General features: G+C 54.7%; 2 protein-coding genes across 2 annotated transcripts; one reads left to right on the forward strand and one right to left on the reverse strand.

Annotated features, from left to right (window-relative positions):
* The first annotated feature begins 10,241 nt into the window (after positions 1-10,241).
* Positions 10,242-51,782, forward strand: CCDC121 (coiled-coil domain containing 121). The gene is made up of 2 exons (XM_073673615.1): positions 10,242-10,495; positions 49,962-51,782. The coding sequence occupies exon 2, from the start codon at positions 49,962-49,964 to the stop codon at positions 50,826-50,828; it is 867 nt and encodes a 288-aa protein (XP_073529716.1). The 5' UTR covers positions 10,242-10,495; the 3' UTR covers positions 50,829-51,782.
* LOC141258659 (probable G-protein coupled receptor 139) lies at positions 50,584-58,027 on the reverse strand. Its single transcript, XM_073673616.1, has 2 exons — positions 57,952-58,027; positions 50,584-52,779 (listed from the first exon to the last, which is right to left on the reverse strand). Exons 1-2 carry the CDS (start codon positions 58,025-58,027, stop codon positions 51,785-51,787), a joined length of 1,071 nt encoding a protein of 356 aa, XP_073529717.1. The 3' UTR covers positions 50,584-51,784.
* Between the last annotated feature and the right edge of the window lie 13,486 nt (positions 58,028-71,513).

A 71,513-nucleotide genomic window follows, 5' to 3' on the forward strand; every position in this document is an offset into this window, starting at 1 on the left:
CTCCTGTCCAGTGATTGGCAGATTCTCCTGTCCTCTGATTGGCAGATTCTCCTGTCCTGTGATTGGCAGATTCTCCTGTCCTGTCATTGGCAGATTCTCCTGTCCAGTGATTTGCAGATTCTCCTGTCCTGTAATTGGCAGATTCTCCTGTCCTGTCATTAGCAGATTCTCCTGTCCAGTGATTTGCAGATTCTTCTGTCCTGTGATTGGCAGATTCTCCTGTCCTGTGATTGGCAAATTCTCCTGTCCTGAGATCGTCAGATTCCTCTGTCCTGTGATTGACTGATTCTCCTGTCCTGTGATTGGCAGATTCTCCTGTCATTTGATTGACAGTTTCTCCTGTCCTGTGACAGGCAGATTCTCCTGTCCTGAGATCGGCAGGTTCCCCTGTCCGGTGATTGGCAGATTCTCCTTTCCTGTGATTGGTAGATTCCCCTGTCCTGTGATTAGCAGATTCTCCTGCCTTGTGATTGCTAGATTCCCCTGTCCTGTGATTGGCTGATACTCCTGTCATTTGATTGGCAGATTCTCCTGTCCAGTGATTGGCAGATTATCCTGTCCTGTGAGTGGCAGATTCTCCTGTCCAGTGATTGGCAGATTCTCCTGTCCTGTGATTGGTAGATTCCCCTGTCCTGTGATTGGCAGATTCTCCTGTCCTGTGATTGGCAGATTCTCCTGTCCTGTGATTGGCAAATTCTCCTGTCCTGAGATCGTCAGATTCCTCTGTCCTGTGATTGACTGATTCTCCTGTCCTGTGATTGGTAGATTCCCCTGCCCTGTGATTGGCAGATTCTCCTGTCTTGTGATTGGTAGATTCCCCTGTCCTGTGATTGGCTGATACTCCTGCCGTTTGATTGACACATTCTCCTGTCCAGTGATTGGCAGATTCTTCTGTCCTGTGATTGGCAGATTCTCCTGTCCTGTGAGTGGCAGATTCTCCTGTCCAGTGATTGGCAGATTCTCCTGTCCAGTTATTGGCAGATTCACCTGTCCTCTGATTGGCAGATTTTCCTGTCATTGGGTTGGCAGATTCTCCTGTCTTGTGATTGGCAGATTCTCCTGTCCACTGATTGGCATATTCTCCGGTTCTGTGATTGGAAGATACTCCTGTCCAGTGATTGGCAGATTCTCCTGTCTTGTCCAGTGTTTAGCAGATTCTCCTGTCCTGTGATTGGCAGATTCTCCTCTCAGTTGATTAGCAGTTTCTCCTGTCCTGTGATTGGCAGATTCTCCTGCCCTGTGATTGGCAGGTTCCCCTGTCCTGTGATTGGCAGATTCTCCTGTCCTCTGATTGGCAGAGTTTCCTGTCCTATGATTTGTGGATTCTCCTGTCCTGTGACTGGCAGATTCTCCTGTCCTGTGATTGGCAGATTCTCCTGTCCTGTGATTGACAGATTCTCCTGTTGTTTGATTGGCAGATTCTCCTGTCCTGTGATTGGCAGATTTTCCTGTCCAGTGTTTGACAGATTCTCTTGTTCGGTCCAGTGAATGGCATTCTCCGGTTCTGTGATTGGCAGATTCTCCAGTCCTGTGATTGCTAGATTCTCCGGTTCTTTGATTGACAGGTTCTCCTGTCCAGTGATTGGCAGATTCTCCTGTCAAGTGATTGGCAGATTCTCCTGTCCTGTGATTGACAGATTCTCTTGACCTGTGATTGACAGATTCTCCTGTCCAGTGATTGGCAGATTCTCTTGTCCTGTGATTGGCAGATTCTCTTGTCCTGTGATTGGCAGATTCTCCTGTCCAGTGATTGGCAGATTCTCCTGTCCTCTGATTGGCAGATTCTCCTGTCCTGTGATTGGCTGAATCTCCTGTCCTGTCATTGACAGATTCTCCTGTCCTGTGATTGGCAGATTCTCCTGTCCTGTGATTAGCAGATTCTCCTGTCCAGTGATTGGCAGATTCTCCCGTCCTCTGATTGGCAGATTCTCCTGTCCAGTAATTGGCAGATCCCCCTGTCCTGTGATTGGCAGATTTTCCTGTCCTGTGATTAGCAGATTCTCCTGTCCTGTGATTGGCAGATTCTCCTGTCCAGTGATTGGCAGATTCTCCTGTCCTCTGATTGGCAGATTCTCCTGTCCAGTAATTGGCAGATCCCCCTGTCCTGTGATTGGCAGATTTTCCTGTCCTGTGATTAGCAGATTCTCCTGTCCTGTGATTGGTAGATTCTCTGGTTCTGTGATTGGCATATTCTCCTGTCCAGTGATTGGCAGATGCTCCTGTCCTGTGATTAGCAGATTCTCCTGTCCTGTGATTGGCAGATTCTCCTGTCATTTGATTGACAGTTTCTCCTGTCCTGTGACTGGCAGATTCTCCTGCCCTGAGATCGGCAGGTTCCCCTGTCCGGTGATTGGCAGATTCTCCTTTCCTGTGATTGGTAGATTCCCCTGTCCTGTGATTAGCAGATTCTCCTGCCTTGTGATTGCTAGATTCCCCTGTCCTGTGATTGGCTGATACTCCTGTCATTTGATTGGCAGATTCTCCTGTCCAGTGATTGGCAGATTCTCCTGTCCTGTGAGTGGCAGATTCTCCTGTCCAGTGATTGGCAGATTCTCCTGTCCAGTGATTGGCATATTCTCCTGTCCTGTCCAGGGATTGGTAGATTCTCTGGTTCTGTGATAGCAGATTCTCCTGTCCTGTGATTGGCAGATTCTCCTGTCAGTTGATTAGCAGTTTCTCCTGTCCTGTGATTGCTAGATTCTCCTGCCCTGTGATTGGCAGGTTCCCCTGTCCTGTGATTGGCAGATTCTCCTGTCCTCTGATTGGCAGAGTTTCCTGTCCTATGATTTGCAGATTCTCCTGTCCTGTGACTGGCAGATTCTCCTGTCCTGTGACTGGCAGATTCTCCTGTCCTGTGAGTGGCAGATTCTCCTGTCCAGTGATTGGCAGATTCTCCTGTCCAGTGATTGGCATATTCTCCTGTCCTGTCCAGTGATTGGTAGATTCTCTGGTTCTGTGATTGCAGATACTCCTTTCCAGTGATTGGCAGATTCTCCTGTCTTGTCCACTGATTAGCAGATTCTCCTGTCCTGTGATTGGCAGATTCTCCTGTCAGTTGATTAGCAGTTTCTCCTGTCCTGTGATTGCCAGATTCTCCTGCCCTGTGATTGGCTGGTTCGCCTGTACTGTGATTGGCAGATTCTCCTGTCCTCTGATTGACAGTGTAGCATCGGCGTTTCTGCCTCCTGCTGGGCAGAGACGCCATTCCCCTCACCGCCACGGCTCCGGTCCGGCGTCTTCCTGTTGCTCTTCTGCTGCTGCTGTGGTGCAAACCGCGCGCAGCTTAACGGGCACTGTGCTTAAGGCGCGCGCTCCCTACCTCTTAAAGGGGCCGCGCGCGCCGTCCTAAAGAGTCCCCGGACAATGGCGGGAGGACTTTCCCTATATAAGGCACCTCCTCCAAAATGGAGGTGCATGTGCAAGGTTGTTGTTCTGTGTGCTAACACTTGCTTCAGCCCTCAGGTCCCGCTGCCTTTCAGTCCTGCCTGCCAGTCTGTCTACAGTCCAGCCCGCCAGTCTGTCTAATAGTTCTGCCCGCCAGTCTGCCAGATACCTGCCGTGTCCACCAGCCTGACTACCTAGAGCACCAGCCAGTTACCTGCCGTGCCCGCCAGCTTGCCTACCCGGAGCACCTGCCAAGTAACCTGTCGTGCCCACCTGCTTGCCTACCCAGAGCGCCTGTCTGGCCATCAGTCGTACCTGCCTGCTTATCTATCTGGACTATCCGCCAGCCTGCCTGCCGTGCTCATCCACTGTACCGGTCAGCTCCTGTCATCTGACCCGTGGGAGTCGCCTGCTCTCACACAAGGTCGGTCCCAGAGTGGCACCTGGTTCACCCGCCCGGTCCCTCCCTGATTCACGGAGTCGACTAAGCCGCTGTGTGACCTGGGTCAGGCCGAGTAGGCACTTAGTCATGCCCCTCTGGTCCCTCCTTGCACCAAAGCACAGAGGTTCCACCACCCGGACCCGTAACAGACAGATTCTACTGTCGTTTCATTGGCAGATTCTCCTGTCCTGTGATTGGCAGATTCTCCTGTCCAGTGTTTGGCAGATTCTCTTGTCCTGTCAAGTGAATGGCATTCTCCTGTTCTGTGATTGGCAGATTCTCCTGTCTCGTGATTGGCAGATTCTCCTGTACAGTAATTGGCAGGTTCTCCTGTCCTGTCCAGTGATAGGCAGATTCTCCAGTCCTGTGATTGGTAGATTCTCCTGTTGTCACGGGTGTGTCAGAGGTGACAGACAGTCGCCCTGCTGCGGTTTGCAGGAGATCTCCACGTTTGTCAATGCAGACAGCTGCCTAGATAGGAGGCTCTGTTTAGGACCCATCGACTACCTCCCTTTAGTCTGGGTGTATATATACATGGTGTGTCTAGGTGGGCTTCGCCGGTTATACTCATTTCTACTTGGAACTTGGCTGAAGCAGCATTACGTCCTCTCTGGTGTCTTGAGGCCGTGTGCCCTGTTGGAGTTCTTCTAAAGCTGAGTTGTTATTCCCCTGTGTTGTCTTCCCCTTTTGTCTTTAGAGTACTAGTGGAGGTTGACTAGTGCTCATCTCCATCCACCCCTAACTATAGCCTTACGCTAGGGATAGTAGGGCGAGGCACGTGATCGGCGACAGCTGCGGAGGCTGTATAGGGACGTTAGGGGGAGACAGGGTGACGCTAGTCCAGATTAGGAGGTCACCTCTTCCCCCTTTCCCTAGTGTCTGGGCTCCCTTTCCCTTTCCTTTCTGTGCAGCACTCACACCTGGCATGACTCTCTGTGTTGCTCTCACACCTGGCGTGATATTATAACCGGCCAAGCACGTTTTGAAAAAAAAAAAAAAACAAGATTGATTGTTTTTTTTTTTCTTTGTGTGTTTTTGGGCGTGCACGTTTTTTTTTCCTTACTCCCTTTAGCATGGGATCAGTTGCAGAGCTCGCAGAGCAGTTCCGCTGTCTGTCTCTGGAGATGAATGACCTCCGCTTTGAGGTTCAGCAGCGGTTACAGGCCGCCAATGTGGGGGTCTCTGCAGGTAGGCCTGTCCAGCCTGATCCCAAGGTTGCCCTCCCGGACAGGTTTTCAGGAGGTAGTTTTTTGTATTCAATGAGGCATGCAAATTGTTCTTCAAACTTCAACCCTACTCCTCAGGTAATGAGGAGCAACGGGTTGGCATTGTGATCTCTCTACTGCAGGGAGGTCCTCAGTCGTGGGCGTTTTCGTTACCGCAGGACTCGGTTTGTCTCCAGTCTGTGGAGGTTTTTTTTTGAGCTCTTGCCCTCATCTATGATGACCCTGACCGAGTCGCCTTGGCTAAGTCTACGTCGCCTTCAGCAGGAGATTCGGTCAGTGGAAACGTACAGTTTGGAATTCCATAGATGGGCAACGGATTCCAAATGGAATGACTCAGCCCTTAGAAGTCAATTTTGTGAGGGGCTTACTGAAAGGTTGAAAGATGCCTTGGCTGTATATGATACCCCTCAGTCCTTGGAGGCTGCCATGTCTTTGGCCATACGTCTGTATAGGCGCCTTCGGGATAGACGGGTACAACCTTCTTCTCCGGGGCCTTCTTGTCGGGGTTGTGTACCTCTGCCGGGGGAGCGGTCTGGGGGTAAACCAGTACTGGGGGATGTGGAGGAACCTATGCAGTTAGGGGGTGTCTCTACATCATACATCTCCTCGGAGATCCACAAGAAAAGAGGCGTATGTTGTTTTTATTTGTGGGAAAAAGGGACACTTTGTTGGAACCTGTCCTTCAATATCTAAACTAAAGGAGACTCGTTTAACTCTTGGTAGTCTGGAGTTGGATAAACAAGGGTTGTATTTGTGGCCAAACTGCAGTTCCCGCTTTGTCCTGACAGAAGAGGTGGTGCTAGAGAGCAAAACCAAAAAATGTCTGTGTTTGTTGACAGTGGAGATGCTGAATTTGTGAAAACTCATGGTCTTGTTTGCTGTGCTTTAGGTGAACCCATTCCCATCATTGCCATTGACTCGGCGCCACTTGAACAGAAACCATTTACTCAGATTGTACATAATGTAAAACTGAGGGTGGGGTCAGTTCATTGTGAAATCATCCCTTGCTATGTTTTGGAAAATCTCCCAACTCGGATTGTTTTAGGTATCCCCTGGCTTGTTAAACATAATCTTTTGGTGAATTGGCAAACCGGGGAGATTATTGAATGGGGAGATTACTGCCATGAGAACTGTTTAGATATTTCCCTTGCTACTGTCTCTACGGAAATATTACCTGCTTTTCTGTCTGGTTTTGAGAACATTTTTTCTGAGATGGGGTGTCAGGATTTGCCTCCTCATCGTGCTTCTGACTGTCCTATTAACCTGATCCCCAGAGCTAAACTACTGAAGTCCAGACTGTATAATCTTTCTGACCCTGAGAGACAAGCCATGAAGGATTTCATTGCGGAAAGTCTGGAGAAGGGACGTATCAGACCCTCATCTTCGCCCGTGGCGGAAGGGTTCTTCTTTGTGAAGAAAAAAGATGGCGGTCTACGTCCCTGATTATATTTCCGGGAATTAAATCAAATTACCATCAGTGATCCATACCCTCTTCTTCTGATTCCTGGTTGGTTCAGCCAGGTTGTAGGAGCTAAGGTATTCTCCAAGTTGGATTTAAGGGGAGCCTACAATCTGGTTAGAATCAGAAAGGGGACGAATGGAAGATGGCGTTCAATAACCCGGAAGGACATATCGAGAGTCTGGTTATGCCTTTTGGTTTGACCAATTCACCTGCGGTATTCCAGCATTTCATAAATTATATTTTCCATCATTTGGTGGGGAGGATTGTGGTGGTCTACCTGGATGATATTTTGGTTTACTCACCTCAGCTTGAGACTCATCGGGGGCATGTTAAGCAGGTGCTCCAGATATTAATTGATAAAAAATTTATACCAAACTGGAAAAATGTGTTTTCGCTATTCAGGAGGTGCAATTTTTGGGGTACTTGTTGTCATCTTTGGGTTTTTGGATGGATCCGGAGAAGATCCGTGCAGTCCTTGACTGGGAATGCCCCGAGAACCTGAAGGCTCTGCAACGTTTTCTGGGCTTTACTAATTTTTACCTGAAATTCATCCAAAATTACTCGGTAATTGTGAAACCCCTTACAGACATGACTAAGAAGGGGTCGGATTTTTCCAACTGGTCAGATTCTTCCCTCCAGGCTTTTTCTTCCTTAAAGAATAATTTTGCCACCACTGCACCTATACTCAGTCAACCCAATGTTTCTCAACCCTTTATTGTGGAGGTCGATGCGTCAGATGTCGGGGTTGGGGCTGTGTTGCCTCAGGGTTCGTCCCCTGGTAAATGGCATCCATGCGCCTTCTTTTCTAAAAAAAATTTCTTCGGCTGAGAGAAATTATGACGTGGGAATAGGGAACTTTTGGCAATCAAATTGGCGTTCGAGGAATGGCGACACTGGTTGGAGGGGGCTGTCCATCCTATTACTGTTATTACTGACCATAAGAACTTGTCATATCTCCAGTCAGCTAAACGTCTCAACCCCTAGGCAGGCCAGATGGCCCCTCTTTTTTACTAGGTTCAATTTTGTTGTCACTTTTCGTCCAGGGGACAAAAATGTCAAGGCTGATGCTTTGTCCCGGAGCTTCCCTGGTGGCGGTGACTATAAGAACCCTGCCCTGATATTACAGAAAGAGGTAGTTATTTCGGCTCTTTTTCCTGAAATGGAGGGGGAGATGCTGGAGGCTCAGGGGGACGCCCCTGCCTCCTGCCCTTCAGTAAAGTTATTTGTACCAACTGATCTGCGCCGTAAAGTAATTAAGGAACATCATAACTCTGTGCTTGCTGGGCATCCAGGTGGTAAGGCAACCGCGGACCTCCTCTCTCGTCGTTTTTGGTGGCCGGGGTTGCATCGGGATGTGATTGAACACGTATCGGCTTGTAGTATTTGCATTCAGTCTAAGGTTTCGCATACCCGTCCATCTGGTACTCTTCTTCCACTACCTATCCCTAGTAGGCCATGGACACACTTGTCCATGGAATTTATTACTGACCTACCGGTTTCTGCAGGCAAAATGGTGGTTTTGGTGGTTGTAGATAGGTTCAGTAAAATGGTTCACTTCGTCGCCTTACCTGCACTTCCCAATGCCAAGACACTTGCTCGGGTGTTCATAATTGAGATTGTGGAGCTTCACGGGGTTCCCTCCGATGTGGTGTCAGATCGGGGGACCCAGTTTGTTTCCAAGTTCTGGAAGGCATTCTGTTCTGGACTGGGGGTGCAGCTGTCCTTTTCCTCTGCCTTCCACCATCAGTCGAATGGTCAGACCGAGCATGTCAATCAGAACTTGGAGACCAACCTCAGGTGTTTTGTCTCCGAAAATCAGGAGGATTGGGCATCTTACTTACCGCTGGCAGAATTTGCCATCAATAATCATCGCCAAGAATCCACCGGCAGGTCACCGTTCTTCGGTGCATACGGTTATCATCCAGTTTGGTACTTTCAGTGGGGGAGAAGCTTCAGGAGTCCCTGAGGAGGAACGGTTTGCCTTGTCGCTCTCCTCAGTATGGCAGGGTGTGCTGAGTAATTTGAAGACCATGGGTGACAAGTATAAACATATGGCTGACGGAAAACGCTTGCCAGGTCCGGACCAGAATGTGAATGACTTTGTGAGGTTGTCTACCAGGAATATAAGATTGAAAGTTCCTTCCTGGAAGCTGGGACCTAGGTTATTGGTCCCTACAAAATTACCGCCGTCATTAACCCAGCAGAGTTTCATCTTGAACTTCCTCGGGCCCTTAATGTTCACAATGTGTTCTACAGGTCCTTACTCAAAAGGTAAATAGAACCTCTTGAGCCCTCACCTCTACCACCGCCCCCAGTAATGGTTGATGGTAATCTGGAGTTCCAGATTTCGAGGATTGTAGATTCTCATCTCCAACGTCGTTCTCTGCAATACTTGGTGCACTGGAAGGGCTATGGTTCAGAGGAGAGGATGTGGGATTCAGTGTCAGAGATGAACGCTCCCAGATTGGTTTGCTCTTTTCACACCTCTTTTCCTGAGACACCCGGTCCTGAGTGTCCGGAGGCCACTCGTAGAGGGGGGGGGGGGGTACTGTCACGGGTGTGTCAGAGGTGACAGACAGTCGCCCTGCTGCGGTTTGCAGGAGATCTCCACGTTTGGAAATGCAGACAGCTGCCTATATAGTAGGCTGTGTTTAGGAACCATCGACTACCTCCCTTTAGTCTGGGTGTATATATACCTGGTGTGTCTAGGTGGATTTCGCCGGTTATACTCATTCCTACTTGGAACTTGGCTGAAGCAGCATCACGTCCTCGCTGGAGTCTTGAGGCCTTGGGCCCTGTGGGAGTTCTTCTAAAGCTGAGTTGTTGTTCCCCTGTGTTGTCTTCCCCTTTTGTCTTTAGAGTGCTAGCGGAGGGTGACAAGTGCTCATCTCCATCCACCCCCAGCTATAGCAGCTAAAGCCTTACGCCAGGGATAGTAGGGCGAGGCACGTGATCGGCGACAGCTGCGGAGGCTGTATAGGGACGTTAGGGGGAGACAGGGTGACGCTGATTGGCAGATTCTCCAGTCCAGTGATTGGCAGATTCTCCTGTTCTGTGATTGGCAGATTCTCCTGTCCTGTGATTGGCAGATTCCCCTGTCCTGTGATCGGCAGATTCCCCTGTCCTGTGATTGGCAGATTCTCCTGTCCCATGATTGGTAGATTACACTTTCCTGTGATTGGCAGATTCTCCTGTCCTGTGGTTGACAGATTCTCCTGTCCTGTGATTGGCAGATTCTCTTGTCCTGTGATTGGCAGATTCCCCTGTGCTGTGATTGGCAGATTCCCCTGTCCAGTGATTGGTAGATTCCCCTGTCTTGTGATTGGCAGATTCTCCTGTCCTGTGATTGGCAGATTCCCCTGTCCTGTGATTGGCAGATTCTCCTGTCCCGTGATTGGCAGATTCTCCTGTCCTGTGATTGGCAGATTCCATTGTCTGTGATTGGCAGATTCCCCTGTCTGTGATTGGCAGATTCTCTTGTCCTGTGATTGGCAGACTCTCCTGTCCTGTGATTGGCAGATTCTCCTGTTCTGTCCTGTGATTGGCAGATACTCCTGTCCTGTGATTGGCAGATTCTCGTGTCCTGTGATAGGCAGATTCTCCTGTCCTGTGATTGGCAGATTCTCCTGTCCTGTGATTGGCAGATTCTCCTGTCCTGTGATTGGCAGATTCTCCATTCTTCTTAGTAAATTACTTCCATGATCCCGTGATGTAATTACTGACAGAATACAGAGAGAAGAGGAAGGCTGCAGATTCGCCGGCGGCCACTAGAGGTCTCCCTGCAACATCGGAGCCCGAATCTGTTTACTGTCACCATAGCGACGGAAGAGTAACCGAACACCGAGGAGACGACTGAGGAGAGGACACCGAGCAGAGGACCGAGCAGAGGACCGAGTAGAGGACCGAGCAGAGGACACCGAGGAGACGACTGAGGAGAGGACCGAGCAGAGGACCGAGGAGAGGACCGAGCACCGACAACAGGTACAAGGATTTACATTACTGTAATGTCTGCTGTTATATCACTTATTATCCTCCAGTCACCTCCAGAGCTGCAGCGGTCCTGTGTGATGGACTGACGGCAGTATCGTGCTCTGAGCCACAGTCCGGCCGGTCCTGGTCCTGTGTGATGGACTGACGGCAGTATCGTGCTCTGAGCCACAGTCCGGCCGGTCCTGGTCCTGTGTGATGGACTGACAGCAGTATCGTGCTCTGAGCCACAGTCCGGCTGGTCCTGGTCCTGTGTGATGGACTGACAGCAGTATCGTGCTCTGAGCCACAGTCCGGCTGGTCCTGGTCCTGTGTGATGGACTGACGGCAGTATCGTGCTCTGAGCCACAGTCCGGCCGGTCCTGGTCCTGTGTGATGGACTGACAGCAGTATCGTGCTCTGAGCCACAGTCCGGCTGGTCCTGGTCCTGTGTGATGGACTGACGGCAGTATCGTGCTCTGAGCCACAGTCCGGCTGGTCCTGGTCCTGTGTGATGGACTGACGGCAGTATCGTGGTCTGAGCCACAGTCCGGCCGGTCCTGATCCTGTGTGATGGACTGACGGCAGTATCGTGCTCTGAGCCACAGTCCGGCCGGTCCTGGTCCTGTGTGATCGACTGACGGCAGTATCGCGCTCTGAGCCACAGTCCGGCCAGTCCTGGTCCTCTGTGATGGACTGACAGCAGTATCGTGCTCTGAGCCACAGTCCGGCCGGTCCTGGTCCTCTGTGATGGACTGACGGCAGTATCGCGCTCTGAGCCACAGTCCGGCCGGTCCTGGTCCTGTGTCATGGACTGACGGCAGTATCGTGCTCTGAGCCACAGTCCGGCCAGTCCTGGTCCTCTGTGATGGACTGACGGCAGTATCGTGGTCTGAGCCACAGTCCGGCCGGTCCTGGTCCTGTGTGATGGACTGACGGCAGTATCGTGGTCTGAGCCACAGTCCGGCCGGTCCTGGTCCTGTGTGATGGACTGACTGCAGTATCGTGCTCTGAGTCACAGTCCGGCCGGTCCTGGTCCTCTGTGATGGACTGACGGCAGTATCGCGCTCTGAGCCACAGTCCGGCCGGTCCTGGTCCTGTGTGATGGACTGACGGCAGTATCGTGGTCTGAGCCACAGTCCGGCCTGTCCTGGTCCTGTGTGATGGACTGACGGCAGTATCGTGCTCTGAGCCACAGTCCGGCCGGTCCTGGTCCTGTGTGATGGACTGACTGCAGTATCGTGCTCTGAGCCACAGTCCGGCCGGTCCTGGTCCTGTGTGATGGACTGACGGCAGTATTGCGCTCTGAGCCACAGTCCGACCGGTCCTGGTCCTGTGTGATGGACTGACGGCAGTATCGTGGTCTGAGCCACAGTCCGGCCGGTCCTGGTCCTCTGTGATGGACTGACAGCAGTATTGCGCTCTGAGCCACAGTCCGGCCGGTCCTGGTCCTGTGTGATGGACTGACTGCAGTATCGTGGTCTGAGCCACAGTCCGGCCTGTCCTGGTCCTGTGTGATGGACTGACGGCAGTATCGTGCTCTGAGCCACAGTCCGGCCAGTCCTGGTCCTCTGTGATGGACTGACGGCAGTATCGTGGTCTGAGCCACAGTCCGGCCGGTCCTGGTCCTGTGTGATGGACTGACGGCAGTATCGTGGTCTGAGCCACAGTCCGGCCGGTCCTGGTCCTGTGTGATGGACTGACTGCAGTATCGTGCTCTGAGTCACAGTCCGGCCAGTCCTGGTCCTCTGTGATGGACTGACGGCAGTATCGCGCTCTGAGCCACAGTCCGGCCGGTCCTGGTCCTGTGTGATGGACTGACGGCAGTATCGTGCTCTGAGCCACAGTCCGGCCGGTCCTGGTCCTGTGTGATGGACTGACAGCAGTATCGTGCTCTGAGCCACAGTCCGGCTGGTCCTGGTCCTGTGTGATGGACTGACAGCAGTATCGTGCTCTGAGCCACAGTCCGGCTGGTCCTGGTCCTGTGTGATGGACTGACGGCAGTATCGTGCTCTGAGTCACAGTCCGGCCGGTCCTGGTCCTCTGTGATGGACTGACGGCAGTATCGTGCTCTGAGCCACAGTCCGGCCGGTCCTGGTCCTGTGTGATCGACTGACGGCAGTATCGCGCTCTGAGCCACAGTCCGGCCAGTCCTGGTCCTCTGTGATGGACTGACAGCAGTATCGTGCTCTGAGCCACAGTCCGGCCGGTCCTGGTCCTCTGTGATGGACTGACGGCAGTATCGCGCTCTGAGCCACAGTCCGGCCGGTCCTGGTCCTGTGTCATGGACTGACGGCAGTATCGTGCTCTGAGCCACAGTCCGGCCAGTCCTGGTCCTCTGTGATGGACTGACAGCAGTATCGCGCTCTGAGCCACAGTCCGGCCGGTCCTGGTCCTGTGTGATGGACTGACTGCAGTATCGTGGTCTGAGCCACAGTCCGGCCGGTCCTGGTCCTGTGTGATGGACTGACGGCAGTATCGTGCTCTGAGCCACAGTCCGGCCGGTCCTGGTCCTGTGTGATGGACTGACTACAGTATCGCGCTCTGAGCCACAGTCCGGCCGGTCCTGGTCCTGTGTGATGGACTGACGGCAGTATCGTGCTCTGAGCCACAGTCCGGCCGGTCCTGGTCCTGTGTGATGGACTGACCCCAGTATCGCGCTCTGAGCCACAGTCCGGCCTGTCCTGGTCCTGAGTGATGGACTGACGGCAGTATCGTGCTCTGAGTCACAGTCCGGCCGGTCCTGGTCCTCTGTGATGGACTGACGGCAGTATCGTGCTCTGAGCCACAGTCCGGCCGGTCCTGGTCCTGTGTGATGGACTGACTACAGTATCGCGCTCTGAGCCACAGTCCGGCCGGTCCTGGTCCTGTGTGATGGACTGACGGCAGTATCGTGCTCTGAGCCACAGTCCGGCTGGTCCTGGTCCTGTGTGATGGACTGACAGCAGTATCGTGCTCTGAGCCACAGTCCGGCTGGTCCTGGTCCTGTGTGATGGACTGACGGCAGTATCGTGCTCTGAGTCACAGTCCGGCCGGTCCTGGTCCTCTGTGATGGACTGACGGCAGTATCGTGCTCTGAGCCACAGTCCGGCCGGTCCTGGTCCTGTGTGATCGACTGACGGCAGTATCGCGCTCTGAGCCACAGTCCGGCCAGTCCTGGTCCTCTGTGATGGACTGACAGCAGTATCGTGCTCTGAGCCACAGTCCGGCCGGTCCTGGTCCTCTGTGATGGACTGACGGCAGTATCGCGCTCTGAGCCACAGTCCGGCCGGTCCTGGTCCTGTGTCATGGACTGACGGCAGTATCGTGCTCTGAGCCACAGTCCGGCCAGTCCTGGTCCTCTGTGATGGACTGACAGCAGTATCGCGCTCTGAGCCACAGTCCGGCCGGTCCTGGTCCTGTGTGATGGACTGACTGCAGTATCGTGGTCTGAGCCACAGTCCGGCCGGTCCTGGTCCTGTGTGATGGACTGACGGCAGTATCGTGCTCTGAGCCACAGTCCGGCCGGTCCTGGTCCTGTGTGATGGACTGACTACAGTATCGCGCTCTGAGCCACAGTCCGGCCGGTCCTGGTCCTGTGTGATGGACTGACGGCAGTATCGTGCTCTGAGCCACAGTCCGGCCGGTCCTGGTCCTGTGTGATGGACTGACCCCAGTATCGCGCTCTGAGCCACAGTCCGGCCTGTCCTGGTCCTGAGTGATGGACTGACGGCAGTATTGTGCTCTAAGCCACAGTCCGGCCTGTCCTGGTCCTGTGTGATGGACTGACTGCAGTCTCGTGCTCTGAGCCACAGTCCAGCCGGTCCTGGTCCTGTGTGATCGACTGACGGCAGTATCGCTCTCTGAGCCACAGTCCGGCCGGTCCTGGTCCTGTGTGATGGACTGACGGCAGTATCGTGCTCTGAGCCACAGTCCGGCCGGTCCTGGTCCTGTGTGATGGACTGATGGCAGTATCGTGCTCTGAGCCACAGTCCGGCCGGTCCTGGTCCTGTGTCATGGACTGACTGCAGTATCGCGCTCTGAGCCACAGTCCGGCCGGTCCTGGTCCTGTGTGATGGACTGACGGCAGTATCGTGCTCTGAGCCACAGTCCGGCCGATCCTGGTCCTGTGTGATGGACTGACGGCAGTATCGCGCTCTGAGCCACAGTCCGGCCTGTCCTGGTCCTGAGTGATGGACTGACGGCAGTATTGTGCTCTAAGCCACAGTCCGGCCTGTCCTGGTCCTGTGTGATGGACTGACTGCAGTCTCGTGCTCTGAGCCACAGTCCGGCCGGTCCTGGTCCTGTGTGATGGACTGACGGCAGTATCGCGCTCTGAGCCACAGTCCGGCCTGTCCTGGTCCTGTGTCATGGACTGACTGCAGTATCGTGCTCTGAGCCGCAGTCCGGCCGGTCCTGGTCCTGTGTGATGGACTGACAGCAGTATCGTGCTCTGAGCCACAGTCCGGCCGGTCCTGGTCCTGTGTGATGGACTGACGGCAGTATCGTGCTCTGAGCCACAGTCCGGCCGGTCCTGGTCCTGTGTGATGGACTGACGGCAGTATCGTGCTCTGAGACACAGTCCGGCCGGCCCTGATACTGTGTGATGGACTGACGGCAGTATTGTGCTCTGAGCCACAGTCCTTCCTGTCCTGGTCCTGTGTGATGGACTGACGGCAGTATCGTGCTCTGAGCCACAGTCCGGCCGGTCCTGGTCCTGTGTGATGGACTGACGGCAGTATCGCGCTCTGAGCCACAGTCCGGCCGGTCCTGGTCCTGTGTGATGGACTGACGGCAGTATCGTGCTCTGAGCCACAGTCCGGCCGGTCCTGGTCCTGTGTGATGGACTGACGGCAGTATTGTGCTCTGAGCCACAGTCCGGCTGGTCCTGGTCCTGTGTGATGGACTGACTGCAGTATTGTGCTCTGAGCCACAGTCCGGCCGGTCCTGGTCCTGGGTGATGGACTGACGGCAGTATTGTGCTCTGAGCCACAGTCCGGCCGGTCCTGGTACTGTGTCATGGACTGACGGCAGTATCGTGCTCTGAGCCACAGTACGGCCGGTCCTGGCTCTGTGTGTGATGGACTGACGGCAGTATCGTGGTCTGAGCCACAGTCCGGCCGGTCCTGGTCCTGTGTGATGGACTGATGGCAGTATTGTGCTCTGAGCCACAGTCCGGCCGGTCCTGGTCCTGTGTGATGGACTGACTGCAGTATTGTGCTCTGAGCCACAGTCCGGCCGGTCCTGGTCCTGGGTGATGGACTGACGGCAGTATTGTGCTCTGAGTCACAGTCCGGCCGTTCCTGGTCCTGTGTGATGGACTGACGGCAGTATCGTGCTCTCAGCCACAGTCCGGCCGGTCCTCGTCCTGTGTGATGCACTGACTGCAGTATTGTGCTCTGAGCCACAGTCCGGCCGGTCCTGGTCCTGTGTGATGGACTGACTGCAGTATCGTGCTCTGAGCCACAGTCCGGACGGTCCTGGTCCTGTGTGATGGACTGACAGCAGTATCGTGCTCTGAGCCACAGTCCGGCCTGTCCTGGTCCTGTGTGATTGACTGACGGCAGTATCGTGGTCTGAGCCACAGTCCGGCCGGTCCTGGTCCTGTGTGATGGACTGACAGCAGTATAGGGCTCTGAGCCACAGTCCGGCCGGTCCTGGTCCTGTGTGATGGGCTGACGGCAGTATAGGGCTCTGAGCCACAGTCCGGCCGGTCCTGGTCCTGTGTGATGGACTGACGGCAGTATCGCGCTCTGAGCCACAGTCCGGCCTGTCCTGGTCCTGTGTCATGGACTGACTGCAGTATCGCGCTCTGATCCACAGTCCGGCCGGTCCTGTGTGATGGACTGACGGCAGTATTGTGCTCTGAGCCACAGTCCGGCCGGTCCTGGCCCTGTGTGATGGACTGACGGCAGTATCGTGCTCTGAGCCACAGTCCGGCCGGTCCTGGTCCTGTGTGATGAACTGACGGCAGTATCGTGCTCTCAGCCACAGTCCGGCCGGTCTTGGTCCTGTGTGATGGACTGACAGCAGTATCGTGCTCTGAGCCACAGTCCGGCCGGTCCTGTGTGATGGACTGACGGCAGTATCGTGCTCTGAGCCACAGTCCGGCCGGTCCTGGTACTGTGTGATGGACTGACAGCAGTATCGTGCTCTGAGCCACAGTCCGGCCGGTCCTGTGTGATGGACTGACGGCAGTATCGTGCTCTGAGCCACAGTCCGGCCGGTCCTGGTACTGTGTCATGGACTGACGGCAGTATCGTGGTCTGAGCCACAGTCCGGCCGGTCCTGGTCCTGTGTGATGGACTGACAGCAGTATAGGGCTCTGAGTCACAGTCCGGCCTGTCCTGGTCCTGTGTCATGGACTGATGGCAGTATCGTGCTCTGTGCCACAGTATGGCCGGTCCTGGTCCTGTGTGATGGACTGGCGGCAGTATCGTGCGCTGAGCCACAGTCCGGCCGGTCCTGGTCCTGAATGATGGACTGACGGCAGTATTGTGCTCTTAGCCACAGTCCGGCCTGTCCTGGTCCTGTGTGATGGACTGACGGCAGTATCGTGCTCTGAGCCACAGTCCGGCCGGTCCTGGTCCTGTGTCATGGACTGACTGCAGTATCGCGCTCTGAGCCACAGTCCGGCCGGTCCTGGTCCTGTGTGATGGACTGCCTGCAGTATCGTGCTCTGAGCCACAGTCCGGCCGGTCCTGGTCCTGTGTGATGAACTGACGGCAGTATCGCGCTCTGAGCCACAGTCCGGCCGGTCCTGGTCCTGTGTGATGGACTGACGGCAGTATCGCGCTCTGAGCCACAGTCTGGCCTGTCCTGTGTGATGGACTGACGGCAGTATCGCGCTCTGAGCCACAGTCCGGCCGGTCCTGGTCCTGTGTGATGGACTGACGGCAGTATCGTGCTCTGAGCCACAGTCCAGCCGGTCCTGGTCCTGTGTGATGGACTGACGGCAGTATCGTGCTCTGAGCCACAGTCCGGCCGGTCCTGGTCCTGTGTGATGGACTGACGGCAATATCGTGCTCTGAGCCACAGTCCGGCCGGTCCTGGTCCTGTGTGATGGACTGACGGCAGTATCGTGCTGTGAGCCACAGTCCGGCCGGTCCTGGTCCTGTGTGATGGACTGACGGCAGTATCGTGCTCTGAGCCACAGTCCGGCCGGTCCTGGTCCTGTGTGATGGACTGACGGCAGTATCGTGCTCTGAGCCGCAGTCTGGCCTGTCCTGGTCCTGTGTGATGGACTGACTGCAGTTTCGTGATCTGAGCCACAGTCCAGCCAGTCCTGGTCCTGTGTGATGGACTGACGGCAGTATCGTGGTCTGAGCCACAGTCCGGCCAGTCCTGGTCCTGTGTGATGGACTGACGGCAGTATCGTGCTCTGAGCCGCAGTCCGGCCGGTCCTGATCCTGTGTGATGGACTGACGGCAGTATCGTGCTCTGAGCTGCAGTCCGGCCAGTCCTGGTCCTGTGTGATGGACTGACAGCAGTATCGTGCTCTGAGCCACAGTCCGACCAGTCCTGGTCCTGTGTGATGGACTGACGACAGTATCGGGCTCTGAGCCACAGTCCGGCCAGTCCTGGTCCTGTGTGATGGACTGACTGCAGTCTCGTGCTCTGAGCCACAGTCCGGCCGGTCCTGGTCCTGTGTGATGGACTGACGGCAGTATCGCGCTCTGAGCCACAGTCCGGCCTGTCCTGGTCCTGTGCCATGGACTGACTGCAGTCTCATGCTCTGAGCCACAGTCCGGCCGGTCCTGGTCCTGGGTGATGGACTGACGGCAGTATCGGGCTCTGAGCCACAGTCCGGCCGGTCCTGGTCCTGTGTGATGGACTGACGGCAGTATAGGGCTCTGAGCCACAGTCCGGCCGGTCCTGGTCCTGTGTGATGGACCGACGGCAGTATCGCGCTCTGAGCCACAGTCCGGCCGGTCCTGTGTCATGGACTGACTGCAGTATCGCGCTCTGAGCCACAGTCCGGCCGGTCCAGGCCCTGTGTGATGGACTGACGGCAGTATCATGCTCTGAGCCACAGTCCGGCCGGTCCTGGTCCTGGGTGATGGACTCACGGCAGTATCGTGCTCTCAGCCACAGTCCGGCCGGTCCTGGTCCTGTGTGATGGACTGACAGCAGCATCGTGCTCTGAGCCACAGTCCGGCCAGTCCTGTTTGATGGACTGACGGCAATATTGTGCTCTGAGCCACACTCCGGCCGGTCCTGGTCCTGTGTGATGGACTGACTGCAGTATTGTGCTCTGAGCCACAGTCCGGCCGGTCCTGGTCCTGGGTCATGGACTGACGGCAGTATCGTGCTCTCAGCCACTGTCCGGCCGGTCCATGTCCTGTGTGATGGACTGACGGCAGTATCGTGCTCTGAGCCACAGTCCGGCCGGTCCTGGTCCTGTGTGATGGACTGACAGCAGTACCGTGCTCTGAGCCACAGTCCGGCCGGTCCTGTGTGATGGACTGACTGCAGTATCGGGCTCTGAGCTACAGTCCGGCCGGTCGTTGGCCTGTGTGGTGGACTGACGGCAGTATCGCGCTCTGAGCCACAGTCCGGCCGGTCCTGTGTGATGAACTGACGGCAGTATCGCGCTCTGAGCCACAGTCCGGCCGGTCCTGTGTGATGGACTGACGGCAGTGTCGTGCTCTGAGCCACATTCCGGCCGGTCTTGGTCCTCTGTGATGGACTGACAGCAGTATCGCGCTCTGAGCCACAGTCCGGCCGGTCCTGGTCCTGTGTGATGGAATGACTGCAGTATCGTGCTCTGAGCCACAGTCCGGCCGGTCCTGGTCCTGTGTGATGGACTGACTGCAGCTGGTCCTCTGTGATGGACTGACAGCAGTATCGCGCTCTGAGCCACAGTCCGGCCGGTCCTGGTCCTGTGTGATGAACTGACGGCAGTATCGTGCTCTCAGCCACAGTCCGGCCGGTCCTGGTCCTGTGTGATGGACTGACGGCAGTATTGTGCTCTGAGCCACAGTCCGGCCGGTCCTGGTCCTGTGTGATGGACTGACTGCAGTATCGTGCTCTGAGCCACAGTCCGGCCGGTCCTGGTCCTGTGTGATGGACTGACAGCTGTATAGGGCTCTGAGTCACAGTCCGGCCTGTCCTGGTCCTGTGTCATGGACTGACGGCAGTATCGTGCTCTGTGCCACAGTATGGCCGGTCCTGGTCCTGTGTGATGGACTTACGGCAGTATCGTGCGCTGAGCCACAGTCCAGCCGGTCCTGGTCCTGAATGATGGACTGACGGCAGTATTGTGCTCTTAGCCACAGTCCGGCCTGTCCTGGTCCTGTGTGATGGACTGACGGCAGTATCGTGCTCTGAGCCACAGTCCGGCCGGTCCTGGTCCTGGGTCATGGACTGACGGCAGTATCGTGCTCTCAGCCACAGTCCGGCCGGTCCTGGTCCTGTGTGATGGACTGACGGCAGTATCGTGCTCTGAGCCACAGTCCGGCCGGTCCTATGTGATGGACTGACGGCAGTATCGTGCTCTGAGCCACAGTCCGGCCGGTCCTGGTACTGTGTCATGGACTGACGGCAGTATCGTGGTCTGAGCCACAGTCCGGCCGGTCCTGGTCCTGTGTGATGGACTGACGGCAGTATTGTGCTCTGAGCCACAGTCCGGCCGGTCCTGGTCCTGTGTGATGGACTGACTGCAGTATCGTGCGCTGAGCCACAGTCCGGCCGGTCCTGGTCCTGAATGATGGACTGACGGCAGTATTGTGCTCTTAGCCACAGTCCGGCCTGTCCTGGTCCTGTGTGATGGACTGACGGCAGTATCGTGCTCTGAGCCACAGTCCGGCCGGTCCTGGTCCTGGGTCATGGACTGACGGCAGTATCGTGCTCTCAGCCACAGTCCGGCCGGTCCTGGTCCTGTGTGATGGACTGACGGCAGTATCGTGCTCTGAGCCACAGTCCGGCCGGTCCTGGTCCTGTGTGATGGACTGACAGCAGTATCGTGCTCTGAGCCACAGTCCGGCCGGTCCTGTGTGGTGGACTGACGGCAGTATCGCGCTCTGAGCCACAGTCCGGCCGGTCCTGTGTGATGGACTGACGGCAGTGTCGTGCTCTGAGCCACATTCCGGCCGGTCTTGGTCCTCTGTGATGGACTGACAGCAGTATCGCGCTCTGAGCCACAGTCCGGCCGGTCCTGGTCCTGTGTGATGGAATGACTGCAGTATCGTGCTCTGAGCCACAGTCCGGCCGGTCCTGGTCCTGTGTGATGGACTGACTGCAGCTGGTCCTCTGTGATGGACTGACAGCAGTATCGCGCTCTGAGCCACAGTCCGGCCGGTCCTGGTCCTGTGTGATGAACTGACGGCAGTATCGTGCTCTCAGCCACAGTCCGGCCGGTCCTGGTCCTGTGTGATGGACTGACGGCAGTATCGCGCTCTGAGCCACAGTCTGGCCTGTCCTGTGTGATGGACTGACGGCAGTATCGCGCTCTGAGCCACAGTCCGGCCGGTCCTGGTCCTGTGTGATGGACTGACGGCAGTATCGTGCTCTGAGCCACAGTCCAGCCGGTCCTGGTCCTGTGTGATGGACTGACGGCAGTATCGTGCTCTGAGCCACAGTCCGGCCTGTCCTGGTCCTGTGTGATGGACTGACAGCAATATCGTGCTCTGAACCACAGTCCGGCCGGTCCTGGTCCTCTGTGATGGACTGACGGCAGTATCGTGCTGTGAGCCACAGTCCGGCTGGTCCTGGTCCTGTGTGATGGACTGACGGCAGTATCGTGCTCTGAGCCACAGTCCGGCCGGTCCTGGTCCTGTGTGATGGACTGACGGCAGTATCATGCTCTGAGCCGCAGTCCGGCCTGTCCTGGTCCTGTGTGATGGACTGACGGCAGTTTCGTGCTCTGAACCACAGTCCGGCCAGTCCTGGTCCTGTGTGATGGACTGACCGCAGTATCGTGGTCTGAGCCATAGTCCGGCCAGTCCTGGTCATGTGTGATGGACTGACGGCAGTATCGTGCTCTGAGCCGCAGTCCGGCCGGTCCTGGTCCTGTGTGATGGACTGACGGCAGTATCGTGCTCTGAGCCGCAGTCCGGCCGGTCCTGGTCCTGTGTGATGGACTGACGGCAGTATCGTGCTCTGAGCCGCAGTCCGGCCAGTCCTGGTCCTGTGTGATGGACTGACGACAGTATCGTGCTCTGAGCCACTGTCCGGCCAGTCCTGGTCCTGTGTGATGGACTGACTGCAGTCTCGTGCTCTGAGCCACAGTCCGGCCGGTCCTGGTCCTGTGTGATGGACTGACGGCAGTATCGCGCTCTGAGCCACAGTCCGGCCTGTCCTGGTCCTGTGTCATGGACTGACTGCAGTCTCGTGCTCTGAGCCACAGTCCGGCCGGTCCTGGTCCTGGGTGATGGACTGACGGCAGTATCGGGCTCTGAGCCACAGTCCGGCCGGTCCTGGTCCTGTGTGATGGACTGACGGCAGTATAGGGCTCTGAGCCACAGTCCGGCCGGTCCTGGTCCTGTGTGATGGACCGACGGCAGTATCGCGCTCTGAGCCACAGTCCGGCCGGTCCTGTGTCATGGACTGACTGCAGTATCGCGCTCTGAGCCACAGTCCGGCCGGTCCTGTGTGATGGACTGACGGCAGTATCGTGCTCTGAGCCACAGTCCGGCCGGTCCAGGCCCTGTGTGATGGACTGACGGCAGTATCATGCTCTGAGCCACAGTCCGGCCGGTCCTGGTCCTGGGTGATGGACTGACGGCAGTATCGTGCTCTCAGCCACAGTCCGGCCGGTCCTGGTCCTGTGTGATGGACTGACATCAGCATCGTGCTCTGAGCCACAGTCCGGCCGGTCCTGTTTGATGGACTGACGGCAGTATTGTGCTCTGAGCCACAGTCCGGCCGGTCCTGGTCCTGTGTGATGGACTGACTGCAGTATCGTGCTCTGAGCCACAGTCCGGCCGGTCCTGGTCCTCGGTGATGGACTGACGGCAGTATCGTGCTCTCAGCCGCAGTCCGGCCGGTCCTGGTCCTGTGTGATGGACTGACGGCAGTATCGTGCTCTGAGCCACAGTCCGGCCGGTCCTGGTCCTGTGTGATGGACTGACAGCAGTATCGTGCTCTGAGCCACAGTCCGGCCGGTCCTGTGTGATGGACTGACTGCAGTATCGGGCTCTGAGCCACAGTCCGGCCGGTCGTGGTCCTGTGTGATGGACTGACGGCAGTATCGCGCTCTGAGCCACAGTCCGGCCGGTCCTGTGTGATGGACTGACGGCAGTATCGTTCTCTGAGCCACAGTCCGGCCGGTCCTGTGTGATGGACTGACGGCAGTGTCGTGCTCTGAGCCACATTCCGGCCGGTCCTGGTCCTCTGTGATGGACTGACAGCAGTATCGCGCTCTGAGCGACAGTCCGGCCGGTCCTGGTCCTGTGTGATGGAATGACTGCAGTATCGTGCTCTGAGCCACAGTCCGGCCGGTCCTGGTCCTGTGTGATGGACTGACTGCAGCTGGTCCTCTGTGATGGACTGAAAGCAGTATCGCGCTCTGAGCCACAGTCCGGCCGGTCCTGGTCCTGTGTGATGGAATGACTGCAGTATCGGGCTCTGAGCCACAGTCCGGCCGGTCCTGGTCCTGTGTGATGGACTGACTGCAGTATCGTGCTCTGAGCCACAGTCCGGCCGGTCCTGGTCCTGTGTGATGGACTGACAGCAGTATCGTGCTCTGAGCCACAGTCCGGCCGCTCCTGTGTGATGGACTGACTGCAGTATCGGGCTCTGAGCCACAGTCCGGTCGGTCGTGGTCCTGTGTGATGGACTGACGGCAGTATCGCGCTCTGAGCCACAGTCCGGCCGGTCCTGTGTGATGGACTGACGGCAGTATCGCGCTCTGAGCCACAGTCCGGCCGGTCCTGTGTGATGGACTGACGGCAGTGTCGTGCTCTGAGCCACATTCCGGCCGGTCCTGGTCCTGGGTGATGGACTGACGGCAGTATCGTGCTCTCAGCCACAGTCCGGCCGGTCCTGGTCCTGTGTGATGGACTGACGGCAGTATCGTGCTCTGAGCCACAGTCCGGCCGGTCCTGGTCCCGTGTGATGGACTGACAGCAGTATCGTGCTCTGAGCCACAGTCCGGCCGGTCCTGTGTGATGGACTGACTGCAGTATCGGGCTCTGAGCCACAGTCCGGCCGGTCGTGGTCCTGTGTGATGGACTGACGGCAGTATCGCGCTCTGAGCCACAGTCCGGCCGGTCCTGTGTGATGGACTGACGGCAGTATCGCGCTCTGAGCCACAGTCCGGCCGGTCCTGTGTGATGGACTGACGGCAGTGTCGTGCTCTGAGCCACATTCCGGCCGGTCCTGGTCCTCTGTGATGGACTGACAGCAGTATCGCGCTCTGAGCGACAGTCCGGCCGGTCCTGGTCCTGTGTGATGGAATGACTGCAGTATCGTGCTCTGAGCCACAGTCCGGCCGGTCCTGGTCCTGTGTGATGGACTGACTGCAGCTGGTCCTCTGTGATGGACTGAAAGCAGTATCGCGCTCTGAGCCACAGTCCGGCCGGTCCTGGTCCTGTGTGATGGAATGACTGCAGTATCGGGCTCTGAGCCACAGTCCGGCCGGTCCTGGTCCTGTGTGATGGACTGACTGCAGTATCGTGCTCTGAGCCACAGTCCGGCCGGTCCTGGTCCTGTGTGATGGACTGACAGCAGTATAGGGCTCTGAGCCACAGTCCGGCCGGTCCTGGTCCTGAGTGATGGACTGACGGCAGTATTGTGCTCTAAGCCACAGTCCGGCCTGTCCTGGTCCTGTGTGATGGACTGACTGCAGTCTCGTGCTCTGACCCACAGTCCGGCCGGTCCTGGTCCTGTGTGATGGACTGACGGCAGTATCGTGCTCTGAGCCACAGTCCGGCCTGTCCTGGTCCTGTGTCATGGACTGACTGCAGTATCGTGCTCTGAGCCACAATCCGGCCGGTCCTGGTCCTGTGTGATGGACTGACGGCAGTTTCGTGCTCTGAGCCACAGTCCGGCCGGTCCTGGTCCTGTGTGATGGACTGACGGCAGTATCGTGCTCTGAGCCACAGTCCGGCCGGTCCTGGTCCTGTGTGATGGACTGACAGCAGTATCGTGCTCTGAGCCACAGTCCGGCCGGTCCTGTGTGATGGACTGACTGCAGTATCGGGCTCTGAGCCACAGTCCGGTCGGTCGTGGTCCTGTGTGATGGACTGACGGCAGTATCGCGCTCTGAGCCACAGTCCGGCCGGTCCTGTGTGATGGACTGACGGCAGTATCGCGCTCTGAGCCACAGTCCGGCCGGTCCTGTGTGATGGACTGACGGCAGTGTCGTGCTCTGAGCCACATTCCGGCCGGTCCTGGTCCTCTGTGATGGACTGACAGCAGTATCGCGCTCTGAGCGACAGTCCGGCCGGTCCTGGTCCTGTGTGATGGAATGACTGCAGTATCGTGCTCTGAGCCACAGTCCGGCCGGTCCTGGTCCTGTGTGATGGACTGACTGCAGCTGGTCCTCTGTGATGGACTGACAGCAGTATCTCGCTCTGAGCCACAGTCCGGCCGGTCCTGGTCCTGTGTGATGGAATGACTGCAGTATCGTGCTCTGAGCCACAGTCCGGCCGGTCCTGGTCCTGTGTGATGGACTGACTGCAGTATCGTGCTCTGAGCCACAGTCCGGCCGGTCCTGGTCCTGTGTGATGGACTGACAGCAGTATAGGGCTCTGAGCCACAGTCCGGCCGGTCCTGGTCCTGAGTGATGGACTGACGGCAGTATTGTGCTCTAAGCCACAGTCCGGCCTGTCCTGGTCCTGTGTGATGGACTGACTGCAGTCTCGTGCTCTGAGCCACAGTCCGGCCGGTCCTGGTCCTGTGTGATGGACTGACGGCAGTATCGTGCTCTGAGCCACAGTCCGGCCTGTCCTGGTCCTGTGTCATGGACTGACTGCAGTATCGTGCTCTGAGCCACAGTCCGGCCGGTCCTGGTCCTGTGTGATGGACTGACGGCAGTATCGTGCTCTGAGCCACAGTCCGGCCGGTCCTGGTCCTGTGTGATGGACTGACGGCAGTATCGTGCTCTGAGCCACAGTCCGGCCGGTCCTGGTCCTGTGTGATGGACTGACGACAGTATCGCGCTCTGAGCCACAGTCCTGCCTGTCCTGGTCCTGTGTGATGGACTAACGGCAGTATCGCGCTCTGAGCCACAGTCCGGCCGGTCCTGGTCCTGTGTGATGGACTGACGGCAGTATCGTGCTCTGAGCCACAGTCCGGCCGGTCCTGGTCCTGTGTGATGGACTGACGGCAGTATCGCGCTCTGAGCCACAGTTCGGCCGGTCCTGGTCCTGTGTGATGGACTGACGGCAGTATCGCGCTCTGAGCCACAGTACGGCCTGTCCTGGTCCTGAGTGATGGACTGACGGCAGTATTGTGCTCTAAGCCACAGTCCGGCCTGTCCTGGTCCTGTGTGATGGACTGACTGCAATCTCGTGCTCTGAGCCACAGTTCGGCCGGTCCTGGTCCTTTGTGATGGACTGACGGCAGTATCGCGCTCTGAGCCACAGTCCGGCCGGTCCTGGTCCTGTGTGATGGACTGACGGCAGTATCGTGCTCTGAGCCACAGTCCGGCCGGTCCTGGTCCTGTGTGATGGACTGACGGCAGTATCGCGCTCTGAGCCACAGTCCTGCCGGTCCTGGTCCTGTGTGATGGACTGACGGCAGTATCGCGCTCTGAGCCACAGTCCGGCCGGTCCTGGTCCTGTGTGATGGACTGACGGCAGTATCGCGCTCTGAGCCACAGTCCGGCCTGTCCTGGTCCTGAGTGATGGACTGACGGCAGTATTGTGCTCTAAGCCACAGTCCGGCCTGTCCTGGTCCTGTGTGATGGACTGACTGCAATCTCGTGCTCTGAGCCACAGTCCGGCCGGTCCTGGTCCTGTGTGATGGACTGACGGCAGTATCGCGCTCTGAGCCACAGTCCGGCCTGTCCTGGTCCTGTGTCATGGACTGACTGCAGTATCGTGCTCTGAGCCACAGTCCGGCCGGTCCTGGTCCTGTGTGATGGACTGACGGCAGTATCGGGCTCTGAGCCACAGTCCGGCCGGTCGTGGTCCTGTGTGATCGACTGACGGCAGTATCGCGCTCAGAGCCACAGTCCGGCCGGTCCTGTGTGATGGACTGACGGCAGTATTGTGCTCTAAGCCACAGTCCGGCCTGTCCTGGTCCTGTGTGATGGACTGACTGCAGTATCGCGCTCTGAGCCACAGTCCGGCCTGTCGTGGTCCTGTGTGATGGACTGACTGCAGTATCGTGCTCTGAGCCACAGTCCGGCCGGTCCTGGTCCTGTGTGATGGACTGACGGTAGTATCGGGCTCTGAGCCACAGTCCGGCCGGTCGTGGTCCTGTGTGATGGACTGACTGCAGTATCGGGCTCTGAGCCACAGTCCGGCCGGTCGTGGTCCTGTGTGATGGACTGACGGCAGTATCGCGCTCTGAGCCACAGTCCGGCCGGTCCTGTGTGATGGACTGACGGCAGTATCGCGCTCTGAGCCACAGTCCGGCCGGTCCTGTGTGATGGACTGACGGCAGTGTCGTGCTCTGAGCCACATTCCGGCCGGTCCTGGTCCTCTGTGATGGACTGACAGCAGTATCGCGCTCTGAGCGACAGTCCGGCCGGTCCTGGTCCTGTGTGATGGAATGACTGCAGTATCGTGCTCTGAGCCACAGTCCGGCCGGTCCTGGTCCTGTGTGATGGACTGACTGCAGCTGGTCCTCTGTGATGGACTGACAGCAGTATCGTGCTCTGAGCCACAGTCCGGCCGGTCCTGGTCCTGTGTGATGGACTGACTGCAGTATCTTGCTCTGAGCCACAGTCCGGCCGGTCCTGGTCCTGTGTGATGGACTGACAGCAGTATAGGGCTCTGAGCCACAGTACGGCCGGTCCTGGTCCTGAGTGATGGACTGACGGCAGTATTGTGCTCTAAGCCACAGTCCGGCCGGTCCTGGTCCTGTGTGATGGACTGACTGCAGTCTCGTGCTCTGAGCCACAGTCCGGCCGGTCCTGGTCCTGTGTGATGGACTGACGGCAGTATTGTGCTCTGAGCCACAGTCCGGCCGGTCCTGGTCCTGTGTGATGGACTGACTGCAGTATCGTGCTCTGAGCCACAGTCCGGCCGGTCCTGGTCCTGTGTGATGGACTGACAGCAGTATAGGGCTCTGAGTCACAGTCCGGCCTGTCCTGGTCCTGTGTCATGGACTGATGGCAGTATCGTGCTCTGTGCCACAGTATGGCCTGTCCTGGTCCTGTGTGATGGACTGACGGCAGTATCGTGCTCTGAGCCACAGTCCGGCCGGTCCTGGTCCTGTGTCATGGACTGACTGCAGTATCGCGCTCTGAGCCACAGTCCGGCCGGTCCTGGTCCTGTGTGATGGACTGACGGCAGTATCGGGCTCTGAGCCACAGTCCGGCCGGTCGTGGTCCTGTGTGATGGACTGACTGCAGTCTCGTGCTCTGAGCCACAGTCCGGCCGGTCCTGGTCCTGTGTGATGGACTGACGGCAGTATCGCGCTCTGAGCCACAGTCCGGCCTGTCCTGGTCCTGTGTGATGGACTGACTGCAGTATCGGGCTCTGAGCCACAATCCGGCCGGTCTTGGTCCTGTGTGATGGACTGACGGCAGTATCGCGCTCTGAGCCACAGTCCGGCCGGTCCTGTGTGATGGACTGACGGCAGTATCGCGCTCTGAGCCACAGTCCGGCCGGTCCTGTGTGATGGACTGACGGCAGTGTCGTGCTCTGAGCCACATTCCGGCCGGTCCTGGTCCTCTGTGATGGACTGACAGCAGTATCGCGCTCTGAGCCACAGTCCGGCCTGTCCTGGTCCTGTGTGATGGAATGACTGCAGTATCGTGCTCTGAGCCACAGTCCGGCCGGTCCTGGTCCTGTGTGATGGAATGACTGCAGCTGGTCCTCTGTGATGGACTGACAGCAGTATCGCGCTCTGAGCCACAGTCCGGCCGGTCCTGTGTGATGGAATGACTGCAGTATCGTGCTCTGAGCCACAGTCCGGCCGGTCCTGGTCCTGTGTGATGGACTGACTGCAGTATCGTGCTCTGAGCCACAGTCCGGCCGGTCCTGGTCCTGTGTGATGGACTGACAGCAGTATAGGGCTCTGAGCCACAGTCCGGCCGGTCCTTGTCCTGAGTGATGGACTGACGGCAGTATTGTGCTCTAAGCCACAGTCCGGCCTGTCCTGGTCCTGTGTGATGGACTGACTGCAGTCTCGTGCTCTGAGCCACAGTCCGGCCGGTCCTGGTCCTGTGTGATGGACTGACGGCAGTATCGCGCTCTGAGCCACAGTCCGACCGGTCCTGGTCCTGTGTGATGGACTGACAGCAGTATCGTGCTCTGAGCCGCAGTCCGGCCTGTCCTGGTCCTGTGTCATGGACTGACGGCAGTATCGCGCTCTGAGCCACAGTCCGGCCTGTCCTGGTCCTGTGTCATGGACTGACTGCAGTATCGCGCTCTGAGCCACAGTCCGGCCTGTCCTGGTCCTGTGTCATGGACTGACTGCAGTATCGTGCTCTGAGTCACAGTCCGGCCGGTCCTGGTCCTGTGTGATGGACTGACGGCAGTATCGCGCTCTGAGCCACAGTCCGACCGGTCCTGGTCCTGTGTGATGGACTGACAGCAGTATCGTGCTCTGAGCCGCAGTCTGCCCTTGTCTTGGGTTCTGTGACCTTTTTCTGCCTTTGGCTATACTTCTGTTTTTTTATATGTTTCTGCTCTTTGTAGACGTCTCTGCTTTGTGTCCCCTCTTCTTTTTGTTCTTTCTCCGTCGATGGCGCTGTGTTCGGCTTGTCGATGCTTGGAGGGCGAGCTGTAGATACTGTTGGTACCATTTTGGAGAATATACAACGTTTTGATCAATTTTTTTTGGTGACTGCAATAAATTCAATTGTACAAAAAAATGTTCTTACAGTGTTCCCTCTCCGGGATCAATCATTTCATATGTTGGATTGGAGTCCTACAGACAATGAGAGGTTTTTATTTTGGGGGATGATGGAAACCTTTATTTTCTTAGCCCCGTCCCAGGAGATTTGCTTTGGTGATCACTTGGTCGTGTGTACAGTACACGACCCGGTGATGCTGGTGTTTCTTAGGAGTACAAAGATGGCAGACACTAGGCCTTCACTATCAGCTCCTCGTGACCGTATCCTAATGGGGCAGCCACATCTAACCAACCATGTGTTTAGCACAGGAGGCACCTGTTCTGTCTGCCACTCCTGCGCTCGCTCCCCAACGTGGCGTGTTCAACATTCTGGGGTACATATTATGCATTGCAGGACTTTTATACAATTTTATTGTGTAGGAAGAGGTAATTCAGTTGTTTTTGTCCTTCTGGAAAACACAGTTTATTGCTTTTGTTTGGGGGAAGAATGGATATAGACCTGCCCTCTGGCATCAGGAGCAGAATGGACAAGGACCTGCCCTCTGGCATCAGGAGATGAATGGACAAGGACCTGCTCTCTTGCATCAGGAGCAGAATGGATACGGACCTGCCCTCTGGCATCAGGAGCAGAATGGACACGGACCTGCTCTCTGGCATCAGGAGCAGAATGGACACGGACCTGCCCTCTGGCATTGGGAGCAGAATGGACACGGACCTGCTCTCTGGCATCAGGAGCAGAATGGACACGGACCTGCCCTCTGGCATCAGGAGCAGAATGGAACCGGACCTGCCCTCTGGCATCGGGAGCAGAATGGACATGGCCCTGCCCTCTGGCATCGGGAGCAGAATGGCCAACGACCGGCCCTCTGGCATTGGGAGCAGAATGGACAAGGACCTGCCCTCTAGCATCGAGAGCAGAATGGACATGGACCTGCTCTCTGGCATCGAGAGCAGAATGGACAAGGACCTGCCCTCTGGCATCAGGAGCGGAATGGACACGGACCTGCTCTCTGGCATCAGGAGCCGATTGGACAAGGACCTGCCCTCTGGCATCGGGAGCAGAATAGACACGGACCTGCCCTCTGGCATCGGGAGCAGAATGGACAAGGACCTGACCTCTGGCATCGGGAGCAGAATGGACAAGGACCTGCCCTCTGGCATCGGGAGCAGAATGGACAAGGACCTGCCCTCTGGCATCGAGAGCAGAATGGACACGGACCTGCCTTCTGGCATCGAGAGCAGAATGGACACGGACCTGCCCTCTGGCATCGGGAGCAGAATGGACACGGACCTGCTCTCTGGCATCGGGAGCAGAATGGACACGGACTTGCCCTCTGGCATCGGGAGCAGAATGGACAAGGACCTGCCCTCTGGCATCGGGAGCTGAATGGACAAGGACCTGCCCTCTGGCATCAGCAGCAGAATGGACAAGGACCTGCCCTCTGGCATCGGGAGCAGAATGGACAAGGAACTGCCCTCTGGCATCGCGAGCACAATCACCAAGGACCTGCCCTCTGGCATCGAAGCAGAATGGACAAGGACCTGGCCCCTGGCATCAGGAGCAAAATGGACACGGACCTGCCCTCTGGCATCAGGAGCAGAATGGACACGGACCTGCTCCCTGGCATCGGGAGCAGAATGGCCAAGGACCTGCCCTCTGGCATCGGGAGCAGAATGGACAATGATCTGCCCTCTGGCTTCGGGAGCAGAATGGACAAGGACCTGCCCTCTGGCATCAGCAGCAGAATGGACAAGGACCTGCCCTCTGGCATCGAGAGCAGAATGGACAAGGACCTGCCCTCTGGCATTGGGAGCAGAATGGACAAGGACCTGCCCTCTGGCATCGAGAGCAGAATGGACACGGACCTGCCTTCTGGCATCGAGAGCAGAATGGACACGGACCTGCCCTCTGGCATCGGGAGCAGAATGGACACGGACCTGCTCTCTGGCATCGGGAGCAGAATGGACACGGACTTGCCCTCTGGCATCGGGAGCAGAATGGACAAGGACCTGCCCTCTGGCATCGGGAGCTGAATGGACAAGGACCTGCCCTCTGGCATCAGCAGCAGAATGGACAAGGACCTGCCCTCTGGCATCGGGAGCAGAATGGACAAGGAACTGCCCTCTGGCATCGGGAGCACAATCACCAAGGACCTGCCCTCTGGCATCGAAGCAGAATGGACAAGGACCTGGCCCCTGGCATCAGGAGCAAAATGGACACGGACCTGCCCTCTGGCATCAGGAGCAGAATGGACACGGACCTGCTCCCTGGCATCGGGAGCAGAATGGCCAAGGACCTGCCCTCTGGCATCGGGAGCAGAATGGACAATGATCTGCCCTCTGGCTTCGGGAGCAGAATGGACAAGGACCTGCCCTCTGGCATCGGGAGCAGAATGGACAAGGAACTGCCCTCTGGCATCGGGAGCACAATCACCAAGGACCTGCCCTCTGGCATCGAAGCAGAATGGACAAGGACCTGGCCCCTGGCATCAGGAGCAAAATGGACACGGACCTGCCCTCTGGCATCAGGAGCAGAATGGACACGGACCTGCTCCCTGGCATCGGGAGCAGAATGGCCAAGGACCTGCCCTCTGGCATCGGGAGCAGAATGGACAATGATCTGCCCTCTGGCTTCGGGAGCAGAATGGACAAGGACCTGCCCTCTGGCATCAGCAGCAGAATGGACAAGGACCTGCCCTCTGGCATCGAGAGCAGAATGGACATGGACCTGCTCTCTGGCATCGAGAGCAGAATCGACAAGGACCTTCCCTCTGGCATCAGGAGCGGAATGGACACGGACCTGCTCTCTGGCATCAGGAGCCGATTGGACTAGGACCTGCCCTTTGGCATCGGGAGCAGAATAGACACGGACCTGCCCTCTGGCATCGGGAGCAGAATGGACAAGGACCTGCCCTCTGGCATCGGGAGCAGAATGGACAAGGACCTGCCCTCTGGCATCGGGAGCAGAATGGACAAGGACCTGCCCTCTGGCATCGGGAGCAGAATGGACAAGGACCTGCCCTCTGGCATCGGGAGCAGAATGGACAAGGACTTGCCCTCTGGCATCGAGAGCAGAATGGACACGGACCTGCCCTCTGGCATCGGGAGCAGAATGGACACGGACCTGCTCTCTGGCATCGGGAGCAGAATGGACACGGACTTGCCCTCTGCCATCGAGAGCAGAATGGACACGGACCTGCCCTCTGGCATCAGCAGCAGAATGGACACGGACCTGCTTTCTGGCATCAGGAGCAGAATGGACACGGACCTGCCCTCTGGCATCGGGAGCAGAATGGACAAGGACCTGCTCTCTGGCATCAAGAGCAGAATGGACAAGGACCTGCCCTCTGGCATCAGGAGAAAAATGGACACGGACCTGCCCTCTGGCATCAGCAGCAGAATGGACAAGGACCTGCCCTCTGGCATCAGGAGCAGAATGGACACGGACCTGCTCTCTGGCATCAGGAGCAGAATGGACACGGACCTTCTCTCTGGCATCAGGAGCAGAATGGACACGGACCTGCTCTCTGGCATCAGGAGCAGAATGGACACGGACCTGCTCTCTGGCATCAGGAGCAGAATGGACAAGGACCTGCCCTCTGGCATCAGCAGCAGAATGGACAAGGACCTGCCCTCTGGCATCGGGAGCAGAATGGACAAGGAACTGCCCTCTGGCATCGGGAGCACAATCACCAAGGACCTGCCCTCTGGCATCGAAGCAGAATGGACAAGGACCTGGCCCCTGGCATCAGGAGCAAAATGGACACGGACCTGCCCTCTGGCATCAGGAGCAGAATGGACACGGACCTGCTCCCTGGCATCGGGAGCAGAATGGCCAAGGACCTGCCCTCTGGCATCGGGAGCAGAATGGACAATGATCTGCCCTCTGGCTTCGGGAGCAGAATGGACAAGGACCTGCCCTCTGGCATCAGCAGCAGAATGGACAAGGACCTGCCCTCTGTCATCGAGAGCAGAATGGACATGGACCTGCTCTCTGGCATCGAGAGCAGAATGGACAAGGACCTTCCCTCTGGCATCAGGAGCGGAATGGACACGGACCTGCTCTCTGGCATCAGGAGCCGATTGGACAAGGACCTGCCCTTTGGCATCGGGAGCAGAATAGACACGGACCTGCCCTCTGGCATCGGGAGCAGAATGGACAAGGACCTGCCCTCTGGCATCGGGAGCAGAATGGACAAGGACCTGCCCTCTGGCATCGGGAGCAGAATGGACAAGGACCTGCCCTCTGGCATCGGGAGCAGAATGGACAAGGACCTGCCCTCTGGCATCGGGAGCAGAATGGACAAGGACTTGCCCTCTGACATCGAGAGCAGAATGGACACGGACCTGCCCTCTGGCATCGGGAGCAGAATGGACACGGACCTGCTCTCTGGCATCGGGAGCAGAATGGACACGGACTTGCCCTCTGCCATCGAGAGCAGAATGGACACGGACCTGCCCTCTGGCATCAGCAGCAGAATGGACATGGACCTGCTTTCTGGCATCAGGAGCAGAATGGACACGGACCTGCCCTCTGGCATCGGGAGCAGAATGGACAAGGACCTGCTCTCTGGCATCGAGAGCAGAATGGACAAGGACCTGCCCTCTGGCATCAGGAGAAAAATGGACACGGACCTGCCCTCTGGCATCAGCAGCAGAATGGACAAGGACCTGCCCTCTGGCATCAGGAGCAGAATGGACACGGACCTGCTCTCTGGCATCAGGAGCAGAATGGACACGGACCTTCTCTCTGGCATCAGGAGCAGAATGGACACGGACCTGCTCTCTGGCATCAGGAGCAGAATGGACACGGACCTGCTCTCTGGCATCAGGAGCAGAATGGACAAGGACCTGCCCTCTGGCATCAGGAGCCTATTGGACAAGGACCTGCCCTCTGGCATCAGGAGCAGAATAGACACGGACCTGCCCTCTGGCATCGGGAGCAGAATGTACAAGGACCTGCCCTCTGGCATCGAGAGCAGAATGGACAAGGACCTGCCCTCTGGCATCAGGAGCAGAATGGACATGGACCTGCCCTCTGGCATCGGGAGCAGAATGGACATGGACCTGCCCTCTGGCATCGGGAGCTGAATGGACAAGGACCTGCCCTCTGGCATCAGCAGCAGAATGGACAAGGACCTGCCCTCTGGCATCGGGAGCAGAATGGACAAGGAACTGCCCTCTGGCATCGGGAGCACAATCACCAAGGACCTGCCCTCTGGCATCGAAGCAGAATGCACAAGGACCTGCCCCTTGGCATCAGGAGCAAAATGGACACGGACCTGCCCTCTGGCATCAGGAGCAGAATGGACACGGACCTGCTCCCTGGCATCGGGAGCAGAATGGCCAAGGACCTGCCCTCTGGCATCGGGAGCAGAATGGACAATGATCTGCCCTCTGGCTTCGGGAGCAGAATGGACAAGGACCTGCCCTCTGGCATCAGCAGCAGAATGGACAAGGACCTGCCCTCTGGCATCGAGGGCAGAATGGACAAGGACCTGCCCTCTGGCATTGGGAGCAGAATGGACAAGGACCTGCCCTCTGGCATCGAGAGCAGAATGGACACGGACCTGCCTTCTGGCATCGAGAGCAGAATGGACACGGACCTGCCCTCTGGCATCGGGAGCAGAATGGACACGGACCTGCTCTCTGGCATCGGGAGCAGAATGGACACGGACTTGCCCTCTGGCATCGGGAGCAGAATGGACAAGGACCTGCCCTCTGGCATCGGGAGCTGAATGGACAAGGACCTGCCCTCTGGCATCAGCAGCAGAATGGACAAGGACCTGCCCTCTGGCATCGGGAGCAGAATGGACAAGGACTTGCCCTCTGGCATCAGCAGCAGAATGGACAAGGACCTGCTCTCTGGCATCAGGAGCAGAATTGACACGGCCCTGCCCTCTGGCATCGGAAGCAGAATGGACAAGGACCTGCCCTCTGGCATCGAGAGCAGAATGGACAAGGACCTGCCCTCTGGCATCGAGAGCAGAATGGACACAGACCTGCTCTCTGGCATCGAGAGCAGAATGGACAAGGACCTGCCCTCTGGCATCAGGAGCAGATTGGACACGGACCTGCTCTCTGGCATCAGGAGCAGAATGGACAAGGACCTGCCCTCTGGCATCAGGAGCAGAATGGACAAGGACCTGCCCTCTGGAATCGGGAGCAGAATGGACACGGCCGTGCCCTCTGGCATCGGAAGCAGAATGGCCAAGGACCTGCCTTCTGGCATCGGGAGCAGAATGGACAAGGACTTGCCCTCTGGCATCGAGAGCAGAATGGACAAGGACCTGCCCTCTGGCATCGAGAGCAGAATGGACATGGACCTGCTCTCTGGCATCGAGAGCAGAATGGACAAGGACCTGCCCTGTGGCATCAGGAGCGGAATGGACAAGGACCTGCTCTCTGGCATCAGGAGCAGATTTGACAAGGACCTGCCCTCTGGCATTAGGAGCAGAATAGACACGGACCTGCCCTCTGGTATTGGGAGCAGAATGGACAAGGACCTGCCCTCTGGCATCGGGAGCAGAATGGACAAGGACTTGCCCTCTGTCATCGAGAGCAGAATGGACACGGACCTGCTTTCTGGCATCAGGAGCAGAATGGACACGGACCTGCCCTCTGGCATCGGGAGCAGAATGGACAAGGACCTGCTCTCTGGCATCAAGAGCAGAATGGACAAGGACCTGCTCTCTGGCATCAGGAGCAGAATGGACAAGGACCTGCCCTCTGGCATCAGGAGAAAAATGGACACGGACCTGCCCTCTGGCATCAGCAGCAGAATGGACAAGGACCTGCCCTCTGGCATCAGGAGCAGAATGGACACGGACCTGCTCTCTGGCATCGGGAGCAGAATGGACACGGACCTGCTCTCTGGCATCGGGAGTAGAATGGACACGGACCTGCTCTCTGGCATCAGGAGCAGAATGGACACGGACCTGCTCTCTGGCATCAGGAGCAGAATGGACAAGGACCTGCCCTCTGGCATCAAGAGAAGAATGGATACGGACCTGCCCTCTGGCATCAGGAGCAGAATGGACATGGACCTGCTCTCTGGCATCAGGAGCGGATTGGACAAGGACCTGCCCTCTGGCATCAGGAGCAGAATAGACACGGACCTGCCCTCTGGCATCGGGAGCAGAATGTACATGGACCTGCCCTCTGGCATCGGGAGCAGAATGGACAAGGACCTGCCCTCTGGCATCAGGAGATGAAAGGACAAGGACCTGCCCTCTGGCATCAGGAGCAGAATGGACACGGACCTGCTCTCTGGCATCAGGAGCAGAATGGACACGGACCTGCCCTCTGGCATTGGGAGCAGAATGGACACGGACCTGCTCTCTGGCATCAGGAGCAGAATGGACACGGACCTGCCCTCTGGCATCAGGAGCAGAATGGACACGGACCTGCCCTCTGGCATCAGGAGCAGAATAGAACCGGACCTGCCCTCTGGCATCGGGAGCAGAATGGACATGGCCCTGCCCTCTGGCATCGGAAGCAGAATGGCCAACGACCGGCCCTCTGGCATTGGGAGCAGAATGGACAAGGACCTGCCCTCTGGCATCAAGAGCAGAATGGACATGGACCTGCTCTCTGGCATCAGGAGCCGATTGGACAAGGACCTGCCCTCTGGCATCAGGAGCAGAATGTACAAGGACCTGCCCTCTGGCATCGGGAGCAGAATGTACAAGGACCTGCCCTCTGGCATCGGGAGCAGAATGGACAAAGACCTGCCCTCTGGCATCAGGAGCAGAATGAACACGGACCTGCCCTCTGGCATCGGGAGCAGAATGGACAAGGACCTGCCCTCTGGCATCTGGAGCAGAATGGACAAGGACTTGCCCTCTGGCATCGAGAGCAGAATGGACACGGACCTGCTCTCTGGCATCGGGAGCAGAATGGACACGGACTTGCCCTCTGCCATCAAGAGCAGAATGTACAAGGACCTGCCCTCTGGCATCGGGAGCAGAATGTACAAGGACCTGCCCTCTGGCATCGGGAGCAGAATGTACAAGGACCTGCCTTCTGGCATCAGGAGCAGAATGTACAAGGACCTGCCCTCTGGCATCGGGAGCAGAATGTACAAGGACCTGCCCTCTGGCATCGGGAGCAGAATGGACAAAGACCTGCCCTCTGGCATCAGGAGCAGAATGAACACGGACCTGCCCTCTGGCATCGGGAGCAGAATGGACAAGGACCTGCCCTCTGGCATCGGGAGCAGAATGGACAAGGACTTGCCCTCTGGCATCGGGAGCAGAATGGACACGGACCTGCTCTCTGGCATCGGGAGCAGAATGGACACGGACTTGCCCTCTGCCATCGAGAGCAGAATGGACACGGACCTGCCCTCTGGCATCAGCAGCAGAATGGACACGGACCTGCTTTCTGGCATCAGGAGCAGAATGGACACGGACCTGCCCTCTGGCATCAGGAGCAGAATGGACAAGGACCTGCTCTCTGGCATCAAGAGCAGAATGGACAAGGACCTGCCCTCTGGCATCAGGAGAAAAATGGACACGGACCTGCCCTCTGGCATCAGCAGCAGAATGGACAAGGACCTGCCCTCTGGCATCAGGAGCAGAATGGACACGGACCTGCTCTCTGGCATCAGGAGCAGAATGGACACGGACCTTCTCTCTGGCATCAGGAGCAGAATGGACACGGACCTGCTCTCTGGCATCAGGAGCAGAATGAACACAGACCTGCTCTCTGGCATCAGGAGCAGAATGGACAAGGACCTGCCCTCTGGCATCAGGAGCCTATTGGACAAGGACCTGCCCTCTGGCATCAGGAGCAGAATAGACACGGACCTGCCCTCTGGCATCGGGAGCAGAATGTACAAGGACCTGCCCTCTGGCATCGAGAGCAGAATGGACAAGGACCTGCCCTCTGCCATCAGGAGCAGAATGGACACGGACCTGCCCTCTGGCATCGGGAGCAGAATGGACAAGGACCTGCCCTCTGGCATCGGGAGCTGAATGGACAAGGACCTGCCCTCTGGCATCAGCAGCAGAATGGACAAAGACCTGCCCTCTGGCATCGGGAGCAGAATGGACAAGGAACTGCCCTCTGGCATCGGGAGCACAATCACCAAGGACCTGCCCTCTGGCATCGAAGCAGAATGGACAAGGACCTGCCCCCTGGCATCAGGAGCAAAATGGACACGGACCTGCCCCCTGGCATCAGGAGCAGAATGGACACGGACCTGCCCCCTGGCATCGGGAGCAGAATGGACAAGGACCTGCTCTCTGGCATCAGGAGCAGAATTGACACGGCCCTGCCCTCTGGCATCGGAAGCAGAATGGACAAGGACCTGCCCTCTGGCATCGAGAGCAGAATGGACAAGGACCTACCCTCTGGCATCGAGAGCAGAATGGACACAGACCTGCTCTCTGGCATCGAGAGCAGAATAGACAAGGACCTGCCCTCTGGCATCAGGAGCAGATTGGACACGGACCTGCTCTCTGGCATCAGGAGCAGAATGGACAAGGACCTGCCCTCTGGCATCAGGAGCAGAATGGACAAGGACCTGCCCTCTGGCATAAAGAGCAGAATGGACACGGACCTGCCCTCTGGCATCAGGAGCAGAATGGACATGGACCTGCTCTCTGGCATCAGGAGCCGATTGGACAAGGACCTGCCCTCTGGCATCGGGAGTAGAATAGACACGGACCTGCCCTCTGGCATCGGGAGCAGAATGTACAAGGACCTGCCCTCTGGCATCGAGAGCAGAATGGACAAGGACCTGCCCTCTGGCATCAGGAGCAGAATGGACACGGACCTGCCCTCTGGCATCTGGAGCAGAATGGACAAGGACCTGCCCTCTGGCATCGGGAGCTGAATGGACAAAGACCTGCCCTATGGCATCGGGAGCAGAATGGACAAGGAACTGCCCTCTGGCATCGGGAGCACAATCACCAAGGACCTGCCCTCTGGCATCGAAGCAGAATGGACAAGGACCTGCCCCCTGGCATCAGGAGTAAAATGGACACGGACCTGCCCCCTGGCATCAGGAGCAGAATGGACACGGACCTGCCCCCTGGCATCGGGAGCAGAATGGCCAAGGACCTGCCCTCTGGCTTCGGGTGCAGAATGGACAATGATCTGCCCTCTGGCTTCGGGAGCAGAATGGACAAGGACCTGCCCTCTGGCATCAGCAGCAGAATGGACAAGGACCTGCTCTCTGGCAACAGGAGCATAATTGACACGGCCCTGCCCTCTGGCATCGGAAGCAGAATGGACAAGGACCTGCCCTCTGGCATCGAGAGCAGAATGGACTAGGACCTGCCCTTTGGCATCGGGAGCAGAATAGACACGGACCTGCCCTCTGGCATCGGGAGCAGAATGGACAAGGACCTGCCCTCTGGCATCGGGAGCAGAATGGACAAGGACCTGCCCTCTGGCATCGGGAGCAGAATGGACAAGGACCTGCCCTCTGGCATCGGGAGCAGAATGGACAAGGACCTGCCCTCTGGCATCGGGAACAGAATGGACAAGGACTTGCCCTCTGGCATCGAGAGCAGAATGGACACGGACCTGCCCTCTGGCATCGGGAGCAGAATGGACACGGACCTGCTCTCTGGCATCGGGAGCAGAATGGACACGGACTTGCCCTCTGCCATCGAGAGCAGAATGGACACGGACCTGCCCTCTGGCATCAGCAGCAGAATGGACACGGACCTGCTTTCTGGCATCAGGAGCAGAATGGACACGGACCTGCCCTCTGGCATCGGGAGCAGAATGGACAAGGACCTGCTCTCTGGCATCAAGAGCAGAATGGACAAGGACCTGCCCTCTGGCATCAGGAGAAAAATGGACACGGACCTGCCCTCTGGCATCAGCAGCAGAATGGACAAGGACCTGCCCTCTGGCATCAGGAGCAGAATGGACACGGACCTGCTCTCTGGCATCAGGAGCAGAATGGACACGGACCTTCTCTCTGGCATCAGGAGCAGAATGGACACGGACCTGCTCTCTGGCATCAGGAGCAGAATGGACACGGACCTGCTCTCTGGCATCAGGAGCAGAATGGACAAGGACCTGCCCTCTGGCATCAGCAGCAGAATGGACAAGGACCTGCCCTCTGGCATCGGGAGCAGAATGGACAAGGAACTGCCCTCTGGCATCGGGAGCACAATCACCAAGGACCTGCCCTCTGGCATCGAAGCAGAATGGACAAGGACCTGGCCCCTGGCATCAGGAGCAAAATGGACACGGACCTGCCCTCTGGCATCAGGAGCAGAATGGACACGGACCTGCTCCCTGGCATCGGGAGCAGAATGGCCAAGGACCTGCCCTCTGGCATCGGGAGCAGAATGGACAATGATCTGCCCTCTGGCTTCGGGAGCAGAATGGACAAGGACCTACCCTCTGGCATCAGCAGCAGAATGGACAAGGACCTGCCCTCTGGCATCGAGAGCAGAATGGACATGGACCTGCTCTCTGGCATCGAGAGCAGAATGGACAAGGACCTTCCCTCTGGCATCAGGAGCGGAATGGACACGGACCTGCTCTCTGGCATCAGGAGCCGATTGGACAAGGACCTGCCCTTTGGCATCGGGAGCAGAATAGACACGGACCTGCCCTCTGGCATCGGGAGCAGAATGGACAAGGACCTGCCCTCTGGCATCGGGAGCAGAATGGACAAGGACCTGCCCTCTGGCATCGGGAGCAGAATGGACAAGGACCTGCCCTCTGGCATCGGGAGCAGAATGGACAAGGACCTGCCCTCTGGCATCGGGAGCAGAATGGACAAGGACCTGCCCTCTGGCATCGGGAGCAGAATGGACAAGGACTTGCCCTCTGGCATCGAGAGCAGAATGGACACGGACCTGCCCTCTGGCATCGGGAGCAGAATGGACACGGACCTGCTCTCTGGCATCGGGAGCAGAATGGACACGGACCTTCTCTCTGGCATCAGGAGCAGAATGGACACGGACCTGCTCTCTGGCATCAGGAGCAGAATGGACAAGGACCTGCCCTCTGGCATCAGGAGAAAAATGGACACGGACCTGCCCTCTGGCATCAGCAGCAGAATGGACAAGGACCTGCCCTCTGGCATCAGGAGCAGAATGGACACGGACCTGCTCTCTGGCATCAGGAGCAGAATGGACACGGACCTTCTCTCTGGCATCAGGAGCAGAATGGACACGGACCTGCTCTCTGGCATCAGGAGCAGAATGGACACGGACCTGCTCTCTGGCATCAGGAGCAGAATGGACAAGGACCTGCCCTCTGGCATCAGGAGCCTATTGGACAAGGACCTGCCCTCTGGCATCAGGAGCAGAATAGACACGGACCTGCCCTCTGGCATCGGGAGCAGAATGTACAAGGACCTGCCCTCTGGCATCGAGAGCAGAATGGACAAGGACCTGCCCTCTGGCATCAGGAGCAGAATGGACATGGACCTGCCCTCTGGCATCGGGAGCAGAATGGACATGGACCTGCCCTCTGGCATCGGGAGCTGAATGGACAAGGACCTGCCCTCTGGCATCAGCAGCAGAATGGACAAGGACCTGCCCTCTGGCATCGGGAGCAGAATGGACAAGGAACTGCCCTCTGGCATCGGGAGCACAATCACCAAGGACCTGCCCTCTGGCATCGAAGCAGAATGCACAAGGACCTGCCCCTTGGCATCAGGAGCAAAATGGACACGGACCTGCCCTCTGGCATCAGGAGCAGAATGGACACGGACCTGCTCCCTGGCATCGGGAGCAGAATGGCCAAGGACCTGCCCTCTGGCATCGGGAGCACAATGGACAATGATCTGCCCTCTGGCTTCGGGAGCAGAATGGACAAGGACCTGCCCTCTGGCATCAGCAGCAGAATGGACAAGGACCTGCCCTCTGGCATCGAGGGCAGAATGGACAAGGACCTGCCCTCTGGCATTGGGAGCAGAATGGACAAGGACCTGCCCTCTGGCATCGAGAGCAGAATGGACACGGACCTGCCTTCTGGCATCGAGAGCAGAATGGACACGGACCTGCCCTCTGGCATCGGGAGCAGAATGGACACGGACCTGCTCTCTGGCATCGGGAGCAGAATGGACACGGACTTGCCCTCTGGCATCGGGAGCAGAATGGACAAGGACCTGCCCTCTGGCATCGGGAGCTGAATGGACAAGGACCTGCCCTCTGGCATCAGCAGCAGAATGGAGAAGGACCTGCCCTCTGGCATCGGGAGCAGAATGGACAAGGACTTGCCCTCTGGCATCAGCAGCAGAATGGACAAGGACCTGCTCTCTGGCATCAGGAGCAGAATTGACAAGGACCTGCCCTCTGGCATCGAGAGCAGAATGGACAAGGACCTGCCCTCTGGCATCGAGAGCAGAATGGACACAGACCTGCTCTCTGGCATCGAGAGCAGAATGGACAAGGACCTGCCCTCTGGCATCAGGAGCAGATTGGACACGGACCTGCTCTCTGGCATCAGGAGCAGAATGGACAAGGACCTGCCCTCTGGCATCAGGAGCAGAATGGACACGGACCTGCCCTCTGGAATCGGGAGCAGAATGGACACGGCCGTGCCCTCTGGCATCGGAAGCAGAATGGCCAAGGACCTGCCTTCTGGCATCGGGAGCAGAATGGACAAGGACTTGCCCTCTGGCATCGAGAGCAGAATGGACAAGGACCTGCCCTCTGGCATCGAGAGCAGAATGGACATGGACCTGCTCTCTGGCATCGAGAGCAGAATGGACAAGGACCTGCCCTGTGGCATCAGGAGCGGAATGGACAAGGACCTGCTCTCTGGCATCAGGAGCAGATTTGACAAGGACCTGCCCTCTGGCATTAGGAGCAGAATAGACACGGACCTGCCCTCTGGTATCAGGAGCAGAATGGACAAGGACCTGCCCTCTGGCATCGGGAGCAGAATGGACAAGGACTTGCCCTCTGTCATCGAGAGCAGAATGGACAAGGACCTGCCCTCTGGCATCAGGAGCAGAATGGACACGGACCTGCCCTCTGGCATCGGGAGCAGAATGGACAAGGACCTGCTCTCTGGCATCAAGAGCAGAATGGACAAGGACCTGCTCTCTGGCATCAGGAGCAGAATGGACAAGGACCTGCCCTCTGGCATCAGGAGAAAAATGGACACGGACCTGCCCTCTGGCATCAGCAGCAGAATGGACAAGGACCTGCCCTCTGGCATCAGGAGCAGAATGGACACGGACCTGCTCTCTGGCATCGGGAGCAGAATGGACACGGACCTGCTCTCTGGCATCGGGAGCAGAATGGACACGGACCTGCTCTCTGGCATCAGGAGCAGAATGGACACGGACCTGCTCTCTGGCATCAGGAGCAGAATGGACAAGGACCTGCCCTCTGGCATCAAGAGCAGAATGGATACGGACCTGCCCTCTGGCATCAGGAGCAGAATGGACATGGACCTGCTCTCTGGCATCAGGAGCGGATTGGACAAGGACCTGCCCTCTGGCATCAGGAGCAGAATAGACACGGACCTGCCCTCTGGCATCGGGAGCAGAATGTACATGGACCTGCCCTCTGGCATCGGGAGCAGAATGGACAAGGACCTGCCCTCTGGCATCAGGAGATGAAAGGACAAGGACCTGCCCTCTGGCATCAGGAGCAGAATGGACACGGACCTGCTCTCTGGCATCAGGAGCAGAATGGACACGGACCTGCCCTCTGGCATTGGGAGCAGAATGGACACGGACCTGCTCTCTGGCATCGGGAGCAGAATGGACACGGACCTGCTCTCTGGCATCAGGAGCAGAATGGACACGGACCTGCCCTCTGGCATCAGGAGCAGAATGGACACGGACCTGCCCTCTGGCATCAGGAGCAGAATGGAACCGGACCTGCCCTCTGGCATCGGGAGCAGAATGGCCAACGACCGGCCCTCTGGCATTGGGAGCAGAATGGACAAGGACCTGCCCTCTGGCATCGAGAGCAGAATGGACATGGACCTGCTCTCTGGCATCGAGAGCAGAATGGACACGGACCTGCCCTCTGGCATCAAGAGCAGAATGGACACGGACCTGCCCGCTGGCATCAAGAGCAGAATGGACATGGACCTGCTCTCTGGCATCAGGAGCCGATTGGACAAGGACCTGCCCTCTGGCATCAGGAGCAGAATGTACAAGGACCTGCCCTCTGGCATCGGGAGCAGAATGTACAAGGACCTGCCCTCTGGCATCGGGAGCAGAATGGACAAAGACCTGCCCTCTGGCATCAGGAGCAGAATGAACACGGACCTGCCCTCTGGCATCGGGAGCAGAATGGACAAGGACCTGCCCTCTGGCATCGGGAGCAGAATGGACAAGGACTTGCCCTCTGGCATCGAGAGCAGAATGGACACGGACCTGCTCTCTGGCATCGGGAGCAGAATGGACACGGACTTGCCCTCTGCCATCAGGAGCAGAATGTACAAGGACCTGCCCTCTGGCATCGGGAGCAGAATGTACAAGGACCTGCCCTCTGGCATCGGGAGCAGAATGTACAAGGACCTGCCCTCTGGCATCAGGAGCAGAATGTACAAGGACCTGCCCTCTGGCATCGGGAGCAGAATGTACAAGGACCTGCCCTCTGGCATCGGGAGCAGAATGGACAAAGACCTGCCCTCTGGCATCAGGAGCAGAATGAACACGGACCTGCCCTCTGGCATCGGGAGCAGAATGGACAAGGACCTGCCCTCTGGCATCGGGAGCAGAATGGACAAGGACTTGCCCTCTGGCATCGGGAGCAGAATGGACACGGACCTGCTCTCTGGCATCGGGAGCAGAATGGACACGGACTTGCCCTCTGCCATCGAGAGCAGAATGGACACGGACCTGCCCTCTGGCATCAGCAGCAGAATGGACACGGACCTGCTTTCTGGCATCAGGAGCAGAATGGACACGGACCTGCCCTCTGGCATCAGGAGCAGAATGGACAAGGACCTGCTCTCTGGCATCAAGAGCAGAATGGACAAGGACCTGCCCTCTGGCATCAGGAGCAGATTGGACACGGACCTGCTCTCTGGCATCAGGAGCAGAATGGACAAGGACCTGCCCTCTGGCATCAGGAGCAGAATGGACAAGGACCTGCCCTCTGGCATAAAGAGCAGAATGGACACGGACCTGCCCTCTGGCATCAGGAGCAGAATGGACATGGACCTGCTCTCTGGCATCAGGAGCCGATTGGACAAGGACCTGCCCTCTGGCATCGGGAGTAGAATAGACACGGACCTGCCCTCTGGCATCGGGAGCAGAATGTACAAGGACCTGCCCTCTGGCATCGAGAGCAGAATGGACAAGGACCTGCCCTCTGGCATCAGGAGCAGAATGGACACGGACCTGCCCTCTGGCATCTGGAGCAGAATGGACAAGGACCTGCCCTCTGGCATCGGGAGCTGAATGGACAAGGACCTGCCCTATGGCATCGGGAGCAGAATGGACAAGGAACTGCCCTCTGGCATCGGGAGCACAATCACCAAGGACCTGCCCTCTGGCATCGAAGCAGAATGGACAAGGACCTGCCCCCTGGCATCAGGAGTAAAATGGACACGGACCTGCCCCCTGGCATCAGGAGCAGAATGGACACGGACCTGCCCCCTGGCATCGGGAGCAGAATGGCCAAGGACCTGCCCTCTGGCTTCGGGTGCAGAATGGACAATGATCTGCCCTCTGGCTTCGGGAGCAGAATGGACAAGGACCTGCCCTCTGGCATCAGCAGCAGAATGGACAAGGACCTGCTCTCTGGCATCAGGAGCAGAATTGACACGGCCCTGCCCTCTGGCATCGGAAGCAGAATGGACAAGGACCTGCCCTCTGGCATCGAGAGCAGAATGGACAAGGACCTGCCCTCTGGCATCGAGAGCAGAATGGACACAGACCTGCTCTCTGGCATCGAGAGCAGAATGGACAAGGACCTGCCCTCTGGCATCAGGAGCAGATTGGACACGGACCTGCTCTCTGGCATCAGGAGCAGAATGGACAAGGACCTGCCCTCTGGCATCAGGAGCAGAATGGACACGGACCTGCCCTCTGGAATCGGGAGCAGAATGGACACGGCCGTGCCCTCTGGCATCGGAAGCAGAATGGCCAAGGACCTGCCCTCTGGCATCGGGAGCAGAATGGACAAGGACCTGCCCTCTGGCATCGAGAGCAGAATGGACAAGGACCTGCCCTCTGGCATCGAGAGCAGAATGGACATGGACCTGCTCTCTGGCATCGAGAGCAGAATGGACAAGGACCTGCCCTGTGGCATCAGGAGGGAAAGGACACGGACCTGCTCTCTGGCATCAGGAGCAGATTTGACAAGGACCTGCCCTCTGGCATTATTAGCAGAATAGACACGGACCTGCCCTCTGGCATCGGGAGCAGAATGGACAAGGACCTGCCCTCTGGCATCGGAAGCAGAATGAACAAGGACCTGCCCTCTGGCATCGGGAGCAGAATGGACAAGGACTTGCCCTCTGTCATCGAGAGCAGAATGGACACGGACCTGCTTTCTGGCATCAGGAGCAGAATGGACACGGACCTGCCCTCTGGCATCGGGAGCAGAATGGACAAGGACCTGCTCTCTGGCATCAAGAGCAGAATGGACAAGGATCTGCTCTCTGGCATCAGGAGCAGAATGGACAAGGACCTGCCCTCTGGCATCAGGAGAAAAATGGACACGGACCTGCCCTCTGGCATCAGCAGCAGAATGGACAAGGACCTGCCCTCTGGCATCAGGAGCAGAATGGACACGGACCTGCTCTCTGGCATCGGGAGCAGAATGGACACGGACCCCCCCTCTGGCATCAGCAGCAGAATGGACAAGGACCTGCCCTCTGGCATCGAGAGCAGAATGGACAAGGACCTTCCCTCTGACATCAGGAGCGGAATGGACACGGACCTGCCCTCTGACATCAGGAGCAGAATGGACAAGGACCTGCCCTCTGGCATCAGGAGCAGAATGGACACGGACCTGCCCTCTGGCATCAGGAGCAGAATGGACACGGACCTGCCCTCTGTCATCGGGAGCAGAATGGACATGGACCTGCTCTCTGGCATTGGGAGCAGAATGGAGAAGGACCTGCCCTCTGGCATCTGGAGCAGAATGGACATGGACCTGCCCTCTGGCATCTGGAGCAGAATGGACACGGACCTGCCCTCTGTCATCGGGAGCAGAATGGACATGGACCTGCTCTCTGGCATTGGGAGCAGAATGGACATGGACCTGCCCTCTGTCATCGGGAGCAGAATGGACATGGACCTGCCCTCTGGCATCTGGAGCAGAATGGACAAGGACCTGCCCTCTGGCATCGGGAGCAGAATTGACACGGACCTGCCCTCTGTCATCTGGAGCAGAATGGACATGGACCTGCCCTCTGTCATCTGGAGCAGAATGGACAAGGACCTGCCCTCTGTTATCTGGAGCAGAATGGACAAGGATCTGCCCTCTGTCATCGGGAGCAGAATGGACACGGATCTGCCCTCTGTCATCGGGAGCAGAATGGACACGGATCTGCCCTCTGTCATCTGGAGCAGAATGGACATGGACCTGCCCTCTGGCATCTGGAGCAGAATGGACATGGACCTGCCCTCTGTCATCGGGAGCAGATTTGACACGGACCTGCCCTCTGTCATCTGGAGCAGAATGGACATGGACCTGCCCTCTGTCATCTGGAGCAGAATGGACACGGACCTGCCCTCTGTTATCTGGAGCAGAATGGACAAGGACCTGCCCTCTGTTATCTGGAGCAGGATGTACACACTACGTATGTGTATGCCTGTGACAGCGATGTTGTGAAGTCAGAGGACACTTGTAGCCGGACGTCGGGCTCGTAGCCCAGCCTCGTGCAGACGCCTCTGATTGATTCTGTAGACGCTGTTTGCTGTCTGAGCCTCATTCACACATCCGTGTTTTTTCACGTGCACAACAAGCGGTGCGAGTGTTTTGGACCCGAGTTTCACCAGTGATTTTCTCGTATTATGGATGAATAAATATTGACAAAGCTTCTCTGACTCATTGCAGTGTTAGTCACGGACAGTGCACGACTGCACACAGACGCCATACGAGTGCTGTCCGTGACTTTCACTGACCCATAGAATTGTATTGGTTCTATTTCCATGATGTCAGTAAAAACTGACACTTTTTCATGATTTTTACACAGATACACGGTCTGGAAAAAAACACAAACTTGTGACCAGCCCCATAGACTATAATGGGAATGTGCTGTATCAGTGAAAACCACGGATAGGACACGCAAATGACACACATACATCTGACGGAGGCCTGAGTCTTGGTATGTGACGTCTTATTCACTTGCAGCACAGATCGGATCACTGCGTGCCATTCTTCTTATCTGAGGAGACCACAAGGGCAACGCCATGAAGAAGCTTCAAGTGGAACGTCACACTTCATTCCCAGTCACTAACGTGTCGGTGTTAAACTGATTTGTTGGTGTACCCAGCAGTGCAGTCATTTTTCCAAGGCGTCCCAGGAGCCGTTTTCCCACACAACAACGCGATGCCTCATGTTCCTCGCAGTACTGTGGGCCACCTGCATAGTCTAAACCTGCTCCCATGGCTGCAGCATCTCCGGACTTGTCTCCATCTAGCACATCGGGGACGTCATTGATCGGTGATTACACAGGAGCTGCCGGCATCGTCTCCGGACTTGTCTCCATCCAGCACATCGGAGACGTCATTGGTTGGTGATTACACAGGAGCTGCCAGCAGCGTCTCCGGACTTGTCTCTGTCGAGCACATCGGGAACGTCATTGGTCGGTGATTACACAGGAGCTGCCGGCAGCGTCTCCGGACTTGTCTCCATCGAGCACATCTGAGACGTCATTGATCAGTGATTACACAGGAGCTGCCGGCAGCGTCTCCGGACTTGTCTCTGTCGAGCACATTGGAGACGTCATTGGTTGGTGATTACACAGGAGCTGCCGGCAGCGTCTCCGGACTTGTCTCCATCGAGCACATCGGAGACGTCATTGGTTGGTGATTACACAGGAGCTGCCGGCAGTGTCTCTGGACTTGTCTCCCTCGAGCACATCGGAGACATCATTGGTCGGTGATTACACAGGAGCTGCCGGCAGCGTCTCCGGACTTGTCTCTGTCGAGATCATCAAGGACGTCATTGGTCGGTGATTACACAGGAGCTGCCGGTAGCGTCTCCGGACTTGTCTCCATCGAGCACATCAGGGATGTCATTGGTCGGTGATTACACAGGAGCTGTCGGCAGCGGATCCTGATGATTTGTACATTCAGCGTCAGAACCTTCTCAGACGACCATTAATAACCTCAGTGACTGCAGCCGAGGTCCGAGGTGCCGGGATTTCTGCACGAGCCTCAGACTCCAGACTGAATAATCCAGAGGTTGTGTTAATATTTCCTTGTTTCCACCATTTATAGATCAGTAACGTCTCCCTCCTGTGATCTCCATCATCCACCACTTCTTGGTGTAATTTGAGTGTTGAAGAGAGTATATACACTCACACACATATACACAGTCACAAACATAGAGGAGTATGCAAACTTACTGTATATACCTCATAGATATCAGTGAAGTGACTGCAAACTTTTAGGGAGTATTCTATCAGGATAATAGGTGCTGGTATAACCCTTTGCCTTTTATTGTGTATTTTGCAGATGCCACCAAAGAAGAAGTCCCCGGGAAAACCGTCCAAATCCCCCATATCTGAGGCCCCTGAGCAGGGAGAGGAGGGATGTGAGGAGAAAGAACGTGTCGTAGGCGAGAGGGAGGCGCAGCTGCAAGATGAACACAACCAGCTTATGGCCGAGCAGGAGGGACTGAGACGCCGACTGGAGCAGCTACGGAGGGATAACGAGTTCCTTCAGGAGGAGGCTGAAAGGGTTCGGGTAGAGAGCCAGGAATACCTGCTATATATGAGCAAGAGAAGTCAGCGACGACAGGACGTCATCATCAGCCTGAACGATCAGAACCAGAGGGAGCTGCAGAACATCCAGCTGCAGAAACAAGAACTGGAATCCACATTTTCTGATGAAGAGCAGAAACTGCGGGACCTCCTGCTTCGTAGAGAAGCCGATCTCACCACCTTGAGGAAGGAGCTCCTAGAACTGCAGCCTATGAGAGAACTGCAGAAGGAGCAAGTGTCCCTCATCAAACGTCTGAAGGATGAAGTCATGGCCCATCGAGGGAAGCATGCCGAGGCCCTGCTGAGGGTGAAGAGCGCTTTCCTGAGAGAAAAAACCCAATGCCAACAGAATTCAGAGCAGCAGCTCAACCAGCTGACCCAGAAGGCCCAGGAGGAGGCCAAGAAGGCTCTGCAGGAAGTGAGCACGAGGGTCAAGGAGGACAACCAGGGCCTGAGACAAGAACTGCTCCATCTCATCCAGGAATACCGACTCCTGCAAATGCAGAAGAAGAGACTCGAAGAAAAGAACAAGGAACTACAGAGGGAACAACAATGCCGCGAAGAGGTGGGAAACGTCCAGAGGAAGCTCAAGATGGCGGCCATCCTCCCTAGTCCATGACACGCAAAGCCTGGAGAAGCTGAGGATTTACTGCCCCGATTATCATATAATATACTACTCATGATCTGATGGCTTCAAAGATATCTGTATAATCCGTGAGTCCTAGATATATCATAACACAAGAATCAACTTCCTGGCGGCCATATTGGCATCATGTGGCCACCTCCCTCTGTCAGACCTCCCTAATAACTAATGACTATGGAGCTTCCCCTCTTCTATGCCAGATATACTAGTGAGCTGAACATGTACATGCCGTATACAAGGCTCAGAGATAATGCGTGTGGACACGGGCAGCACTCATCATCTACAGATGGGCAGTTGACTGCCCACTGCTCAGTGGGTTATTACAGACACTACCGGGCGCTGCATGACCATCATAAGTCTCAGCCTTAGTCATTAGGAAGAGCCAGTCCCCGGGATGCAGAATGAACCCCCGTCTTCTCCCACTGGCAGGAATACCCATCAGACTGGACACACTGATCACTAATTCCCCTGCTCCATGCACACCATAGTGGACCATAGCCATTATTGTCACCCCTTTGTGGTCCATATTTTATGAAATATCTCAAGAACTTTCATAAATACTCAGGAGTCAAGGACATGTTTATTCAGCAAGTCACACACTACAGTATATATCTGTATACTCCATGTCCCAGGGTGCTCCACATTGACTATACCCCATGGACCCCCAACTGCTCTTCCTGGAGGACATTACTGTACATGATTCTGTCCCCATACCACAAGCAACCCTTCATCTGCAAGTGTCCTTCATTCCACATGTCCATACACCTTTGTGTTTCATTGGCACCAGTCATCCATTGTTGACCCCACATTTCCTTGTGCCCCCACATTTGTCATTGTGTTCGCTCATGAATGTGGCCGCGTCCACTCTGCTATGTCTTTGGTCTCATCAGCCCTCCTCCCTCATGAGACAGTAAATCAGTTATCTCCGTCTATTATTTGTCTTTCATGGCAGCGGTCAGCTGCGTGGTGTCTTGTATCGTGAATATTTGCGTAGGTTTGGTGGGAGGGAAGGGTGAGCGAGGATTGTGGCAAAGGAAGGCGAGGGCAAACTTGGCTCCTCTCAACAGCTCCTCTCTGAATTTGCTGATGGTGAGGGAGTAGATGCACATATTACTGAAGGAGCTGGAGACAATCAGCATGTTACACAGCATCCGCACCACATTCACCGGATGGTAGAAGTCATAGCGGTTGACCGGCGGATACGTGAACCTTTCCAACACCTTGACAACCATTTTAGGCAACCAGTGAGCCAGAAATGAGATGGAAATCATTGCCAGGAGAGTCACAGACTTTTTCCTCCTTGCCACCTCTGGGTCATCGGATTGTTTTCCTGTAGATGACCACTTCAGGCTTTGTCGCACTCTAGTTGTTACACGGATATGCCACACTGTTAAGCCATTGGTTAAGACTAACGATACTAGCGGGAAGACTATCCAAACAGTGGTCTGAATGTGGTCATAGACTGACAAGAAGGGTATTGAACTCAGGTTGCGATGCAGGGAACAAATGTGATAGAGACTTCCATCTGGTTGGGTGGTACGGACTGGTACATACATCCAGAAGGTAGGCATGGCCACCAAGATTGCGCAAGCACACACTGCAATGATGACCCCCCGCGTTACAGATGGCTTACAGAACTTGAGCTTCAGCTTCATACAACATACGATGATGTAACGGTCTACTGAGAAGGCCACGGTGAGCCATGTGAGGGAGTAGACACATGTGAAATAGATCCAGTTACTGACCCCACAGGAGGGTTCAGGCCACCACAGAGTGATATCCACATAGAAGTAAAAGATATCCCGAAAAATTGTCACCACCAGGATGAGCAGGAAATTGGCTAAAGCTAAGGACACCAGATAGTAAATAATGGACTTGGACATGTCCAGGTTCCCCTTCCACAGTACGGCCATGGTCACCAGGCTGGCTGCAAAGAAAGAGAAACCCCAATCAGCCATAATTATAATATCTCATCAGCATCATAGGACCAGCGACACCAAAACATCTGCACGACTCCAAACATTCCCAAGCAGCGATCACCCCACCTTTCCTTGACGTACAAGGGTCGCTGAAGTCTTATCACTCCCATCATTAGATGTTCTGCCCTAAGATTCAGTCCTTCAGAATTGCTTTCCACTGAAATAAGCTGATCTAGTGAAAGAGGTGAAGGTGGATGATGAAGGTGGAGTTAGAGGGAGAAAGATGAAGGTGGAAAAGGAAACAGAGGGGTGAAGATGGAGAGATGAAAGTAATAGAGAGGTGAAGGTAAAAAAGTGAAGGGAAGGTTATGGTTGGGAGAAGAAAGGGAGAGAAGTGAATATGGAGCGAGGTGATGATAAAGGTGTAGATTGAGGAGTGTTGGAAAGTTAATGGTGGAAAAGTGAATATAGAGGGCTGAAGGTCGAATGGTAAAGGTGTAGAGGTGAAGATGAAGAGATGAATACAGAGAGGTTGGGGTAAGCGTCTTCACCTTGCAACTAATGATTTGGCTATGTGATGACCAACTATATGGCTGGATCTCTTATCTTATATCTCTCTTTTCTTATACGTATGAGGGGATGCTGAAGGCCTAAGATGTCAGGCCCCGGCTGGGACTTCTACCTTCAGCCCCTGTGGTTACTCACTCATCAGTGATAGTTATAGATAGAGTCAGACAAGACCTTGTACATTAATTAGGCTGGTCGAATCAGTGGGAGCTCTGAGGTCTGGATGCTGCTACAATACAGTCACCACACGAAGGTCCACATCTGACGTCTGTCCTCCGGGGAACCAAGCTCTCTCACTATTAGTGAAAGAAGGCGCTTCAGCATCCGGTAATGATCAACCTGCTTTATTGTGGCACAACAAATACAGGAACAGCAGCAAAATTTCCACCCATCGTGTAGATCAGCTTCACAAAGACCCAAACCTATACCAGGGTGCAAACGCTGCTGCTGCTCCTGTATTTGTGGTGCCACAATAAAGCGCCTTCTTTTACCTGAATCAATGCTTATAGTGAGGGAGATGGTTCCCTACGTGTACAGTCCTGCTCATCGTTATTGGCACCCGTGAAGGTTAAGGACATAATGTGGAATATCTCCTGAAAAAAATAAATCAAGTGAAACAGTTTTTTGTATAGAGACTCGTGTGAAATACAAAAGAGCAAATGATAGAAAATAATTTAAAACAAAAAACAATGGAGGAAAAATAGAAAAACCTAAAGCTTGTTGTGTCACTGGTATTGGCACCCTTTAATTTAGTATGAAAACACATTTTGACTCGCCTGTGGTAAATCACAAAAGAGATTCATCTGTGATTAATTGTCGGTGCCCATGTGACATGAATTAGCCAATGAATGATGACTTCAGTGTTTTAAAAAGCCACATGATAGGCCCTGTTCCTATGTCACAATGGTGAAGACAAAGGAGCTGTCTGAGGACATCACAATTGCCATTATTAGCAAACACTTCCAAAGGGTATAAGGCCATCTCCAAAGACCTTGATATCCCAGTTTCTACAGTGCACAATGTTGTTAAGAAGTTTGCCAAACATGGAACCGTCAAGAACGTCCCTGGACGTGGGGGAAAGGAAAATTGACAAGAGATGTCTTCGAAGGTTGGTGAGAATGGTGGAAAAAACACCACATCAAACATCCAAAGACTTGAAGGCCAAGCTGGAACAGTCTGGGGTCATGGTTTCAACAAGTACCATACGTTGCACACTAAACCAAGCAGAGGTTTATGGGAGAAGGCAAAGGAAGAAACCATTGTTGAAGAAAAGACATAAAAAGGAACGACTGATCTTTGCCAAAGTGTACCCTGACAAACCACAATCCTTCTGGGAAAATGTTCTGCAGACAGCTGAAACAAAAATAGAGCTTTTTGACAATGCAAAGCTACAAGTTTGTTTACAAACGGCGCAACGAAGCTTATAAGGAAAAGAACACCTTACCAACAGTTAAGTATGGTGGAGGATCCATAATGCTGTGGGGTTGCTTTTCTGCATCTGGTACTGGAGGCCTTGACCGTATCACAGGAATCATGAAATCAGAGAATTATCAAGAGATTTTAGAGCGAAATGTCCTACCCAGTGTAAGAAAACTTGGTTTGAGTCGAAGATCATGGGTCCTCCAGCAAGACAATGACCCAAAGCACAAATCCAAGAGTACACAGGAATGGTTGAAATAGAAAACATGAACTGTTTTAAAATGGCCAGCAATGAATCCTGACCTCAATCCCATTGAAAATCTTTGGGAAAAAGAACCCTGCAAACATTCAAGAGCTCAAACAAACTGCAAAGGAAGATGGGGGGAAACTCCAGCTGAGAAGAGCAAGACGCTTATAGATGGGTACAAGGAACGTGTGGAGGCCGTCAGCAATGCCAAAGGGCGTGCAACCAAGTATTAATTAGGGGGGCAACCAAGTATTAATTAGGAGGCAACCAAGTATTAATTAGGAGGCAACCAAGTATTAATTAGGGGGGCAACCAAGTATTAATTAGGGGGGGTAACCAAGTATTAATTAGGAGTCAACCAAGTATTAATTAGGGGGGCAACCAAGTATTAATTAGGAGGCAACCAAGTATTAATTAGGAGGCAACCAAGTATTAATTAGGGGGGCAACCAAGTATTAATTAGGGGGGTAACCAAGTATTAATTAGGAGGCAACCAAGTATTAATTAGGGGGGCAACCAAGTATTAATTAGGAGGCAACCAAGTATTAATTAGGGGGGCAACCAAGTATTAATTAGGGGGGGTAACCAAGTATTAATTAGGAGTCAACCAAGTATTAATTAGGGGGGCAACCAAGTATTAATTAGGAGGCAACCAAGTATTAATTAGGAGGCAACCAAGTATTAATTAGGAGGCAACCAAGTATTAATTAGGGGGGCAACCAAGTATTAATTAGGGGGGTAACCAAGTATTAATTAGGAGGCAACCAAGTATTAATTAGGGGGGCAACCAAGTATTAATTAGGGGGGCAACCAAGTATTAATTAGGAGGCAACCAAGTATTAATTAGGAGGCAACCAAGTATTAATTAGGAGGCAACCAAGTAAAAATTAGGAGGGCAACCAAGTATTAATTAGGAGGCAACCAAGTATTAATTAGGGGGGTAACCAAGTATTAATTAGGAGGCAACCAAGTATTAATTAAGAGGCAACCAAGTATTAATTAGGGGGGTAACCAAGTATTAATTAGGGGTGCCTTTATTGCTGCACATGCTGTTTATTCTGTTTCTTCTTTGAAATTGCAACATGGAAGTTGAAAAACAATGTTTTATTGTTGTATGACCTCTAATTAAAAAATCCTGAGGATATAACTTTGGTACATTTCCATTCATTTCTGAAGATATTGTTCAGTCTATGAAAAAAATGAAGGGTTGCCAATAACAATGAGCAGGACTGTAGGATGTAGAGGAGCTAACCCAGACCAGTGTGGTCCCAAAGAGTTGGTCACCTTACTACTAACAGTTATATGTTCACCAGGACCCCTGTACATCCACCTCTATGGCATTTCTGAATGTTAGAAAACCACAAATCTGTGATCTAAGTGCTTTAGTGGAATCTGCTGAATGGCACATTCATGTTAAAGTTATTTTCAGTTCTCACTTACACCTTAGATAAGGATCGGTCAAACATTTATTCATCAGACTGCCATCCCTCCTGACTCCCCCACACACACAAGTTCTCATTCAGTTACCTCTCGAAACCCCACCACACGTGAATTCACGTTCATCAAAGTTTTCTCTCCCAACTTGTCATAGACATTAACACTTACTATGCTGAGAGTTCTCTCGTGAATTCTCATTCGCTCTCTCTCCTGACTTCCCCATACACATGAATGCTTGGCTTGGCCAACAGCTGTTTCTCCCGACTCCGCCACATACGTGAACAATCAGTTCATCGAACAGCCGTCTCTCCGAACTTTTCCAATCCGACTTCCCCAAAACAACTGAACGCTAATCTTGGCCAACAGCCGTCTCTCACAGCTCCTCCGTACACAGGAACACTCATCCAGTCAACAGTTATATTTCGCGACTTCCCCGTACATATGTAAACTTGTCTCAGCCAACAGCTCTCCCTCCGGAGTCCCTAATACTAATGACAGCTGTCTCTTCCAACTCCCCCCCATACACATCAAAGTTTGTTCAGCCAATCATTCGGCCCGGCAAGCATTCATCAACTCTCTTTGGGGGGAGACTCATTTGATAGCCAGCAGAACAAAAGGATTGAGGGATAAATCAATACATCGGCTCCCTAATATCCTGATACCCCTACGCATTATCTCCCCTCCACACACAATCACACGGAAACACACTCTAGTCCTCAGATGTCCTTTCTTGCACTCCTGTGTTCCTCACACAATCTTCTCCAAGATTTCTCCTGTGCTTCCTCCATTTTCTTGAACTTGATTGTCCTCCCAGTTGATGCCTTCAAATGCAACGTGAAAAGCCGGGAACGTCTACAATTTCCAGTAGCCCCACTGCCACCTCATTACCACCTGAGCGGCTCCTCTAACCCCTTGGACCTAGGGTCTCCTTCCTCCACACCCGGCAGATTCTAAGCCCTCGCTGACGGTACCCTCCATCCTCTGTACCGGTCCCACGTTGTACGTACTTTGTATTCCATGACGTCACGTGAACGACAACCTTGAATTTTTTTGTTTTACAAAATAATGAGCCGTTACCTCATGCAATGGCCTCCCGGACGAGCGCCCAATATGAGGATGAAGCTGCCCAAAGAGAATGATCAACAAAGCCTATGAGATACTGTGCCCACACATCTACAAGAGAGCGTTAAAGAAGGACCATGACTATACTCCGCACACATAAAGATTGGTTTCCATATCCAGATATGGATTCAGCAGGAGAAGTAGAAGTCAGAAGTCTTTCCTTTTTATGTCCCATTCATTCTAAATCCATTCCTGGCTTTGGCTCAAAAAACTGCACCAAAAACTGCCAGTGCGAGTCTAGCCTTAGGACAATAATCACTGGTAAATTAGGAAGGGGTTGAAAAATGAGAGTTTGGGAGGATTTGGTGTCATTCTTCTCCATGGTGATTGTCAGATGAGAATCTGGATCATTCACATCACGTCCTCTATTAATTGGGAGATCACTCACCTGGCATCCCGAACACACACATGATGGGGTAGAAGAGCCTCTGCACCGTCCGGATCCATGGCTCTTCCATCACCATATTGACTGTCTGACAGCACAGAATACTGATCCCCCACAACTACCACTCTAATCAAAACTACTACCCTTCACAGAATCGCTGGTAGTCACAGCACAACTAAGGGAAGCCATTGCTAAGAAGTACTGCCCCTCGCTGAGAATTACCCCCCTCCAGTATTGCCCCAACACATACTGCTCCTTCTCAGGTCAAATACACCTCTTCCAACTACTGCTCCATCCTGCTGACCCTCTCCGATTATTCCCCCTACACACCGCCCCTCTCACCTTGGACTCTGCCTGATATCTGCTGCTCCTCTCCAGTTATATACCTTGGACACTGCCTGATATCTGCTGCCCCTCTCCAGTTATATACCTTGGACACTGCCTGATATCTACTGCTCCTCTCCAGTTATGTACCTCGGACACTGCCTGATATCTGCTGCTCCTCTCCACTTATATACTCTGCACACTGCCTGATATCTGCTGCCCCTCACCACCAGTTATCTACCTTGGACACTGCCTGATATCTGCTGCCCCTCACCACCAGTTATCTACCTCGGACACTGCCTGATATCTGCTGCTCCTCTCCAGTTATCTACCTTGGACACTGCCTGACATCTGCTGCCCCTCACCACCAGTTATATTCCTTGGACACTGCCTGATATCTGCTGCCCCTCTCCAGTTATCTACCTTGGACACAGCCTGATATCTGCAGCCCCTCTCTAATTATTACCCCCACACATTGACCTATAACCACTGCCCCTCTCACAGCGCCCTCACCGACTGCACAATTACTACTGCCAGCATGCAATACTCAGAACACAGCCTATATCAAACACTGCGCCAACAACTATCCTGCAGAGTTACTGCCAGCTGACACAGCCTAGCCCTAAGTCCTGTACTCTCACTGCAGTCCTTGCCCCAGCTAACAATGACCCCTCTCCTGCCTGTACCCTGCTGGTCTCCAGTTATTGCCCCCTCTGTGCTAATGTCGTACTATACTGCTGGTGGATAGAATACAGCACTGTTATATATAATGCTTGTGTCGCTCCTCCTCATGGCCCCTACCTTCCTATCTTTATTGATGCTACTCGTATCCCCCTCACCCTTCAGATTGGTCACCACAGGATGTGGTAGGTGTCCACTGGGTATGTTTAGTGCAATCCTCCCACGGGGTCTTTCACATACTGACAGTGACATCCCAGCACGAGTGTTATTATGCCAGCACCTGTCACAGTCTAATCAGCGAGACCCCAAGAGACTTCCCACCTGAGCTACCCCCTAAACTCTATAATGCGTGACTGACTCCGAAACACTAATACAATTCAACAGCTGAGAACAATATAGTAGGATGTACAGTAAGAGCCCTGTAATTCGGCATCCAATAATCCAGAGCATCGGCAAAATGCTAAAATATCCAGCCAGACTAGAATACAGAGGAGCGAAGCAACAATACGACTTTGAGATGTAAAAGAAAAGCAATGACAAGAGCAGAAAATAAAGGAGAGAAGCAATGTTGAGCCCAGAATATGGAGGCGAGGAGAGATGTCCAGACCAGAAGATGAAGTAGAGAAACGCTGACAAGCCCAAATGATGGAGGAGAGATGTGCAGACCAGAAGATGGAGTAGAGAAGCGCTGGAGGAGAGATGTGCAGACCAGAAGATGGAGTAGAGAAACGCTGGAGGAGAGATGTGCAGACCAGAAGATGGAGTAGAGGAACGCTGGAGGAGAGATGTGCAGACCAGAAGATGGAGTAGAGGAACGCTGGAGGAGAGATGTGCAGACCAGAAGATGGAGTAGAGAAACGCTGACAAGCCCAAATGATGGAGGAGAGATGTGCAGACCAGAAGATGGAGTAGAGGAACGCTGGAGGAGAGATGTGCAGACCAGTAAACGAAGGAAAGAAGCAATGACAAGACCAGAAGATTGAAGATAGAAGCAATGTCCAGACTAGAAGATGGAGGAGAGAACCAATGTCCAGACTATAAGAAGGAGAGAATCAATGTCCAAACTAGAAAATGGAGGAGAGAACCAATGTCCAGACTAGAAGAAGGAGGAGGAGGAGAGAACCAATGTCCAAACTAGAAGATAGAAGAGAGAAGCAATGTCCAGGCTAGAAGAAGGAGAGAAGCAATAACAAGACCAGAAGATCGAAGAGAGAACCAATTTCCAGCCTAGAAGAAGGAAGAGAGAACCAATTTCCAGCCTAGAAGAAGGAAGAGAGAACCAATTTTCAAACTAGAAGACAGAGGAGAGAAGCAATGACATGACCAGAATATTGTGGAGAGGAGACTAGAAGAAGGAGAGATACAATGCCCACACAAGAAGATGGAGGAGAGAACCAATGTCCAAACTAGAAGAAGGAGGAGAGATGTAAAGTCCAGACCAGAAGAAGGAGGAGAGAACCAATGTCCAAACTAGAAGATGGAGAAGATGTGTAAAGTCCAGACCAGAAGAAGGAGGAAAGAACCAATGTCCAAACTAGAAGATGGAGGAGAGACCCATTATCCATACTAGAAGATAGAGCAAAGAAGTAATGTACATAACCAATGTCCAAACTTAAAGATGCAGGAGAAAAACAATGTCAAGACTAGAAGAAGGAGGAGAAAATCAATGTCCAAACTAGAAAATGGAGGAGAGAACCAATGTCCAAACGAGAAGAGAGAAGCAATGTCCAGACTACAAGAAGGAGGAGAGAACCAATTTCCAGCATAGAAGAAGGAGAGAACCAATGTTCAAACTAGAAGACAGAGGAGAGAAGCAATGTCATGACCAGAAGATGGTGGAGATGACCAATGTGCAAACTAGAAGAAGGAGGAGAAATTCAGTGTCCACACAAGAAGATGGAGGAGAGAACCAATGTCCACACTAGAAGAAGGAGGAGAGAATCAATGTCCAAACTAGTAAATGGAGGAGAGAAGCAATGCCCAGACTAGAAGAAAGAGGAGAGAATAAATGTCAAACTAGAAGATGGAGGAGAGAACCAATGTCCAGACTAGAAGAGGGAGGAGAGAATCAATGTCCAAACTAGTAAATGTAGGAGAGAAGCAATGCCCAGACTAGAAGAGAGAGGAGAGAATACATGTCAAACTAGAAGATGGAGGAGAGAACCAATGTCCAGACTAAAAGGAGGAGAGAAGCAATGTCCAAACTAGAAGATGGAGGAGAGAACCGATGTCCTTACCAGAAGATGGAGGAAAGATGTAATGTCTAGACCTGAAAAAGGAGGAGAGTGCAAATGTCCAAACTAGTAGATGAAGGAGAGAACCAATGTCCAGACCAGACGATGGATGAGAGAAGCAATGTCCATACTAGAAGAAGGAGGAAAGAACCGATCTGCAAACTAGAAGATGGAGGAGAGAACCAATGTCCAGGCTAAAAGAAATAAGAGACAACCAATGTTCAAACTAGAAGAAGGATGAAAGAACCAATGTCCAGGCCAGAAAATAAAGGAGAGAACCAATGTCCAGACCAGAAGATGGAGGAGAGAGGTAATGTTCAGACTAGAATAAGGAGGAGAGAACCAATGTCTAGACCAGAAGTTGGAAGAGAGAAGCAATAACAGACTAAAAGATGAAAGAGGTAGCCAATGTCCAGACCGAAAGATGGAGGAGAAAAGCAATGTCTAGACTAGAAGAAGGAGGAGACAATCAATTTCCGGACTAGAAGAAGGTGGAGAGAACCAATGTTAAAACTAGAAGACAGAGGAGAGAAACAATTACATGACCAGAAGATGGTGGAGAGAACCAATGTCCAAACTAGAAGAAGGAGGAGAGATTCAATGTCCATACAAGAAGATGGAGGAGGCAAGCAATGCCCAGACTAGAAGATGGAGGAGAGAAGCCATGACAAGACCAACATATGGGGGAGAGAAGCAATGTCCAGACTAGAAGATGGAGGAGAGAAGCAATGTCCAGACCAGAAATGGAGGAGAGAAGTGATGATGAAACCAGAAGACAGGAGAGAATCAATTATGAGATTCCTCTAATTTATTAAGTGCAGATTCTCTGAGAAAATGTAAACTCCTCTGAAAGGATCTTCACTCATGGGCAGTGTTCACCCCACGTCCCAGTGTTCATTCATCACTTCGTTGGGGGGCTTCCATGTGAATACCTGATATATGGATCCAGACGTTCCTCAGATGTAGCCATTGGCTTAAATGAGGCAGAATCTAAAATGTGAAACTCTTGACTCTGTGCCACCTGTGTCCTCTGCACTCTGCCAAAAAAGAGGCCACATCGAGCCCAAAGATGCATATTTTACACTCTGCCTCATTCAAGGCAATGGCTCTGTTGTGGGTTTTTTTGTATTCTGAAAGAGGCAACAGAAAGAGGGCCGAGTGGGGAGGAGAGCGTGGTGTGAATGCTGTCCTACAGTTTAACATTTATGACTTTCCAACAATCCAGAATATCTGATAAACCAGCAACAACTAGGTCGCATCTATGGCAGGTTCCTGTGATTTTGGTGGTGGACAATAGCAGCTTGGGCAAAAGTGAAAGGAGCATGATAAACAGAAGCATGGGCCATATTGCCGTAAGTGGTGTGTAGTATATTGATATTGGTGTGTATAGTTTTAATGAGCTGATCCTTAGATTGTCGGCAGATGAATGTATGAAAAATCATCCAAGTTTCATCCAGAAAACTCGGACAATTTTTTTCTAATTTTCATCCATGTACAGACGGATGGAGGAGACAACCAATGTCCAGACCAGAAGATGGAGAAGAGGAGCAATCCATCAATTTCTATCCATGTCCATTTCGTCCATGTGTCCGTTTTCATACAACTGCATTAAAACATGCCTGGAGGTCTGAACTGAAACGTAAATTGATGTGCATGCAAAATGTAAATGCGTGCACATCAATTTACGTTTCAGTTCAGACCTCCAGGTTTTTCTTTGTAGTTCAGTGTGCTTTAGTGCATATAAAAAGGTGTGGCCGCCCTTTGTCTGAGCTGAGACGCTTATTCTGCCTCGGGTCTATGCTTATACTAGGGATCCAGTCTCTCTGCCCTTATCCATATGTATGTCACTTGACAAATGGTAAGGTTTTTAATATTAGAGTTAGGACTGTCCCATAAGGGTTGCCGTGACGTGGTGGGATGGCTTTTACATTATTTTGATCAAAATTATGTTAACTAAATACCCTTTATTATTTATTATTATTTTTGCACTGTGCGATTTATCCATTTACTTCCAGTTATTTGGGTATTTTTCTTGTTTTTGGTTTTACATTAAAACATGCTCCTGATCACACACAGTTTCCTGGGTTTAGAACAGAAATCTATCCATATACATCGGATGCCACTCTGATGTTCCTTGTGGAACCCGATATTTTTCACGCACCTATCGACTTGAATGTGTGAATCTCATTGTAACGGGTCTGGGAGGCGGAACCTCTGGGCTACTATACAGGGGAGCGGTCCTTGTAAGGGAGCGGGTGGCGACCAGGCAGGCAGTCACAGCAGGTGACCGGGACAGTCTCTGGGTGTACGGGCAGGAGGTCACGGCAAGTGATCGGGGCAGTCTCTGGAAGAACGGGCTGGAGGTCATGGCAAGTGACCGGGGCAGTCTCTGGAAGAACAGGCTGGAGGTCACGGCAAGTGACCGGGGCAGTCTCTAGGTAAAGGGTAGGTACGACCTGTGATGGCTGAACCTCCAGGTAGGCTAGCAAGGCAGATGGAGGATGTGTGCTCCCAGGTGAGCAAGCGAGAGTCTCTGGAATAGCAGGTGGTCACAGCACGTGACGGCGGAGCCTCCAGGTAGGCAAGCAGGCAGGTAGCGGAGAAGCGCTCCCAGGTGAGCGGGCAAGAGTCTCTGGAATAGCTGGTGGTCCCAGCACGTGACAGCGGAGCCTCCGGGCAGGCAAGCAGGCAGGTAGCGGAGAAGCGCTCCCAGGTGAGCGGGCAAGAGTCTGGAATAGCTGGTGGTCACAGCACGTGACAGCGGAGCCTCCGGGCAGGCAAGCAGGGGAGAAGCGCTGCCAGGTGAGCGGGCAAGCTGGTCCATAGACAGACTGACCGGAGTTGTAAGGCAGACCGTCGGACCTCAGGCAAGCAGGCAGGTAGCTGATGTGCGCTCCCAGGTGAGCGGGCAAGTTGGTCCTTAGACAGACTGACCGGAGTTGTAAGGCAGACCGTCGGACCTCAGGCAGGCAGGTAACAGGAAATCAGGCAGGATTAGGACAGCAAGCTGGCAGGAATCTGGCAGGTAACTGGCAACGGGACCTGAGGGCTGAAGCAGAGTAGAACGGTGCAACAACATTGCTCGGGCACCTCCATTTTGGAGGAGGTGCCTTATATATGGTAAAGTCCTCCGGCCATTGGCCGGGGACTCCTTAGGACGGCGCGCGCGGCCCCTTTAAGAGGGAGGGAGGGCGCGCGCGCGCGCCCTAAGCACAATGGCCGGGAAGGAGCGCGCGCTGCCAGCAGAGCGGGAGAGGGACGCCGGGCACGGAGCAGAGCGGTGAGGGGAACAGCGTCCCTGCCTAGCAGAGGGCAGGGACGCCGGCACTACAGTACCCTCCCCTTTAGGCCCCCCCTTTTTTAGGCCAGATAGAAATTTAGCTAGGATGAGAGGGGCATGGATGTTCTCCCGGGGCTCCCACGTTCTCTCCTCAGGACCAAACCCCTTCCAATCTACCAGAAAAAAGGTCTTTCCTCTTACCCTTTTGGTGGCAAGAATGTTCTCTACCTCAAACTCGTCCTCAGCAGAAACCGGAGCAGGAGGCGTACCTGTAGACTTGGAAAAAGAGTTAAGCACCACGGGTTTGAGGAGAGATACATGGAAGGAGTTAGGGATCCGTAAGTTGGCCGGGAGTTTCAATTTATAGGCCACCGGGTTGATCTGACTGATGACCTCCAGAGGACCGATGAACCGAGGCCCTAACTTGTAAGAAGGTATCTTGAGTCGAACATATTTAGATGAGAGCCAGACTTTATCCCCTGGACGAAATTGTGGAGGATCCAGGCGTTTTTTGTCAGCGTGTCTTTTCATACGCTCGGATGACAGAAGGAGTGCGGACCGGGTACTCTCCCATATGGAGGAAAATTTGCTAACGAGAGATTCCGCAGCCGGGTTGTCCACAGAGGTGGAGACAGGAAAAGGAATCCGAGGATGCTGACCAAAGACTACAAAAAACGGGGATTTGGAGGAGGATTCGCTCTCGTGATTATTATAAGAGAACTCGGCCCATGGTAGGAGATCCACCCAGTCAGAATGGTGGGCATTAACGAAGTGCCGGAGGTAACTGGTCAGGTTCTGATTGATCCGCTCCACTTGACCATTGGACTGTGGGTGGTAAGCGGAAGAGAAGTCCAGGGTGACGTCTAGTAGTTTACAAGTGGCTCTCCAGAAACGTGAGGTGAACTGTACCCCACGATCCGACACGATGTGGAGGGGCAGGCCATGAAGACGGAAGATGTGGCGGATAAAGTCTTTAGCCAGCTCGGGTGCAGACGGAAGGCCTGGCAGGGGAATAAAGTGAGCCATCTTGGAAAAGCGGTCAGCGACCACCCAAATGACCGTACAACCGGCAGAGACGGGGAGATCAGTTATAAAGTCCATTGCTATATGCTGCCAGGGGGCAGCAGGTACAGGAAGCGGAAGGAGGCGTCCGGCTGGCAGATGTCTCGGGACTTTGTTGCGGGCGCAGGACACACAGGCAGAAACAAAGTCTATTATGTCCTTGTGCAGGGTAGGCCACCAATAGTGCCGGGCAATAAGCTGGAGGGTCTTTTTCTGACCGGCGTGGCCAGCTAGTTTAGACGAATGGCCCCAGTGTAGGATCTTCTCCCGATCAGGTACTGAAACAAACGTCTTACCGGGAGGGAGACGATTTAGACTCACGGGAGCCACCTGCATTACTCTGGCGGGATCGATGATATGTTTAGGTTCTTCCTCGAGATCGGACACCAGAAAGGATCGGGACAAGGCGTCTGCTTTGACGTTTTTGTCAGCCGGGCGAAAATGAAGAACAAAATCAAAGCGAGCAAAAAACAAGGACCACCGGCCTTGGCGCGGGTTAAGTCTCTGGGCATGCTGGAGGTAAGCCAAGTTCTTGTGGTCAGTGTAAATTATTACCGGATGAAGAGCCCCCTCGAGTAGGTAACGCCACTCCTCCAACGCCAGCTTGATGGCCAATAACTCTCGGTCTCCTATGGAATAGTTGCGCTCAGAAGAGGAGAAGAGTTTGGAGAAGAAGCCACAAGTTACCATTCTCCCGGAAGATGATTTTTGAGTAAGTACCGCTCCGGCTCCAGAGGAGGAGGCGTCAACTTCCAGGAAGAACTGCTTGTTGCCGTCCGGGCGATGCAGCACCGGGGCGGAAGAGAAGGCCTGTTTTAGGGAAAGAAAGGCCTCCTCTGCTTCGGGCGGCCACTCTTTGGGATTAGTACCCTTACGGGTGAGCGCGGAAATTGGGGCAGTCCGGGAAGAGAAGTGCGGGATGAAGAGGCGGTAATAGTTGGCGAAGCCCAGGAACCGTTGAATAGCCTTCAACCCCTCTGGTCGGGGCCATTTCTCGATGGCAGACAGTTTCTCAGGATCCATTTGTAGGCCGGTCTGAGAGATAATGTAGCCCAGAAACGGAAGCGAGGTCTGCTCAAAGAGGCACTTCTCATATTTAGCATAGAGATGGTTCTGCCTGAGCCTGAGCAGGACCTGACGAACATCCCTCCGGTGAGTCTGGAGATCCGGAGAGAAGACCAAGATGTCGTCCAGGTACACCACTACGCAGGAGTAGAGAAGGTCCCGGAAGATGTCATTGACCAACTCTTGAAAGACGGCAGGAGCGTTACAGAGGCCAAAGGGCATTACCAGATATTCATAGTGGCCGTCCCGGGTGTTGAATGCCGTCTTCCATTCATCCCCCTGACGGATACGAACCAGGTTGTACGCCCCACGGAGGTCCAGTTTGGTGAAGATTCTAGCCCCCCTCAGACGATCAAATAACTCCGGAATGAGCGGAAGGGGGTACTTATTCTTCACCGTGATCTGGTTAAGGCCTCTATAGTCTATACAGGGACGGAGAGAGCCGTCCTTCTTTTTGACGAAAAAGAAGCCTGCTCCCGTCGGGGAGGTAGATTTCCGGATGAATCCCCTGGCCAGATTCTCCTCAATATATTCGGACATCGACCGGGTCTCAGCAGCGGATAATGGATAAATACGCCCACGGGGAGGAAAAGTACCAGGTAACAGGTCGATAGGGCAGTCATATGGTCTATGAGGGGGTAGTGTCTCTGCCTCCTTTTTATTAAAGACATCAGCATAAGACCAATAAGGAATCGGAAGTCCAGGTAGATTAGCTGGGGTAGGAGAAGGACGGACGGGATGAACGGGAACCAGACAGGTCTTATGGCAGCCCTGTCCCCAGCGAAGGACTTCTCCGGTCTGCCAGTCAAGAACGGGTGCATGTTTCTGGAGCCAAGGTAGGCCTAGCAAGAGGGCGTGAGAGAGTCCAGGCAGAACATGGAAGGAGATACTTTCAGAATGCAGCATTCCCACCTGCAGAGTAATGGATTCGGTGATGAGTTGGATGGGGCGTGGTAAGAGCCCCCCATCCACGGCAGCAACAGACAAGGGTACAGCCAGAGGTTTGGTGGGGATGCGGTATTTCTCTACCAGGGACTGTGAAATAAGATTCCCGGCTGCTCCAGAGTCCAGTTGGGCTAGTTCGAAATAACGGTTCTCCCCGTAGACGATTGAAACTGACAACAGCAGGGATGGAGAGGATTTATTCTTGTCTAGGTGGACCTCTCTGAGCGAACCTAGACACAGGCGTTTCCCGACCTCTCCGGGCAGGCACGGATCCGGTGCTCCTTACTGCCACAGTAGAAGCAGGTCCCCTCGGCACGGCGTAAGTCCTGACGGGTCTTGACCATCTTGGTCTGGTCGACCTGCATAGGCTCAGGAGGGTGTACCTGGTTAGAGACAGAAGGAGTGACGGGTTTCTGAAAAGTAGGAGCTAGACGTGGTAACCTCCTCTCACGGGTGACCTCTCTGGCACGCTCCTGGAACCGTAGGTCAATCCGGGTGGCAAGAGTTATTAAGTCATCGAGAGTGGTAGGAATGTCCCGACTGGCAAGTTCATCTTTAATACGGCCTGACAGACTCTCCCAGAAGACGGAAACCAGAGCGTCGTTATCCCAGGCCAGCTCCGAGGCAAGGGTACGGAACCGTATGGCATATTGGCCCACGGTGAGACTTTCCTGACGGAGGCGTAGCAACGATGATGCGGATGAGGTCTTCCGTCCGGGTTCGTCGAAGACTTTCCGGAAAGCCGTGAGAAAAGCAGGCAAGTTGGACACCAGGGGGTCTCCTCTCTCCCATAGAGGATTTAGCCAAGCCAGGGCCTCCCCGGTGAGATGGGACATGATGAATGCAATTTTGGCTCGGTCGGAGTTAAACTGGTGGGACAATAGTTCAAAGTGCAGGGTGCACTGATTTATGAAGCCCCGAGCCTGGGCTGAGTCGCCTCCGAAGCGAGGAGGTGCAGAAAGCCGAGGTCCGGGGTAGGATATCATGGTGTTAGTGGACAGCGGAGCTGCCGGATTGCGAGACATGGCACTGGCGGAGGTTGTTGGTGGAACAGTCAGAGTGTCCAGGCGAGTATTGACATTCCGCAGATGACCCAGGATGGACTCCTGTTGGGACCTTTGACAGGACAGTTCATGACACAGGTCCGAGAGCGAGGGAGCTTGGGTGCCACCGGGTTCCATGGCCCGAGCAAACTGTAACGGGTCTGGGAGGCGGAACCTCTGGGCTACTATACAAGGGAGCGGTCCTTGTAAGGGAGCTGGTGGCGACCAGGCAGGCAGTCACAGCAGGTGACCGGGACAGTCTCTGGGTGTACGGGCAGGAGGTCACGGCAAGTGATCGGGGCAGTCTCTGGAAGAACGGGCTGGAGGTCACGGCAAGTGACCGGGGCAGTCTCTGGAAGAACGGGCTGGAGGTCACGGCAAGTGACCGGGGCAGTCTCTAGGTAAAGGGTAGGTACGACCTGTGATGGCTGAACCTCCAGGTAGGCTAGCAAGGCAGATGGAGGATGTGTGCTCCCAGGTGAGCAAGCGAGAGTCTCTGGAATAGCAGGTGGTCACAGCACGTGACAGCGGAGCCTCCAGGTAGGCAAGCAGGCAGGTAGCGGAGAAGCGCTCCCAGGTGAGCGGGCAAGAGTCTGGAATAGCTGGTGGTCACAGCACGTGACAGCGGAGCCTCCGGGCAGGCAAGCAGGCAGGTAGCGGAGAAGCGCTCCCAGATGAGCGGGCAAGCTGGTCCATAGACAGACTGACCGGAGTTGTAAGGCAGACCGTCGGACCTCAGGCAAGCAGGCAGGTAGCTGATGTGCACTCCCAGGTGAGCGGGCAAGTTGGTCCTTAGACAGACTGATCGGAGTTGTAAGGCAGACCGTCGGACCTCAGGCAGGCAGGCAGGTAACAAGAAATCAGGCAGGATTAGGACAGCAAGCTGGCAGGAATCTGGCAGGTAACTGGCAACGGGACCTGAGGGCTGAAGCAGAGTAGAACGGTGCAACAACATTGCTCGGGCACCTCCATTTTGGAGGAGGTGCCTTATATATGGTAAAGTCCTCCGGCCATTGGCCGGGGACTCCTTAGGACGGCGCGCGCGGCCCCTTTAAGAGGGAGGGAGGGCGCGCACGCGCGCCCTAAGCACAGTGGCCGGGAAGGAGCGCGCGCTGCCAGCAGAGCGGGAGAGGGACGCCGGGCACGGAGCAGAGCGGTGAGGGGAACAGCGTCCCTGCCTAGCAGAGAGCAGGGACGCCAGCACTACACTCATCTTGGATGAAAGCCGTGCTCGCTGTGATGTTTTTCTCAGTGACATTCGGACCAAGAAACAAATCATTCATCTGAGCCACCCTATTGTATAACCTTGGTCAGAGAGTGGCGGTCCGTGTGGGGTCCGATAGCACACGCCAGATTTCTACGCTCGTCTGCATGAGCCCATTGGGGCAGATCCCGGAGATTTGTGACATTCCTGCAGTTATCAGTGAGCCTCTGCTGTGACCATCGTATGTTCACTATGAGTACGAGCCTCCCCCCGTGGCTGGCGGTAACAGTGCAAATCTCCGAGCGCTGCGCTCAGACATGATACACTGAGCTGATGTGACAGTCGTGCCCCCGGGAAGAGGCACCGGAGTTATGTTGTACCCCACAGGTAATTAAACTCCATCCCGGTGAGGCCGGAGGAGGAGGTAATTGTGCAATTGTCACAGATCATCCACAATCATTTATCTCTAAATCATTCCATTATCAGTGACGGCAATGGGGGGGTCCACCACGGTGCTCAAGTCAGATTGCGTGACTCTTTTTCGTGGGGTATGTCGTGCCCCTCATGTTCTACAGTCTGGGTGTTTGTTGTGTCCAGGCACCGGGGTGTCGATTTCTGTAAAGCCAGAATAAGGGCGCTCCACATGTACAGTGTCGAATTGTACCTAGTGATCGCAGGAAGGTTTTTCCACGCCCTCCGCTGGAGTTCTGCACACACCCGCATCTGAACTCAACCAGGATACTTCCGACTGCCGCTCCCCCCGCTGAGCCAAAAGGTCCGAAGTGAATTAATAATCAAATATCCATAGGAAAAAAAAGCGTTTCTCCATGGACTCAATGGTTTACCAGACAATTCATGTGCCGTAGAGACAGAAAACCAACGTATCGTTCTTTTCTACAACGCGTTTCTGACTTCATCGGATCCAATTAAAAAAAGAACAAATACCGAAGTTCACAGCGAGGAGATAACAATCACATGACCACGACCAACAACACACAAGACCCTTCTACAAAAGGCAAACAACAAAATACAGATGTGATATAAATAGTAAAAATATACATAAAAAATGTCAATCAAAACTAGAAAATGATTCCACACATAAAGGAGCCGGAAGATTCTTCCCCCGTGGCCGCTAATTGGCCCACTATACCGGCAGCGCCCATTGTGAGCGGCTTATTTCTGCGGATATTCGGGCTGTAGATTCGGCACACGGTTTCCAGGTGGTCAGTGGATGAATGCTGGTCCTCCTTGCCCCACCACAGGACGACAGGAGGAGCAGCTGGATTACTGCATCGTAAAATCTGCTTTATTATCCTAAGACTGTCGCCACGCTGTGCGTAAGCTTCACGTGTCTCAGGTCACCGTGGTCCAGAATTGTGGTATATGGTGATAGAAGCACCAAGCGCAAACAGGGCCCCCCATTCGTCTGAGCGTTATTATATAATAAGGAATTTCCAATTCTCAAAACACACAAACAAAAAACAATGTACAAAATATAATGTACAAAAACACCCTGAACAAGCTCTAGGTGACCCTAAAATCTGGGTCTACCTAACAGCGGAGGTTGGCACCCTAGATGAAACGACTGTAGCTCCCCCGCTCCTCGGCGGCTGCCCCTCTATTGCCCTAGGTCTATAGTATACACTGATAATTATTCATTTGGGACACAGGAAATAATTATGTACAGGATGGATAATCACAAAGTTACGTCCCCTCCAATGTAACCG

This window comes from Phyllobates terribilis, unplaced genomic scaffold (genome assembly GCF_046119375.1).
Source record: "Phyllobates terribilis strain yellow unplaced genomic scaffold, ASM4611937v1 Scaffold_3__8_contigs__length_932513732, whole genome shotgun sequence".
Lineage (NCBI taxonomy): Eukaryota > Metazoa > Chordata > Amphibia > Anura > Dendrobatidae > Phyllobates > Phyllobates terribilis.

Coding starts and splice junctions, on each gene's coding strand:
- CCDC121 (XM_073673615.1), top strand. CDS start 49,962: ATGCCACCAAAGAAGAAGTCCCCGGGAAAACCGTCCAAATCCCCCATA.
- LOC141258659 (XM_073673616.1), bottom strand. CDS start 58,027: ATGGTGATGGAAGAGCCATGGATCCGGACGGTGCAGAGGCTCTTCTAC. Junction 52,780..57,951: donor GTGTGTGTTCGGGATGCCAG/GTGAGTGATCTC, acceptor CTTTCTTTGCAG/CCAGCCTGGTGACCATGGCC.